At 43.3% G+C, this 72089-nt stretch overlaps 3 protein-coding genes across 5 annotated transcripts; 2 read left to right on the plus strand and 1 right to left on the minus strand.

Moving 5' to 3' along the window:
• Positions 1-3457: 3457 nt before the first annotated feature.
• Positions 3458-51915, plus strand: LOC106574073 (uncharacterized protein KIAA1614). Its single transcript, XM_045697316.1, has 10 exons — positions 3458-3862; positions 10841-11737; positions 14783-14852; positions 16095-16235; positions 21072-22393; positions 28920-29070; positions 33958-34210; positions 34525-34646; positions 41368-41543; positions 49029-51915. The coding sequence occupies exons 2-10, from the start codon at positions 10873-10875 to the stop codon at positions 49235-49237; spliced, it is 3309 nt and encodes a 1102-aa protein (XP_045553272.1). The 5' UTR covers positions 3458-3862; positions 10841-10872; the 3' UTR covers positions 49238-51915.
• Positions 51916-54035: 2120 nt separating this feature from the next.
• LOC106574072 (syntaxin-6) lies at positions 54036-63250 on the minus strand. 3 transcript variants are annotated; one of them, XM_014149613.2, is made up of 8 exons: positions 62880-63250; positions 62149-62318; positions 61871-61965; positions 61545-61607; positions 61119-61247; positions 58111-58217; positions 57507-57601; positions 54036-57280 (listed from the first exon to the last, which is right to left on the minus strand). In XM_014149613.2, the coding sequence occupies exons 1-8, from the start codon at positions 62912-62914 to the stop codon at positions 57240-57242; spliced, it is 735 nt and encodes a 244-aa protein (XP_014005088.1). In that variant the 5' UTR covers positions 62915-63250; the 3' UTR covers positions 54036-57239. The 3 variants fall into 3 exon arrangements, with proteins under 3 accessions (XP_014005088.1, XP_014005087.1, XP_014005089.1); XM_014149612.2 differs by having other exon boundaries at positions 54036-56700; positions 62880-63249; XM_014149614.2 differs by having other exon boundaries at positions 54036-57329; positions 62880-63248.
• Positions 63251-66238: 2988 nt separating this feature from the next.
• LOC106574071 (immediate early response gene 5 protein) lies at positions 66239-67994 on the plus strand. Its single transcript, XM_014149611.2, has one exon. The coding sequence runs from the start codon at positions 66533-66535 to the stop codon at positions 67442-67444; it is 912 nt and encodes a 303-aa protein (XP_014005086.1). The 5' UTR covers positions 66239-66532; the 3' UTR covers positions 67445-67994.
• Positions 67995-72089: the final 4095 nt, after the last annotated feature.

The raw sequence follows: 72089 nt of genomic DNA on the forward strand, positions 1-72089 counted from the left end.
ATGATTACAACAGCCTATAGCTCACCATCATGGATTTATTTTTCCCAAATCCATTTAATATCAGAGGACATTACCAAACCAGTTGTTCATATGCAGAGAGAGACTGTGTGACAGAGAGAGTGGGTCAGGAAGGAGTTTGTGAGAAATGCTACATATTTTTTATAATCTTTATTTAACTAGGCAAGTCAGTTAAGAACAAATTCTTATTTACATTGACAGCCTAGGAATAGAGGGTTAACTGCCTTGTTCAGAACAATAGATTTTTACCTTGTCAGCTCAGGGATTCAATCTAGCAACCTTTTGGTTACTGGCCCAACACTCTAACCACTAGGCTACCTGCCGCCACAAGATGATTGACGTGCCCTATTCTGTTTGGTGGGACCCGATTCATTTAGACAGTTATGGACCCTGCAGATTTGAACCTGGATCTTATCTGGGAAATCAGTCCACTGAAGAAATGCATAGAGGTGACTGTGTTCACTTTCTCACATGATTAACTGGTTTACTGTACATTGACACATACTTTTTTTTTATAACATTCATTTGATGTTGCACTTCAATATGCATTTGATAACTACACTACATGACCAAAAGTATGTAGACACCTGCTCGTCAAACATCTCATGAAAAAATCATGGGCATTAATATGAAGTTGGCCCCCCCTTTGCCGCTATAACAGCCTCCAATCTTTTGGGAAGGCTTCCACTAGATATTGGAACATTGCTGCGGGGACTTGCTTCCATTCAGCCACGAGAGCATTAATGAGGTTGCGCACTGATGTTGGGTGATTAGGCCTGGCTAGCAGTCCGCGTTTGAATTCATCCCAAAGGTGTTCAATGGGGTTGAGGTCAGGGCTTTGTGCAGGCCAGTCAAATTCTTCCACACCGATCTCGACAAACCAATCAATCAAATTTATTTATAAAGACCTTTTTACATCAGCCGATGTCACAAGGTGATATAGAGAAACCTAGCCTAAAACCTTGCTTTGTGCACAGGGACATTGTCATGCTGAAACAGGAAAGGGACATTCCCCAAACTGTTGCAACAAAGTTGGAAGCATAGAATCGTCTAGAATGCCATTGTATGCTGTAGCGTTAAGATTTCCCTTCACTGGAACTAAGGGGCCTAGCCCGAACCATGAAATACCGCCCCAGACCATTATTCCTCCTCCACCAAACTTTACAGTTGGCACAATGCATTTGGACAGGCAGTGTTTTCCTGGCATCTGCCAAACCCAGATACGTCTGTCGGACTGACAGATGGTGAAGCGTGATTCATCAATCCAGAAAACGCGTTTCCACACTCCAGAGTCCAATGGCGGCAAGCTTTACACCGCTCCAGCCAACACTTGGCATTACGCTAGGTGATCTTAGGCTTGTGTGCGTGCGGCTGCTCGGCCATGGAAACCCATTTCATGAAGTTCCCAACGAACAGCTGACGTTGCTTCCAGAGGCAGTTTGGAACTTGGTAGTGAGTGTTGCAACCAAGGACAGAGGGAGGACAGACACACTCTGCCGACCCGTTCTGTGAGATTGTGTGGCCTACCACTTCACAGCTGAGCCTTCGTTACTCCTAGACTTTCAATTTCACAATAACAGCACTTACAATGAGAGGAGCAGCTCTAGCAGGGCAGACACTTGACAAACTGACTTGTTGGAAAGGTGGCATCCTATGATGGTACCACGTTGAAAGTCACTGAGCTCTTCAGTGAGGCCATTCTACTGCCAATGTCTGTTTGTGGGGATTGCATGGCTGTGTGCTCGATTTTATACACCTGTCAGCAACGAGTGTGGCTGAAATAGCCGAATCCGCTAATTTGAAGGGGTGTCCACATACACTATCAACACAAAAGTATATGATGGTATGTACAGTGTTTCCCCTATATTAATTTAGCAGAGGTGTCTCACCGCTGCTAAATTATTGCCACCGCAGCAAGAAATATGATGTAATTTCTGCCAAAACTTTATTTTCAATTGGCTCAATGACTGAAAGTCTATTGGAATAGATAGCATGTCATTACACTAACGCTAGTAGCAATGTACCCCACCAAGCTACCTTTGCCACCTCTACTGCAAAAAATCCCAGGGGAAACACTGGATGTATATGCCCAGCGTTTGGTCTAGGTTGCTCAATGAGTCTTGTATATGATGATTGGGATCCAGAACATCAGACTGTATGATGGAAGAGTCACTGACTTGAGGTCAGATTTGCATTTATCCCTCAATAGCAGTGGTTAGGATTGCGACAATGTAAACTGTTCCTAAATCTGTGTTCAAGGGAAAGCACAACTTCAAGCTTGGTGAACAGTGGAGATTTCACCGCATTCTCAACTGTCTTCTCCCATAGTCCTTCTAAGGCTGTCAGATACATACAGCAAGGCTTTTTAATCTTCTCATGAAGGCACTGGAATTCAGATTTTTTTGAAAACCCCACAATCTGAAAAGTACTGTTTCAACGTTAAAGCTTAATATGCTGTCGACTACTTTCTCTCCTGCTACACATACTATTGGACTATTGCTTCAGCAGCCCACTGGCAGAAATTAGGTCATAGTCCTGCGTTACTCAGAGAACCCTGTCTACTGAGGAAACACTGGCATAAACTGTTGCTTTTCAAAAATAATTAGAGTCACCATTACACTACCAGTCTGGTACTCAGACTGACAGAATGTGAACAAACACCAGACACAGATGTTGGCTTTATCCCAAGGTGGAGATGGGCATTGATCTGATGCTAATGTGACATAGTCCTGGTCTAGAATCCTGGTGGCCATATGTTACAAATAGGAGTTAGAGTACAATAGAGGTCTTGTTCGAAGGAGGAAAGGATGAATTGAGCAACTCACATTTCAGCTCGGAAAATAGGGGCAGAATTGATTTGGGGTAAGGAGAGAAATGTTTTCATAAGGCTGTGAGTTTGTGATAGATTCCTCAGTTTCCCAAGCTTGACTTTTAACTCAGGTCTGTGTACTTGGGTCTGGCAGTGCATAAAGTTCAATATTTTACCCAATATTCCCTATTACTTTGACCCTGTCTCAAAACAGGCCTTGGAGACTTTGGGGATCCAAAATTTCTCCCTGAAAAAAGAAATAAACACGAGAACGCAGTTTGTAACTAGTGCAACTTTTTGCACATTTAAAGATTAATTCAAATGTAAAGGGTTATTATTGTTATCTGACAATCATTAATATATGAAGTGATAAATGAGCCAAGTCTAAATTGAGAATCAACAAAGGAAATTCGGAGGCAGCAGGAACCGGAATATGAGCCTGGAGACTTGTGCACTTCCTCTGCTCTCTGCATTTAAGATTCCTTTGCTACTTTTTTTTCTCCACCTCTCTCTCTCTCAAATTCAATGGTGAAGTTACGAGACTCCACCCACAGTGGGCAGTGTTTCAGCCCCTTCACCAATAGAGCTGTCCTTGGCGTTCCAGTAAGAACTTCTGTGGCCAATCCTCTACCAGCTGCTCAAGACTGTCTTCCCAAGCAACCCTGAGGTTTCCACACATGTTGATCACCTTTAACAGTTTGTTGCTGCCCACTGCCTGCTGTAGATGGTTTCACAGAGGAAGGAGGGGAGAGGAGCTAGATAGTTGGCAGCGGGGGCTGTTGAGGGGAGGAGAAGGTTGGTGAAAATTCCAGAGTGCTCAGTGGAGGTGAGCACCACACTTGAACTGCCCCAACACAGCTGGAGGGAGAGAGAGCGAGGGAGGGAAAGGGGAAGGTTGTTTCAAAATAGAAGGCGCCGCTTAAATAACAGTGAAAATGCATTGGCTGAGATTTCACAGAATTTACGATGGGATTTGAGAGAGGAGACCAGAGGAAGAGCTACCTCAGTCTCCAAACCCCAATGGAAGTGGGAGAGGTAAGACCTCATAACTTTTCCCTCTTTATTCTGTCACTGAGACTATAAGCTCAAACTATTACTTAAATAAGGCAGACATCAACTATATGTCATTATTTGTAATACAATTGGAACTAGCATTCAATGTAGCTGTGATCACAGCATCTGTGGTGTCATTTCTGGTCTGAGTTCAAATACAGACAGGAGAGGCCAAAATATCTCACAGCCTTTGTGGACACCGTATTTGCATGTGTACTAGAAACCTGGCAATTCAGTAGAGATGGGACCATGAGAGGAAAATATGATAAATGATGGTAAAATAAGACAGTTTCCTATAGTAGAAACCCAGTCTTGCAGAAGCAATTGTTTTCCTTCTCTCGCTTGGTCTCATAAGTAGACCTTGACGTCCCGTGTGGCTCAGCTGGTAGTGCATGGCACTTGCAACGCCAGGGTTGTGGGTTTGATTCCCATGGAGCAGGGGACTAGTATGAGAAAATCTACTGTAAATTGTTCTGGATAAGAGTGTCTGCTAAATGACAAGTGCAGTGGAAGTGTAGCCTATAACCTCTAACATGCTCTCTGTGTCACATAGTTGCTCCCTGGAATTTGGAGATAGCATCTGCATTCCTGACTAAATCTATGATGATTAAAAAACCCTATGGTGCCACTACATAAAGTGTCTCTGAGTAGGAATGCTGATCTAGCAGTAGGTTCCACCCTGTAATATTATGATCTAAAGGGGAAAACTGATCCTAGAACAGCACTCTGAGACACTTTATGAATATGGGCCCTGGTCTGACTTGAGGCAGACATATTAACACATTCCCATCAAAGCTGTGTCTGTGACTTTTGATGGTAGGTAATGTTCAAGTGACACAGCTAATACAATGTTTCATCTTTGCCTGGTGGCATTGTACTGTACGCTACAGTATAGCTTTGTGTGGTGAAGTAGAGGGTACGAGTGTACTTGACAGCTCACAGTTGAGGCCTGTGGGTTGTGTTAACTTGTCAGGGAGCCCCTCATATTAAGCACACACAGTAATTACATCAAATTAGAACCCAGGTGAAAGCAATGATCCCTTATTGATGCCACTTGTTAAATGCATAGGGTGAATGGGCCTTTGAATGGGGTATGGAAGTGCCTTTGAACAGTGGTGTAAAGTACTTAAGCAAAAATACTACTTTATTTTTTTTTTATATCTGTACTTTATATTTTGGACTACTGTTACTTTACTACATTCTGAAAGAAAATGTACTTTTTACTCTTTACATTTTCCCTGACACCCAAAAGTACTCATTACATTTTCAATGCTTATCAGGACAGGAAAACGGTCCAATTCACTCACTTATCAAGAGAACATCCCTGGTCATACTGCCTCTGATCTGGAGGACTCACTAAACACAAATGCTTCGTTTGTAAATGATGGCTGCGTGTTGTAGTGTGCCCCTGGCTATCCGAAAAAAAATTGTGCTGTCCGATTTGCTTATTATAAGCAATATAAAATTATTTATACTTTTACATTTGATACGCAAGTATATTTTTGCAATTACATTTACTTTGATACTTACAGTTGAAGTCGGAAGTTGACATAAACCTTAGCCAAATACATTTAAACTCAGTTTTTCAAAACTTCTGACATTTAATCCCAATTCCATTTAAATTCCCTGTCTTAGGTCAGTTAGGATCACCACTTTATTTTAAGAATGTGAAATGTCAGAATAATAGTAGAGAGAATTATTTATTTCAGCTTTTATTTCATTACATTCCCAGTGGGTCAGAAGTTAACATACACTTCATTCGTATTTGGTAGCATTGCCTTTAAATTGTTTAACTTGGGTCAAACGTTTGGGTAGCCTTCCACAAGCTTCCCAAAATAAGTTGGATGAATTTTGGGCCATTCCTCCTGACAGAGCTGGTGTAACTGAGTCAGGTTTGTAGGCCTCCTTGCTCGCACACTCTTTTTCAGTTCTGCCCACAAATGTTCTATGGGATTGAGGTCAGGGCTTTGTGATGGTCACTCCAATACCTTGACTTTGTTGTCCTTAAGCCATTTTTCCACAACTTTGGAAGTATGCTTGGGGTCATTGTTCATTTGGAAAACCCATTTGCGACCAAGCTTTAACTTCCTGACTGATGTCTTGAGATGTTGCTTCACTATATCCACATCAATTTTCTCCCTCATGATGCCATCTATTTTGTGAAGTGCACCAGTCCCTCCTGCAGCAAAGCATGCCGACAACATGATGCTGACGCCCCCGTGCTTCACGGTTGGGATTGTGTTCTTCGGCTTGCAAGCCTCCCCCTTTTCCTCCAAACATAATGATGGTCATTATAGCCAAACAGTTCTATTTTTGTTTCATCAGACCGAAGGACATTTCTCCATGTGCAGTTTCAAACTGTAGTCTGGCTTTTTTATGGTGGTTTTGGAGCAGTAGCTTCTTCCTTGCTGAGCGGCCTTTCAGGTTATGTCGATATAGGACTCGTTTTACTGTGGATATAGATACTTTTGTACCTGTTTCGTCCAGCATCTTCACAAGGTCCTTTGCTGTTGTTCTGGGATGATTTGCACTTTTTGCACCAAAGTACATTCATCTCTAGGAGACAGAACGTGTCTCCTTCCTGAGCGGTATGACGGCTGCGTGGTCCCATGGTGTTTATACTTGCGTACTATTGTTTGTACAGATGAACGTGGTACCTTCAGGCATTTGGAAATTGCTCCCAAGGATGAACCAGACTTGTGGAGGTCTACAATGTTTTTCTGAGGTCTTGGCTGATTTCTTTTGATTTTCTCATGATGTCAAGCAGTTTGAAGGTAGGCCTTGAAATACATCCACAGGTACACATCCAATTGACTCAAATTATGTCAATTAGCCTATCAGAAGCTTCTAAAGCCATGACATAATTTTCTGGAATTTTCAAAGCTGTTTAAAGGCCCAGTCAACTTAGTGTATGTAAACTTCTGACCTACTGGAATTGTGATACAGTGAATTATAAGTGAAATAGTCTGCCTGTAAACAATTGTTGGAAAAATTATTTGTGTCATGCACAAAGTAGATGTCTTAACTGACTTGCCAAAACTATAGTTTGTTAACAAGAAATTTGTGGAGTGGTTGAAAAATGAGTTTTAATGACTTCAACGTAAGTGTTCACTTGAGTCATTTTCTGTAAAGGTATCTTTACTTTTACTCAAGTATGACAATTGGGTACTTTTTCCACCACTGCCTTTGAATGGGGTATAGCAGTAGGTGCCAGGCACACCGGTTTGACTGTGTCAAGAATTGCAACACTGAAGGGTTTTTCATGCTCAACAGTTTCCTGTGTGTGGTCCAGAACTCAATGGACACCCAGCCAATTTAACACATCTGTGGTAAGCATTGGAGTTAACATGGGCCAGCATCCCTGTGGAACGCTTTCAACACCTTGTAGAGTCCATACCCTGACGAATTTAGGCTTTTTCTGAGGTGCAACTCAATATTAGGAAGGTGTTCCTTATGTTTTGTACACTCGTTTATCTTGTCAGGGAACAAGACTGTGTTTTTCTCTCATGTGAACATGCACTCTACTGAGCTGTAAATGTTTGCAGGGTATGTGTCTTCAGAAGTATAGAACTGTGTTGGGGTTTGTTTGGTGACGATGGAATGTATTTCACACAGGCGGCTGGTGGCACCTTAATTTGGGAGGACAGGCTCCTAGTAATGGCAGGAATGGAATCAATGGAATGGTATCAAGCACATTAAACACATGGTTCCATGTATTTGATACCATTCCATTCACTCCATTCCAGACATTATTATCAGCCGTCCTCCCCTCACCAGCCCCCTGTGGTATTTCATGAATTCCGCTCGCTAACATTAAGAAACAGTCATGTGCACAGTAGGCCTATGTTCATAGAGATGGGTAGTTGAATATGGGTGTGATGAGTAGCAAGTCAATTACGGTCAGAGTAAAAATCTGAGTTGTTATTGAAAGGTAACATAGCAACAAACACTATATTAATCAGAACACATGAGGATGACTCTGGCAACCATTCTGCTCTTTTCTTCATACTGTTTGCGAAAGCCTGCCTAGTGTTTAATAAAATATTCTCAAAATTTACTGCAGAAAATTATTCAAATGTAGTGGTTGCAACCCTGTTAACCTCTAACCAGTGATAATAGGATTTATATTTTAGGTTTGTTGATGTATATCTAATGCCATTTGGACTATTTAGCCAGCAGAGTTAGAGGTCTCCTGTGGATTTGTGGCTGCATAGTGATTGAGAAAAGCAAGCTGCGAATGCCAATAGATCTGAATACTCCTCGAGATAAGAGGAATATGTAGAAATATGTTTTGGAAAGGGGTGACGTACAAATGTTTTTCCATAGTTTTCTATAGCTTTGAGTGCTACACAATTAATTTCAATGCGATATAATAGGATACAGTGGTCTATTAGATTCCTCTTAACCTTAAACCTGTTTCCACAGTATCTGGAATGGTCACAATTCATACTGTTAATGTATCAAATCAAATCAAATCTAATTTATTTATATAGCCCTTTGTACATCAGCTGATATCTCAAAGTGCTGTACAGAAACCCAGCCTAAAACCCCAAACAGCAAGCAATGCATGTGAAAGAAGCACGGTGGCTAGGAAAAACTCCCTAGGAAAAACTCACTAGAAAGGCCAAAAACCTAGGAAGAAACCTAGAGAGGAACCAGGCTATGACGGGTGGCCAGTCCTCTTCTGGGTGTGCAGGGTGGATATTATAACAGAACATGGTCAAGATGTTAAAATGTTCATAAATGACCAGCATGGTCAAATAATAATAATCATAGTAGTTGTCGAGGGTGCAACAAGCACATCCGGTGAACAGGTCAGGGTTCCATAGCCGCAGGCAGAACAGTTGAAACTGGAGCAGCAGCACGGCCAGGTGGACTGGGGACAGCAAGGAGTCATCATGCCAGGTAGTCCTGAGGCATGGTCCTAGGGCTCAGGTCCCCCGAGAGAAAGACAGAAAGAGAGAAAGAGAGAATTAGAGAGAGCATATTTAAATTCACACAGGACACCGGATAAGACAAGAGAAATACTCCAGATGTAACAGACTGACCCTAGCCCCCCGACACATAAACTACTGCAGCATAAATACTGGAGGCTGAGACAGGAGGGATCAGAAGACACTGTGGCCCCATCCGATGATACCCCCGGACAGGGCCAAACAGGCAGGATATAACCCCACCCACTTTGCCAAAGCACAGCCCCCACACCACTAGAGGGATGTCTCCAACCACCAACTTACCGTCCTAAGACAAGGCCGAGTATAGCCCACAACGATCTCCGCCATGGCACAACCCAAGGGGGGGCGCCAACCCAGACAGGAAGACCACGTCAGTGACTCAACCCACTCAAGTGACGCACCCCTCCCATGGACGGCATGGAAGAACACCAGTAAGCCAGTGACTCAGCCCCTGTAATGGGGTTAGAGGCAGAGAATCCCAGTGGAAAGAGGGGAACCGGCAAGGCAGAGACAGCAAGGGCGGTTCGTTGCTCCAGCCTTTCCGTTCACCTTCACACTCCTGGGCCAGACTATACTTAATCATAGGACCTACTGAAGAGATAAGTCTTCAGTAAAGACTTAAAGGTTGAGACTGAGTCTGCATCTCTCACATTGGTAGGCAGACCATTCCATAAAAATGGAGCTCTATAGGAGAAAGCCCTACCTCCAGCCGTTTGCTTAGAAATTCTAGGGACAATTAGGAGGCCTGCGTCTTGTGACCGTAGCGTACGTGTAGGTATGTACGGCAGGACCAAATCGGAAAGATAGGTAGGAGCAAGCCCATGTAATGCTTTGTAGGTTAGCAGTAAAACCTTGAAATCAGCCCTTGCCTTAACAGGAAGCCAGTGTAGGGAGGCTAGCACTGGAGTAATATGATCAAATTTTAGTAGTGTTCTTAAGACTGTTCTGCTAGTTATCTTTCGAGCTGGTCTGTTTGTGACATCATTTATCGCCACCGTCATGTTACCCTTGGCGACGAGTGGTGTCCTCAAAGTGGAGTGAATATCAGAGAGGGTTGCCATAGTAATTAGCTGCCAGGCAATGTTGTACTTCTGCCCACCATGTTCCTTAACAGAAAGGCTAGGTCTCTCTTAAAGGTCCAATGCAGCAGTTTTAATCTCAAGATAAAATCATTTCTAGTACCTTAATGAGATTACTTTCAATTAAAATGGTCAAAAGAAACCGAAATGGCTTCTTAGGGAAGAGTTATTTCTCAAGCAAGAATTTTGCTAGGACTGTCTGGGAGTGGTCTGAGTGGGGAGCAGAGAGCAGAAAACTGAAAACTATCTGGCAGAGAAGTTTGAAACTCTTTCTTATTGGTCTATTAACTAATTGACCACCTGGTGATGTTACTAGGCAGGCCAAAACCACTAAAACAGACTTTTCAAACAGCTCTTACATTAAAAAGGCATTATCAAAATTTGTCTGGAAATGTATATAAAACACAGCAAAATCACGTTTTTGACTGCACTTGGCCTTTTACAAACTTCATACAAAGACAGGGGAAAGAGACTTCCTTTGTGTTTATCTCTCTTCTATTGAAGGACAAATAGGTTTCTCAGGTTGAAGCCCTTTGTGGATTGTAGTTTGATTTAACAGTTATTTGTCATATCAAAGTACAGATTTGAAAGGCTGTAGTTCCAAAAACGGTGACCTTAAAATTAAAAACATTGTTCCCTCTTTTGAATCAACCAACATCTCACATAAAAAAAGTTTAATTGTCACATACACCGGATAGGTAAAGTGAAATGTGTTGTTTTGCACGGTCAGGCATAGTACTATGGCACCCCTGGAGCTAATTAGGATTAAGTGCCTTGCTCAAGGGCACATCGACAGATTTTTCATCTTGTCGGCTCGGGTATTAGAACGTGCAATCTTTCGGTTACTGGCCCAACGCTCCAACCGCTAGGCTACCTGCCATCCCCCCCTAAAAAAATATTGTCTTTCTCTTCTCTTTCCTCCATAGCACTAATGCTCCCCTGACTGTGTGATGTGGACATGGAGAAAGTGGCCTCGGCAGACTCCTTTCTCCCCATGCCTCGTGTGCCACAGAGGGCCGAGCCCCAGACCCTCCACCCTGGTACAGAAGACGACCAACCCTCCTACAGCCCCAGACCCACCTCGTCCTCCCCATGCCCCCTCAGCCAGCTCCTGCTCCAGCAGCAACCCGGGCCCCCGGGATCAGCCGTGTCGCCTGTGAAATTCAAGGTCAAGGCCCTGTCTGAGCGCAACAAGACAGCCTTCAAAGCTGACATGGATAAGAAGGCCTCCCCTGTGCCCTCCTCCCTATTCAGTCCCTCGCTTGTGAGCTGGGGCTCCAGCAGTAGCGATGACGATGCAGAGTCCCAGGGTTACACGTTCTCGCCAGTTGTGCCTGACAGCCTGATAGAGGGGGCAGGGATGGCTGGGTTGGACTTCAGCCTGCTAGCACTCCCACGCGGCCTGGGCAAGGGCAGGGAGCTCAAGGGCTCCAGCCGAGAGAACCTCTCTGTCATTAGTGCCAACGCTAGTCCCCTGGAGGATAACGTTAGTGCCGCTAACGTGACTAAACCCTGGGGCCAGCTGAGGAAGGCCAAGGGGCACAGCAGGGTGGGCAGGGAGCTGCTACGCAGGGACAGCCTGGAGGGTCTGAGGCGGTGTATGGGCGAGCTGGGGTCCCAGGGGGAAACGTTTGGCCTGTGGAGGGCCAACAGCCTGGAGAGTGTGTGCAGCAACCGGAGCTTCACATCTCTGGCAGAGAGGGTGGAGATGAACCGGGGCCTCCTCAAGCAGATACTGAACAAGAGCCAGGGACCGGAGCCAGGGTCCACAAAAAACCTGGAGAGAGAGCAGAAGGCAGAGGTGACCCCATGCAACGGAAGAGGTACAGTAAAGAGCTAAAGATGCTGAGCCTGTATTCTCCACCATATTCCACCCACTAATAAACAAAAAAAGATATATATATTGTTGAATGAGTTTCTCCCCAAAAAAACAGTAGCACACTCTACTGCTATTTTCAAGTTCAGCACACTACCTTTTCAGACTAACATTATCTTAACCTTGGATTATATTATCGAATGATAGCAAATGTGTTGTGTCGTGTGGCTCAGTTGGCAGAGCATGGTGTTTGCAACACCAGGGTTGTGGGTTCGATTCCCACGGGGGACCAGTACGGAGAAAAAATGTATGAAATGTATGCATTCACTACTGTAAGTCGCTCTGGATAAGAGCGTCTGCTAAATGACTAAAAAAAATGTTTTACATTAAAATGTGTTAGCCTTGTTTAGCGTACCTTCAGATAACAGTAGTGAGATTACAGTGAGTAGAGACAGAGTCTAGACAATAAGGATTTTTTTTACCCACGTGCTGAGAGAGAGAGAGCATTGGGGGGAGCGAGAGAGGAAGGTTGTGGGGAGATATAGGAATCAGGGTAGATTCCTCTACTTCCAATATCAGGGTAGATTCCCCCCCAACAGTTAAGCACCTTTTAATTATTTAAGTGGATGTTTGGTCACCTGAGAGATGTGGTGATGTCATCATATTACAAGAGTTGATCTATTTGCAGTCAGGTGGAGTGTATATTTCCACCACGGTGATATTCTTGCAACAGACACCGCCATTTTGATGAGGCTGGAATAAAACATGATTTCCCACACTATGAGGTTGGAATAATACTGTGAAGTTGTGAAAATGATGATAATAGCCCTGTAATGTAAGAGCTGTTTGAAAAGACCGCCTGAAAATTCAGCCTTTTTGGTGGGATGGAGTTTTGGCCTGCCTAGTAACGTCACTAGGCAGTAAATTAATTAATAGACCAAATATCTCTGCTAATAACTGCTAGTTTTCAGTTTTCCCTCCCCACTCAGACCACTCCCAGACAGTCCAAGCTAAATTCTTGCTTGAGAAATTGCTCTTTGCTAAGAAGCTATTTTTGTTTATTTTTGACAATTTTAATAAAGAAGAATCACAGTAAGGTACTTAATTGTTAACCAGAAATGTTTTGATATTGAGATGAAATAGCTGCCTTGGACCTTTATAAACAATCAATGTAATGTGATAAAGGTAATAAATTACAACAGAATGTAGAGATTAAAAAAATAGCAAGGAGAAGGTGGGAGGGAGGCCGATAGTCTATTTCTGACTGTTGACCAGATGTTTAATGATCGTAATGCCCCTCTAATTGTGACCGTCTCACAAACAGAAGTTTTCTTCCGCCTGTGAGTTGCTCTTTTATGGCCTCAAATATTGTCATGCAAAATTAATCATGCTTTTTATAGACAAAGTGATAAGTAAACAAATGGGAAAAACTTAATACGTTTCTTCCATACAGTGCATTCGGAAAGTATTCATCCTGTTTCATTGATCATACTTGAGATGTTAGATGTTTCTACAACTTGACTTTACCTGTGGTAAATTCAATTGATTGGACATGATTTGGAAAGGCACACACCTGTCTATATAAGGTCCCACAGTTGACAGTGCATGTCAGAGCAGAAACCAAGCCATGAGTTGAAGGAATTGTCCGTAGAGCTCCGAGACAGGATTGTGTCGAGGCACAGATCTGGGGAAGGGTATCAAAACATTTCTGCCAAGACTGTGCAAAGCTGTCAAAGCAAAGGGTGGCTGCTTTGAATAATCTAAAATATATTTGGACTTCTTTAACATTATTTTGGTTACTACATGATTCCATATGTGTTATTTTATATTTTTGAAAATACTAAAAATGTAGAAAATAGTAAAAAATAAAGGAAAACCCTTGAATGAGTATGTGTCCAAACTTTCGACTGGTACTGTGTGTGTGTGTATGTGTGTATGTGTATATACATACATACATACATACATACATACATACATACATACATACATACATACATACATACATACATACATACATACATACATACATACATACAAGTTTGGGGTCACTTAGCAATGTCCTTGTTTTTGAAAGAAAAGCAAATTTTTGGTCCATTAAAATAACAAATTGATCAGAAATACAGTGTAGACATGGTTAATGTTGTAAATGACTATTGTAGCTGCTAACGACTCTTTTTCTAAAAATGGAATATCTACATAGGCGTAGAGGCCCATTATCAGCAACCATCACTCCTGTGTTCCAATGGCACGTTGTGTTAGCTAATTCAAGTTTATCATTTTAAAATGCTAATTGATCATTAGAAAACTCTTTTGCAATTATGTTAGCACAGCTGAAAATTGTTGTTCTGATTAAGGAAGAAATAAAACTGGCCTTCTTTAGACTAGTTGAGTATCTGGAGCATCAGCATTTGTGGGTTCGATTACAGGCTCAAAATGGCCAGAAACAAAGAACTTTCTTCTGAAACTCGTCAAATTCGTCTATTCTTGTTCTGAGAAATTAAGGCTATTCCATGAGAAAAACTGCCATGAAACTGAAGATCTCGTACAACACTGTGTACTACTCCCTTCACAGAACAGCACAAACTGGCTCTAACCAGAATAGAAAGAGGAGTGGGAGGTCCCGGTGCACAACTGAGCAAGAGGACAAGTACATTAGAGTGTCTTGTTTGAGAAACAGACGCCTCACAAGTCCTCAACTGGCAGCAAATAGTACCCGCAAAACACCAGTCTCAACGTCAACAGTGAAGAGGTGACTCCGGGATGCTGGGCTCCTAGGCGGAGTTCCTCTGTCCAGTGTCTGTTCTTTTGCCCATCTTAATCTTTTATTTTCATTGGCCAGTCTGAGATATGGCTTTTTCTTTGCAACTCTGCACAAGTATTTCGCTACACCCGTAATAACATCGGCTAAACATGTGTATGCGACCGAAAAAATCGGATTTGATTTGTGCTTTTTGTGTTGTAATTTCTAGAGAAACAGCGACAGACGCATTTCAATATTGGAGAAAAATTCTACTTCAACCTGCTTAGCTACAGTTTTCATCTCTCTCCACAGATTTCATTACCCTGCATGACAGTGACTGGGACTCAGGCATCTCCCTCCAAGACAGCGAGCACAGCCGAAGGTACAATAGAACCTCCTATATTGCTTCCAGGAATGCAGGCTTTTGCTCTAGCCCTGCTCTAAAACACATGATTTGTGTTCGAGTAGGACTGGAGCAAAACCTGAGCACCCAGGAGCTCTCCAGGGTCCAGGGCAGGGTTGACCACAGACGGATGTATCATAAATGTATTTCCAGTTTGAGTCAACTGGGTCTTCTGTTGCTCTAAGAGATGAACTGTCAGTACTGGCCATCAACACAGTCAGTGCTCCATCTTCCTCTTTCCCTACATTCTTTTATTCATGTTTAATGATGTAAAGTGTGTACTTGTGATCCATGTGAAATTACTTCACTTAAAATAGTATTAACATTTCCTGACTGTAAAACATACATAATCTGATCTTTACCAACTAAAGGATGTTTGTTGAGTCGTCTTTTTGCTTATTTTTTGGTTAAGATGTTACGCAAAATCCCAACCTAAGTATTTACCTCCTGATACATCTACATAGCTTTAATGACACTACCAACACCTATAAGTCTACTGCTTTGCTCTTGTACCTCTCCCTGTTAGAGCCCCAAGCTGCAAAGAGTGACAGGGACACAGTATTTACAACAGCTGTTACTAAAAGCCCCGCTGTCATCAACAGAGAGGATTACGGTTATATCGCTCACTTCTCTGTCTAGGTCATTCACTCGTCTGAGTCACAGTCTCAACATAAGAGGAGGGAATCTCAGTACAACAGCTTGTTGTAGAAAGTAGAAACACACTCATTGATTTGTTCCCCCATTGAGTGCCTGTTAAGCAGGTCTCATTGTGGAACTGAATGGGCAGCTATGTGTGGTTAGTCGTTAAAGCCCTGAGCACTGTGGGTAACTGTGTTTTTTGGTGTTTGTAAAATGTTCACGTCTGTAATGCCCATTCACAGAGACGTATACAAGCAAAGGGACTTCTACAGTCACATACTGTATACTCATTCACAAATACACACACACAAACACAAAGCACAGGCAAACAGGATAAAAGCTTATGAAAACACGCGCGCGCACACACACTCACACACACACAGTAAAAGCTAATTGAAACACACACACTCCAAATCTCATTCGCACACACAGACCTTGTCAGCCTAATTAGTAGTGGGCCTGCTCGGCCTAATCCCCTACTCTGAGTGCCTCTCCCGCACAGGCACTGACGTGTGCCTCTACCATCTCTCCCCCTCCCCCCTCCCGCCTGTGTGTGTGTGAGACGGTCTGTGCGGCAAACAGGGCCTTTGTGTCCAGCGAGGACCTGCCGCTGAGTCAGCGCCATGAGCAGGCCAAGCAGCTCCTGGAGAGAGCCCGCATGAAGGACCGGTCCTTCCCACTCAAGGCCGACCACACTATCCTACCCATACAGAGGGACAACCCGTAAGTACTGCTCCGCAACAGTGCATGTTTGTTTGTGTGTGTGTGTGGGGGGGGGTGTTGGAGAGTCGTCAGTGTGTGTGTGTTTACCTACCGACCTTAGCTGTAGCAGACACCTGTAGCACCATAACCAACCAAACAAGACCAAACAAGAAACTATTTTTCTCTCCTCTTATCTCTCCCTTTTCTGTCCTTTTTCCTGATTCTAGAGGCGTTTGTGCTAGACAGACCGGAAGGGCTGTATTGCGTTAGGCTGGTTAAAGTGTGCTGCAGCTCTCTCTTTTCTGTTTACTGACAGTGTCCAGCGTAGATAGCTGCAACAGGCAGTGCTCTCTTGTCGTGCTTGTTTCACTGTAATGCTAAGATATGTATGTATGTATGTATGTATGTATGTATGTAGTATGTATGTATGTATGTATGTATGTATGTATGTATGTATGTATGTGTATATATATATATATATATATATATATATATATATATATATATATATATATATATATATATATATATATATACACACATACATACATACACACACACACACACACACACACACACACAGTTGAAGTCGGAAGTTTACATACACCTTAGCCAAATACATTTAAACTCAGATTTTCACAATTCCTGACATTTAATCCTTGTAAAAATTCCCTGTCTTAGGTCAGTTAGGATCACCACTGTATTTTAATGTGAAATGTCAGAATAATAGTAGAGAGAATGTTTTCTTTCTTTCATCACATTCCCAGTGGGTCAGAAGTTTACATACACTCAATTATGATTTGGTAGCATTGCCTTTAAATTGTTTAACTTGGGTCAAACGTTTTGGGTAGACTTCCACAAGCTTCCCACAATAAGTTGGGTGAATTTTGGCCCATTCCTCCTGACAGAGCTGGTGTAACTGAGTCAGGTTTGTAGGCCTCCTTGCTCGCACACGCTTTTCAGTTCTGCCCACAAATGTTCTATAGGATTGAGGTCAGGGCTTTGTGATGGCCACTCCAATACCTTGACTTTGTTGTCCTTAAGCCATTTTGCCACAACTTTGGAAGTATGCTTGGAGTCATTGTCCATTTGGAAGACCCATTTGCAACCAAGCTTTAACTTCCTGACTGATGTCTTGAGATGTTGCTTCACTATATCCACATCATTTTCCTCCCTCATGAAGCCATCTATTTTGTGAAGTGCACCAGTCCCTCCTGCAGCAAAGCACCACCACAACATGATGCTGCCACCCCCGTGCTTCACGGTTGGGATGGTGTTCTTCGGCTTACAAGCCTCCCCCTTTTTCCTCCAAACATAATGATGGTCATTATGGCCAAACAGTTCTATTTTTGTTTCATCAGACCAGAGGACATTTCTCCAAAAAGTACAATCTTTGTCCCAATGTGCAGTTGCAAACCGTAGTCTGGCTTTTTTATGATGGTTTTGGAGCAGTGGTTTCTTCCTTGCTGAGCGGCCTTTCAGGTTATGTTGATATAGGACTCGTTTTACTGTGGATATAGATACTATTGTACCTGTTTCCTCCAGCATCTTCACAGGGTCCTTTGCTGTTGTTCTTGGATGATTTGATCTTTTCGCACCAAAGTACATTCATCTTTAGGAGACAGAACATGTCTCCTTCCTGAGCGGTATGACGGCTGCGTGGTCCCATGGTGTTTATACTTGCTTACTATTGTTTGTACAGATGAACGTGGTACCTTCAGGCGTTTGGAAATTGCTCCCAAGTATGAACCAGACTTGTGGAGGTCTACAATTATTTTTCTAAGGTCTTGGCTGATTTCTTTTGATTTTCCCATGATGTCAAGCAGTTTGAAGGTAGGCCTTGAAATACATCCACAGGTACACCTCCAATTGACTCAAATTATGTCAATTAGTCTACCAAAAGCTTCTAAAGCCATGACATCATTTTCTGGAATTTTCCAAGTTGTTTAAAGGCCCAGTCAACTTAGTGTATGTAAACTTCTGACCTACTGGAATTGTGATACAGTGAATTATAAGTGAAATAATCTGTCTGTAAACAATTGTTGAAAAAATTACGTGTCATTCAAAAAGTAGATGTCCTAACCGACTTGCCAAAACTATAGTTTGTTAACAAGAAATTTGTGGAGTTGTTGAAAAATGAGTTTTAATGACTCCAACCTAAGTGTATGTAAACTTCTGACTTCAACAGCGTTAGGAATTGACTCAGTGCAAAAAGACAACTAAAGCTTACTGCTAATTTTTTATTTTTTGTTACAAGCCGTGTTTCGTTAAAGCCTATTTATTTTTGTTACAAACCGTGTTTCGTTAAAGCCTGTGTAAAGTTAATTTGTTTCAATGTACTGGTAGGCACCTGTGGCTTATAGACATGTGCGGCTTTTTTATGTTCAAAATAAAAAAACAAAAGAAATTCTGTGGGTGCGGCTTATATTCAGGTGCGCTCAATAGTCCGGAAATTACGGTAATAATGTGACATGCTGATATTTACATTTAACTAACTAGTAACTACACTAACTAGACAATATGTCGCTAATGTATCTTATCTGCAGTGACCATGTACAGCTGAGTACATAGTTGTAAACTCAGCAACAACAAAAAAAACGTCCCTTTTTCAGGACCCTGTCTTTCAAAGATAATTAATAAAAATCAAAATAACTTCACAGATCTTCATTGTAAAGGGTTTAAACACTGTTTCCCATGCTTGTTAAATGAACCATAAACAATTAATGAACATGCACCTGTGGAACGTTCGTTAAGACATTAACAGCTTACAGACGGTAGGCAATAAAGGTCACAGTTATGAAAACTTAGGACACTAAAGAGGCCTTTCTACTGACTCTGAAAAACACCAAAAGAAAGATGCCCAGGGTGCCTGCTCATCTGTGTGAATGTGCCTTAAGCATGCTGCAAGGAGACATGAGGACTGCAGATGTGGACAGGGCAATAAATTGCAATGTCCGTACTGTGAGACGCCTAAGACAGTGCTACAGGGAGACAGAACGGACAGCTGATCGTCCTCACAGTGGCAGACCATGTGTAACAACACCTGCACAGGATCGGTATATCCGAACATCACACCTGTGGGACAGGTACAGGATGGCAACAACAACTGCCCAAGTTACACCAGGAATGCACAATCCCTCCATCAGTGCTCAGACTGTCCGCAATAGGCTGAGAGAAGCTGGACTGAGGGCTTGTAGGCCTGTTGTAAGGCAGGTCTTCACCAGACATCACCGGCAACAACATCACCTATGGGCCACACCCACCGTCGCTGGAACAGACAGGACTGGCAAAAAGGGCTCTTCACTGATGAGTCACGGTTTTGTCTCACCAGGGGTGATGGTCGGATTCGCGTTTATCGTCGAAGGAATGAGCGTTACACCGAGGCCTGTACTCTGGAGCGGGATCGATTTGGAGGTGGAGGGTCCGTCATGGTCTGGGGCGGTGTGTCACAGCATCATCGGACTGAGCTTGTTGTCATTGCAGGCAATCTCAACGCTGTGCGTTACAGGGAAGACATCCTCCTCCCTCATGTGGCACCCTTCCTGCAGGCTCATCCTGACATGACCCTCCAGCATGACAATGCCACCAGCCATACTGCTCATTCTGCGCGTGATTTCCTGCGGGTCAGGAATGTCAGTGTTCTGCCATGGCCAGCTAAGAGCCCGGATCTCAATCTCATTGAGCACGTCTGGAACCTGTTGGATTGGAGGGTGAGGGCTAGGGCCATTCCCCCCCAGAAATGTCCGGGAACTTGCAGGTGTCTTGGTGGAAGAGTGGGGTAACATCTCACAGCAAGAACTGGCAAATCTGGTGCAGTCCATGAGGAGGAGATGCACTGCAGTACTTAATGCAGCTGGTGACCACACCAGATACTGACTGTTACTTTTGATTTTGCCCCCCCCCTTTGTTCAGGGACACATTGTTCCATGTCTGTTAGTCACATGTCTTTGGAACTTGTTCAGTTTATGTCTCAGTTGTTGAATCTTATTATGTTCATACAAATATTTACACATGTTAAGTTAGCTGAAAATAAACACAGTTGACAGTGAGAGGACGTTTATTTCTTTGCTGAGTTTAGTATTAGGTAACTTAATGTAAAGCATTGGCCTATACATGATGCCCCATTGGGCTACCTTGGTTGCCATGTCAGGCTCTCTCTCTCGCTCTCTCTCTCTCCTATTTCCAACATTACACAATCCAGCTGTAATTATACAACACCTCCCCGATCTTAATCCTAATATCATCTGTGGTCCTGGAGCAGATTACTGATTACCTCAGCATATTCATTCTGATCAAGGTGGGATGTTCCCACACATACAGCTGTCAATTACCAGACAGTGTCAACATCCACACCAGATTAGACTGATTGGATGGGAAGTTTTGGATACCGACCAACCACTAGGTGATGTGATATAAAATTGTAATAATGTCCCCTGCAATGACAGCCAACTATTATCAAAATCCTTCTAAATGAAATCCATTTGGATTGATGTGATTGTTTTTATGCATTGGATTGTCTGATGTAACAAGAATTTACTGTATTTACTGTGTTGGGTCTGATTTATTTTGGAAATATATCTGGGTTTGGAGGGAGCTTCCTGGTTGTGATTTGACGCTTGATAAGACTGATTCTTCGTACTGCTTCACTGCACCTGTCAGACAGAGAGGACGGCTGTACTGGGGATGACCTTCCCCTTAGCAAGAGCTGAGCATGTTAGGAATGTAGAGGCTGGGATACACACGTGCCAGAACATGGAGAAGAATCCCACAGCCATGTAACCAATCTGTGTTAGGAGGGAAAATGCTGGATGTTTCTTTATGGGGTTTCTGTCTTTCTGTGTGTGTGTCCATCTACAGGGAGCAGCTGTCCACGGCTGGAGCTCCCGTTCACCGGGCTCCTCTGGTGGGGAAGGGAGGTGTGTCATCGGCGATAGTTGCCGCGGTTACCTCGTTGTCAGGAAATCTCAGTGACTCCTCCAGTGGCGACTCGGCCTGCGGCCCCCGCCGGCGCCCCGGCCAATCGCCGACACGGGTCCACTTCGAGGACGAATCAGAGAAAGATGCGGAGGTGCGCTACTTGGAGAGGCTCCATCAGCAGAGGAGGGCCCAAGGTCTGCTCATATCCAAGCCCAACCTCTCTTCCTATGTCAACGGGCGGATGGACACTGATCCAGGAACTGGAATAGTGATCGAGCGAGGACGCTACCTTGAGGGCAGCTTCTTATGGCACAAGAAGGCTCGCAGGACACAGGAGGGCTACGTAAACAGGGGCAGCAGGGGCCATTTTAAAGCTGCGGTAGCACAGGAGGCGCTCAACAGGCAGTGCAACTCGTGCGGGACGTTCCTGGAAGGCGGGGACCCGAATCTGAAACTCCATCTGAACCCATCACCCCCGAAAGGGCAGAACGGCCCGGTGAACGGAGAGGGGAAGGGGAAGGTGCTCATGTCTTGCTGGGTGGCTCCCAGTGAGCCCAGCCAGGCAGTTCTTACCGAGCTGATCAAGGAGACGTACATTGGGAAGGTTACCGTCCGCGATGTGGCGGATAGCACCGGGACAGGGCGTGGCTGGGCGAGAGAGACGGACAGCAGCAGTGGGAGTGTTCGGGTGTCGACGATGAAGGTGAAGAGGAGGAGTAGGAGAGGGGAGATTCTGGGCACCAATGGGCATGGAGCACCCATCACGGTGCCACCAACACCACCAAGGTCCAATCACAGTTTGGCGGTGGTGCCGCCCAATCCTTACACCATTGAGAAACCCGTATCAATGGTGGTGGGTTTGCACACTCACTCCCCCGCTCCCCCAGAAGAACCCACAAACTGTCCCCCGTGCCTCAAGAGCAACCCCTTTCCCCCTTCCTCAGTGCCCATCAAATCAGCTCTGAAAACAGTACCTAAGACTCTGCCCAATGGCCAGCTATCAGTCAAACTCATGCCTTCACCACAGTACCGCCTTTTGCCCCAGGACTCCCTGGAAGACCAGGAGAGAGGGGCTGCACCCAACCCCCAGAACGAGCACTCTGTTGGGGGGAACTTCAAGGAGGTTGGTCTGTCTTTGGGGCTGACTTCCAGCACTGGCACAATAATGCCCTGTATCAGGCCTGCCTCCCTGCTGAAGACCTCCCCATCACCAGCAAAGACAGCAGGAGAGAAGTTGGTGCACCCTGTGCCACAGGCACCAGGTCAGCTTCAAATACACACACACACACACACACACACACACACACACACACACACACACACACACACACACACACACACACACACACACACACACACACACACACACACACACTAATTTGTGTGCTGTGGGACAGTGGATTGGTAAGAAAAAGACATGTTGCTGCTCTTCACAGCTCATCTGCAACTTTTTAGGGAAGTTAGGAACCAATATACACAGGCAGTTAGGAAAGCTAAGGCTAGCTTTTTCAAGCAGAATTTTAATCCTGTAGCACAAACTCAAAAAAGTTCTGGGACACTGTAAAGAGCACATCCTCCCAGCTGCCCACTGCACTGAGGCTAGGAAACACTGTCACCACCAATAAATCCACTATAATTGAGAATTTCAATAAGCATTTTTCTACGGCTGGCCATGCTTTCCACCTGGCTACCCCTACCCCGATCAACAGCCCTGCACCCCCCTCAGATTACCGACCATTTCGAATCTCACTGTACCTTCTCCGCTATGCAATCTGGTTTCGGGTGCACCTCAGGCACGCTCAAGGTCCTAAACCGCCATCGATAAAAGACATTACTATGCAGCCGTATTTATCAACCTGGCCAAGGCTTTCGACTCTGTCAATCACCACAGTCTTTTTTCTTTTTTTTTCTCTCCAATTGGTAGTAATTACAGTCTTGTCTCATCGCTGCAACTCCCGTACGGACTCGGGAGAGGTGAAGGTCGAGAGCCATGCATCCTCCGAAACACAACCCAACCTAGCCGCACTGCGTCTTGACCCAATGCACATCCAACCCGGAAGCCAACCGCACCAATGTGCCAGAGGAAACACTGTACACCTGGCGACCTGGTCAGCATGCATTGCGCCCGGCCTGACACAGGAGTCGCTAGTGCGCGATGAGACAAGGATATCCCTGCCAGCCAGTGCATTCGGAAGGAATTCAGACCCATTGCCTTTTCCCACATTTTTTTAGGTTACAGACTTATTGTAAAATTGATGTTTTTTTTCTTTTTCTCATCAATCTACACACAATACCCCATAATGACAAAGCAAAAACAGGTTTTTATAAATTTTGGCACATTTATTAGAAATAACAAACGTAGGACATTTACATAAGTATTCAGACCCTTTACTCAGTACTTTGTTGAAGCACCATTGGCAGCGATTACAGCCTCGAGTCTTCTTGGGTATGATGCTACAAGCTTGGCACACCTGTATTTGGGGAGTTTCTCCCATTATTCTCTGCAGATCCTCTCAAGCTCTGTAAGGTTGGATGGGGAGCGGCGTTGCACAGCTATTTTCAGGTCTCTCCAGAGATGTTAGATCGGGTTCAAGTCCGGGCTCTGGCATTTTGTTCACCTGACTTAGAATTCCTCACTATCAAATGCCGACTGCATTATCTACCAAGAGAATTCTCTTCGATTATAATCACAGTCGTGTATATCCCCCCCAAGCAGACACAAGGACGGCCCTGAAAGAACTTCATTGGACTCTATGTAAACTGGAAACCACATATCCTGAGGCTGCATTTATTGTAGACGGGGATTTTAACAAGACTAATCTGAAAACAAGGCTCCCCAAATTCTATCAACATATCGGTTGTGCTACCAGGGTGGGCAAAACCCTAGACCACTGTTATTCTAACTTCCGCAACGCATATAAGGCCCTCCACCACCCTCCCTTTGGAAAAGCTGACCACGACTCCATTTTGTTGCTCCCAGCCTATAGACAGAAGCTAAAACGGGAAGCTCCCGCCCTCAGGTCTGTTCAACACTGGTCCGACCAATCGGATTCCACGCTTAAAGATTGCTTCGATCACGTGGACTGGGATATGTTCCGCATTGCTGCGAACAACAACATTGACGAATACGTTGACTCGGTGTGCGAGTTCATTAACAAGTGCATCAGTGATGTCGTACCAACAGCGTCTATTAAAACATTCCCAACCAGAAACCGTGGATTGATGGCAGCATTCGCGCAAAACTGAACGTGCGAACCACTGCTTTTAATCAGGGCAAAGTGACCGGAAACATGACCGAATACAAACAGTGTAGCTATTCCCTCCACAAGGCAATCAAACAAGCTAAGCGTCAGTACAGAGACAAAGTGGAGTCGCACTTCAACGGCTCAGACATGAGAGGTATGTGGCAGGGTCTACAGTCAATCACGGACTACAAAAGAAAAATCAGCCCCATCGCGGATCACGATGCCTTGCTCCCAGACAGACTAAACAACTTTTTTGCTCGCTTTGGACAATACAGTGCCACTAACACGGCCCGCTACCAAAACCTGCGGGCTCTCCTTCACTGCAGCCAAGGTGAGTAAAACATTTAAACGTGTTAACCCTCGCAAGGCTGCAGGCCCAGACGGCATCCCCGGCCGCATCCTCAGAGCATGCGCAGACCAGCTGGCTGGTGTTTACAGACATATTCAATCAATCCTTATCCCAGTCTTCTGTCCCCACATGCTTCAAGAGGGCCACCATTGTTCCTGTTCCCAAGAAAGCTAAGGTAACTGAGCTAAATGACTACCACCCTGTAGCACTCACTTCTGTCATCATGAAGTGCTTTGAGAGACTAGTCAAGGACCATATCACCTCCACCCTACCTGACACCCTAGACCCACTCCAATTTGCTTACCGACCCAATAGGTCCACAGACGACGCAATCGCCATCACACTGCACACTGCCCTAACCCATCTGGACAAGAGGAATACCTATGTAAGAATGCTGTTCATCGATTACAGCTCAGCATTTAACACCATAGTACCCTCCAAACTCGTCATTAAGCTCGAGACCCTGGGTCTCGACTCCGCCCTGTGCCACTGGGTCCTGGACTTCCTGACGGACCGCTCCCAGGTGGTGAGGGTAGGTAACATCTCCACCCCGCTGATCCTCAACACTGGGTCCCCAAAAGGGTGCGTTCTCAGCCCTCTTCTGTACTCCCTGTTCACCCACGACTGCGTGGCCATGCACGCATCCAACTCAATCATGAAGTTTGCAGACGACACTACAGTGGTAGGCTTGATTACCAGGGAGGAGGTGAGGGCCCTCGGAGTGTGGTGTCAGGAAAATATCCTCACACTCAACGTCAACAAAACAAAAGCGATGACGGTGGACTTCAGGAAACAGCAGAGGGAGCAGCCCCCTATCTACATTGACGGGACAGTAGTGGAGAGGGTGGAGAGTTTTAAGTTCCTCGGCGTACACATCACGGACAAACTGAAATGGTCCACCCACACAGACAGCGTGGTGAAGAAGGCGCAGCAGCGCCTCTTCAACCCCAGGAGGCTGAAGAAATTTGGCTTGTCACCAAAAACACTCAAACTTTTACAGATGCACAATCGAGAGCATCCTGTCAGGCTGTATCACCGCCTGGTATGGCAGCTGCTCCGCCCATAACCGGAAGGCTCTCCAGAGGGTAGTGAGGTCTGCACAACGCATCACCGGGTGCAAACTACCTGCCTTCCAGGACACCTACACCACCCAATGTCACAGGAAGGCCAAAAAGATCATCAAGGACAGCAACCACCCGAGCCACTGCCTGTTCACCCCGCTATCATCCAGAAGGCGAGGTCAGTACAGGTGCATCAAAGCTGGGACCAAGAGACTGAAAAACAGCTTCTATCTCAAGGCCATCAGACTGTTAAACAGCCATCACTAACATCGAGTGGCTGCTGCCAACATATTGACTCAACTCAAGCCACTTTAATAATGGGAAAATTAATGTAATCAATTTATCACTTGCCACTTTATATTATTTACATTAGATAATGTTTACATAACCTACATTATTCATCTCATATGTATATACTGTACGCCATACCATCTACTGCATCTTGCCATCTTGATGTAATTAGATGTATCACTAGCCACTTTATATAATGTTTTCATAACCTACATTACTCATCTCATATGTATATACTGTACTCTATACCATCTACTGCATCTTGCCATCCTGATGTAATGTATCACTAGCCACCTCAAACAATGCTGCTTTATGTTTTCATACCCTACAATACTCATCTAATATACTGTATACTGTATACTGTACTCCATACCATCTATTACATCTTGCCTATGCCATTTTGCCACCACTCATTGATATATTTTTATGTACATATTCGTATTAATTGCTTTACACTTGTGTGTACGAGGTAGTTGTTGTGGAATTGGTAGATTACTTGTTAGATATTACTGCATGGTCGGAACTAGAAGCACAAGCATTTCGCTACACTTGCATTAACACCTGCTAACCATGTGTATGTGACAAATAAATTTGATTTGATTTTGATTTGATTTGGCTGGGCCACTCAAGGACATTCAGAGACTTGTCCCAAAGCCACTCCTGCGTTGTCTTGGCTGTGTGCTTAGGGTCGTTGTCCTGTTGGAAGGTGAACCTTTGCCCCAGTCTGAGGTCCTGAGTGCTCTGAAGCAGGTTTTCATCAAAGATCTCTCTGTACTTTGCTCCGTTCATCTTTGCCTCGATCCTGAATAGTCTCCTAGTCCCTGCCGCTGAAAAACATCCCCACAGCATGATGCTTCCACCATGCTTCACCGTAGGGATGGTGCCAGGTTTCCTCCGGACGTGACACTTGGCATCCAGGCCAAAGACTTCTTTCTTGGATTCATCAGACCAGAGAATCGTGTTTCTCATGGCCTGAGAGTCCTTTAGGTGCCTTTTGCAAACTCCAAGCGGGCTGTCATGTGCCTTTTATTGAGGAGTGGCTTCCGTCTGGCCACTCTACCATAAAGGCCTGATTGGTGGAGTGCTGCAGAGATGGTTGTCCTTCTGAAAGGTTCTCCCATCTCCACAGAGGATCTCTGGAGGTCCGTCAGAGTGACCATCAAGTTCTTGGTCACCTCCCTGACCAAGGCCCTTTTTAAAAATGTTTTTTTATTTATTTTATCTTTATTTAACTAGGCAAGTCAGTTAAGAACAAATTCTTATTTTCAATGACAGCCTAAGAACAGTGGGTTAACTGCCTTGTTCAGGGGCAGAACGACAGATTTTTACCTTTTTACCTTACCTTGCAACCTTCTGGTTACTAGTCCAACGCTCTAACCACTAGGCTACCTGCCGCCCCTTCTCCCCTGACTGCTCAGTTTGGCCGGGCGGCCAGCTCTAGGAAGAGTCTTGGTGGTATCAAACTTCTTCCATTTAAGAATGGAGGCCACTGTGTTCTTGGGGACCTTCAATGCGGCAGACATTTTTTGGTGCCTTTCCCCAGATCTGTGTCTCGACAAAATCCTGTCTCGGAGCTCTGCGGACAATTCCTTTGACTTCATGGCTTGGTTTTTGCTCTGACATGCACTGCCAACTGTGTGTGTGCCTTTCCAAATCATGTCCAATCAACTGAATTTACCACAGGTGGACTCCTGCTCCACTACAGCCCTGTCGAAGAGCTCGGCCCTCCTTTTCATGTAGTCCAAGATCCCTACTACCATCAGACAACCTTTAAGTATAATTGTTAAAGGTGATGTGTTAAAGATAACGATTAGAGGTTATGTTACAAACAGGGTGAGGTGGATTACTTCAAAGTGCAATCTGAACTGTAACTGAATTCTAACAATGGAGTCTCATTAGTCAAAATATATACTTTAAAGGACACAATTAAATGTGTTTTCAGTCCCCTAGTAGCCATTGGTAAATGCACTGCCTCATGGGTGGTCAAGTCCATGCTGCTGATGTCAGTGAGGTGTCAGCTCAGTGACTGTGAAGGAGTGTGTGTGTGCATCTGTGTGTGTGTGTGTGTGCGTGTGCATGCATCTGTGCGTGTGTGCGTGTGTTTGCTCGTGCATATGTGCGTGTGACTGCATGCATGCGCATGTGTGGGGTGTGTTTGTGTGTGCTACACCCAGGTCCCAGCAGGGATTTTGTAGTCAGCACATCCACCACCCCCAGCCTTGTAGTCCTACCAAGGCCTGTTCCACCCGATTCCACAGCCTGGTTGATTAGATATGTGAAGCATCTGATTGTTCCCACTGTGTGCTCTCGCTCTCTCTCTCTCTATTTGGTGCAGTATTTCTCAATTAAAAAATGTACATGAAAACGAGTCGTCTCTCGTTGAATGAAGAATCCCCATTGTTGACGAAGGGGCGTAGACTTCAGCTTTCCTCTAGAAAAATGCTTATTTACCCGAACAGCCGGAAAACCCCTTAGTGAAGACCAAAACTAACGAAATGTCATCATAATATATGCACAAACTCTTCCGAACTAGTTCTGCTGGGAAGCATGCGGACGCCTTCTCTCTCTCTCGCCATCTATTTATCTCTGTCTCTCTCCCCTCTGACTCTCTTTATGTCTCTCGCTGTGTCTATGCATGATAAATAGTCAACAATCCCCGCCAAAAAATATGTAGCAAATATGTAGCAAGAAATTCACATCTCATAAACAATATTCTACAAAAATGTATCATACCACATGCAAATGTCAGTCTAACAAGGCTCTTACTCATTCCTGCTTTTCATTAAAAAAATCTGAAAGTTACAGATTGTTCACATAGTAAACATCCCTCCCTCCCCTCTAGAAGTGGAGATGCAACATCCATGGATGGGAGAGCTCTCTCTGGGAGGAGTCAACATCATAACCCCTCCCCCATACCACTCTGGGTGTGATGGACTGGTCATGGGGCCAATGAGAGCAGAGCATCAGAGGGAGGAAAGCACTAGTCCAGCTCAGTGAGTACTGGTAACTCCCTCCCTACACCACACTCTTATGCTTAATTCTAAACTGACCTGAAGCTTTATGTTGATTGTAAAGGATTTTCTTCCTTGCCCTCTGATAGGCTTGTTGGGATTTAGCTATCTTTTTACGTATTTAGTTATTTCAGGTCAAGGTTAAATTGAGGGTTAGGAGCGGAGCTAGAGCAAGTCTCATCTCTGAGTCTCTAATATCACTGTTTGTATATGGCAGAATTTGGCATGAAAGAGCTCCAGGCCTGCTCATCACAGTACCTTGATTAGGTGAATTACGGTAGGTGTGGCTGGAACAAAGCACAATTTGCAGAGTTGCCCACACAGGGCTCTAAATGAAAAAAAAAAATGGTAGCACTGGTGAACCCAATTTAAAAAGTTAGGAGCTCCACATGAAATTTAGGAGCACCAGAAAATACGATAAAAAAAAAGAATTATGAAGTCTAGCTGCTTTAGAAGCATGTTGTGCACTAGAAACGAATATGTAACACTGTAAATACATTAGTTTATTATAAAAGCTAACATGTTGATACTAATACCTGTCATTGAAATTACAATGTCATTTGTGGATTATTAGGTTTCTACATTGTGTATAAAGCACTTTTTTCCTATTGGAGATACATTATGTTGACATTTGTACACTGTCTCTTTAAAAACATCAGGTTTGTGATGACATGCAAGAGATTTGTCATTCATTCATTCATTCATTGCTATGATCATAGATCTCCTGAAGAAGCTATCCCTTTTCCTTTCTTTCTGTGCCCCCAAATATTTGGATAAAATGGCAAAGTTACCAGTTAGCTAACTAGCCAATGAGGTAACATGACTGAACAAAGTGGAAACAAATGGTTAACTACGCGTACAGTGCCTTCAGAAAGTATTCAAACTCCTTGACTTTTTCCACATTTTGTTATGTTACAGTTATTCTAAAATTGATTAAATTAGTAAAAATCTCAACAATCTACACACAATACCCCATAATGACAAAGCCAAAACAGGTTTAGATTTTTTTGCTAGTTTATTGCAAATAAAAAACAGAAATACCTTATTTACATAAGTATTCAGAACCTTTGCTATGAGACTCGAAATTGAGCTCAGGTGCATCCTGTTTCCATTGATGATCCTTGAGATGTTTCCCCAACTTGATTGGAGTCCACCTGTAGTAAACGACATTGATTGGACATGATTTGGAAAGGCACACACCTGTCTATATAAGGTCCCACAGTTGACAGTGCCTGTCAGAGCAAAAACCAAGCCATGAGGTCAAAGGAATTGTCCGTAGAGCTCCGAGACAGGATTTTGTCGAGGCACATGTTCTGATGAATCCAAGATTAAACTCTTTGGCCTGAATGCCAAGTGTCACGTCTGGAGGAAACCAGGCACCGCTCATCACCTGGCTAATACCATCCCTACTTTGAAGCATGGTGGTGGCAGCATCATGTTGTGGGGATGTTTTTCAGCAGCATTGACTAGGAGACTAGTCAGGGTCGAGGCAAAGATGAACGAAGCAAAGTACAGAGAGATCCTTGATGAAAACCTACCCCAGAACGCTCAGGACCTCAGACTGGGGCAAAGGTTCACCTTCTAACAGGACAACAACCCTAAGCACACAGCCAAGACAAAGCAGGAGTTACTTCGGGAAAAGTCTGAATGTCCTTGAATGGCCCAGCCAGTGCCCGTGTTTTTCTTGCAAGCGGAGCGTTCACACAGTATAGAACAGAATGGTAATGTTGGACAAACTAAATAACTGACTTAAGATAAACTGAGGTCCAATAAATCATCAGACAAGTAATTTTCAATGAGGAAACACCTTCCAAGTAATCATTCCAATTCGTAGATCAAAGAATGTAATTTCTCCATTTGAAAATCATTGGACTCCACTAAACATGTAAAGTACGTGTACATGTAAGACCCTATGTGGCGTTACTGTACAGAGCAACAATTGTTATATTAACACACACATACATGTATACATGCAACAACAAAAAAGTACAAAACATTACTTGAGGCTGTAATTGCTGCCAAAGTTGCTTCAACAAAGTACTGAGTAAAGGGTCTGAATATTTATGTAAATGTGATATTTCATTTTTTATATAAATTAGCAAACATTTATAAAAACCTGTTTTGCTTTGTCATTATGAGGTATTGTGTGCAGATTAATGAGGATAAAAAAATGATTCAATCAATTTTAGAATAAGTCTGTAACCTAACAAAATGTCGAAAAAGTGAAGGGGTCTGAATATTTTTCGAAGGCACTGTAAGTTGTATTCGAACGTCCCACGACATCTATTATGAATGTAAAATGCGTTCCCGGCAACCTGGTTGGGCGCCTACAAGCAAGCCATTTCCGGTCTGATAATTGTGCAACCATGACTCTATCGAATCGGCACTGGCTTTTTTCTCTAGGGCACTCAGAAACAACGGTACAGCGAAGACTTATCATTACACGTATTACATTTATTATGTAATTATCAACATGTTTCAAGCAGATCCCCATAGAACGCCAAGGTAGCCTGTCTAAATGACTTTCGCCCCGTAGCACTCACATCTGTAGCCATGTAATGCTTTGAAAGGCTGGTCATAGCTCACATTAACACCATCATCCCAGACAGCCTGGACCCACTCCAATTCGCATACCACCCCAACAGATCCACAGAAGATGCAATCTATATTGCACTCAACACTACTCTTTCACACTTGGACAAAAGAAACACCTACGTGAGAATGCTGTTAATTTCCTACAGCTCAGTATTCAATACCATACTGCCCTCGAAGCTAATCACTAAACTAAGGTCCCTGGGACTGAACACCTTCCTTTGCAACCGGATTCTGGACTTCCTAATGGGCCGCCCCCAGGTGGTGAGGCTAGGTAATAACACATCTGATACACAGACCCTCAACACAGGGGCCCCTCGGGTGAGTCCTTAGTCCCTTCCTGTAATCCCTGTTCACCCACAACTGCATGGCTGCACACGACTCCAACACCATTGTTAAGTTTGCCGTCGACACGACGGTGGTAGGCCTGATCAACGATGAGACAGCCTATGGTGAGGTGGTCAGAGAACTGGCAGTGTGGTGCCAGGACAACAACCTCTCAATGTCAGTAAATCAAAGGAGCTGATTGTGGATTACAGGAAACGGAGGGCCGAGCATTCCCCCATTCACATCAACGGGGCTGTAGTGGAACGGGTCGAGAGCTTCAAGTTCCTCGATGTCCACATCACTAAGGATCTATCATTGTTCAAACACACCAAGACAGTTGTGAAGAGGGCACAAAAACACCCCTTCCACCTCAAGAGGCTGAAAAGATTTGGCATGGGCCCTCAGATTCTCCCAAAGTTCTATAGCTGCACCATCGAGAGCATCTTGACTGGCTGCATCACCGCTTGGTATGGCAACTGCTTGGCATCCGACTGGAAGGCGCTACAGAGAGTAATGTGTACGGCCCAGTACATCACTGGTGCCGAGCTCCCTGCCATCCAGGACCTCTATACCAGGCGGTGACAGAGGAAGGCCCAAAAAGACTCCAGCCACCCAAGCCACAGGCTGTTCTCTCTGCTACCGCGTGGCAAGCGGTACCAATGCACCAAGTCTGGAACCAACAGGAGCCTGAACAGCTTCTACCCCCAAGCCATAAGACTTTAAAAAAAAAAGACTGCTAAATAGCTAATCAAATGGCTACCCGGACTACCTGCATTTACCCTTTTTTGCACTAACTCTCTTGCTCTGACTCTATGCACACACACTGGACTCTACCCACAAATACTTACATTGGCAACACAACACCCACACACACATACATGAATACTGACGCCACACACACACACACACACACACACACACACACACACACACACACACACACACACACACACACACACACACACACACACACACTTTTACACTCATTACATATACTGCTGCTACTGTCTTATCTATGCTGTTTCCTAGTCACTTTACCTCAATTACCTCGTACTCCTGGACATCAACTCGGTACTGGTCCTCCCTGTATATAGATAGCCATGATATTTTCTACTCATTATTTTTATTTATTATTAACTGTGCATTTCAGTGTCACTAGTTCTATTTTTTATTAAATGTTCCAACTTATCTTTAACTCTGCATTGTTGGGAAAGGACCCGTAAGTAATAATTTTGCTGTTAGTTTACACCTATAGTCTACAAAACATTTGACAAGTAAAATTAGATTTGATTTTTGATCCCAACAATTATTATCTGGAAGATTATTTCCCAAATCGGAGTGTGCTCCCAAAATAAAACTCCTGGTCGCACAGCAAAATATTTTTTTGCATATATTACCAAATATTTTAGAGGTTTGACCCAAAATTAACATCTGTCCTCCTCCCTTTCAGAGAGAGATGTTGAAGGAAGCTATTTTTAGATTCCCACAAAGTTCTATTTTACTAAACTATCATCTAATTTGGAGCTCTGCCTGACAGCCAGCCTTAGCCTATAGCCATTAGTGGTATTCCACAGACTGTTAACATTTTTATACAAACTAGGTCAAACCAGGTGGTTTTAGAGTTGTGGTGCAGACAAACAGAGCACTGCCTCAGTCTAATACTTTTTAAATCAACACTGACCTCTTCTAACCAAATAGTAATAAGTGAATTAATGCAAGCATCTGAGGTGAAATTATTATTTCAATTTCCTGGATGAATTCTATCTATTTCAAAAGGTTTTCCCGATCAAATTAAGAACTAGAATTTATAATGGAGTTGAGTCCAACTGAGATGTTACTCATCATGTCTGTACTTGTTTATATGTTGTTATCCATCTCTCAATGTCTTTCTGTTGATCTGTCTCTCCCTCTTTCCTTCCTTCACACCTCTCCCCCCTCTTTCCCTCACAGTATGGTAGGGACAGAGACAGAGCAGCAGGAGGCCAGGTCCAAGCTTTCTCTGCGTCGTTTATTCTCCGCCATCGGCCTGAATGGAGTGGGGAAGCTGGGTAAAGGGCGCTCCAGTAGCATGGAGCAGCTTAGCTTCCAGCCCCGGGGTGTCCCCCCGGCCTTTCCTGGCCCCAGCTCCAGCTCTAACCCCAGTCCTGCACGCCCAGAACCCAGCCAACTGAGGAAAGCCCCGTCGCTCCAGTCCCTACGCATGGTGAGAGGGGATTTATCTTTTGAATTATAGGGAAATATATCGATTCTAACCTTGATTGTAGTCTGAGAGGTTCTGCTTTATGTTTGTCAAACTGTTTAATCCATAAGGATACTGAGATCTCAGTTAGTTTGAACATTGTTGTGACCGTGTACTAGAAATTTTAATATTTTTCCTCATAACTATACTGTAAAGTGCATATTTGGTCAAGGTATTTGCTGACACCTTGAAAAAAGTAACACCATCTTAAAATGAATCCAAATGCATATTGTGGAAGGTCGCATAGGGCTGCTGTCATGTTCATTTCTCATCTCCAGGGGTCACCCTTTAAGCAGCTGAGGAAATCGTCATCAGTCCAGAATGTACAGTCCTGCAAAAAGAAGGGAGATGGCTCCAGTGCATACACACCTGGAGACAAGCCCAGCAGCCCTGCTCTCAGGTATAACCAGTACGCTGCATCAGTAACATCACTGAGGAAGCCAAGCCAGTAAAAAAGCCATATTATAAACTGGGTGGTTCGAGCCCTGAAATCTGATTGGCTGACAGCCGTGGTATACCACGGGTATGACAAAGCATTTATTTTTACTGTTACAATTACATTGGTAACCAGTTTATAATAGCAATAAGGCACCTCAGGGGTTTGTGGTATATGGCCCGTATACCACACCTCCTCGGGCCTTATTGCTTAATTACAACCTATGTTGTGATAATTGCGTTGTTTACTCTATAACCCATTTGTTCAAACTCCACCGTGATGTACAATAAGGCTGTGACAACAAAAAGACAACAGTCACACAGTGGTGGAATAAATTCAACTGCACATACGTTTGTTTCATCACAAAACCGCAAAGAAACATCTGTCCAGTGAAGTCCACAAAGCAAATATTGCAGACAAACATATCACATGCAGCATGGTCAAGCAAGTTAATGCTTTTGACAGTTTACTAAACAACTACTGATTTAGAACCACAGAGTTATCGCAAGTCAGCACGAAGACAACAGGAGCACTGCCTCCACTATTCCAGCACCATTTACACTTAGACATTTAAACATCAAATCAACAAGGCTATATATGCTTAGTTTAAAACACTGAAAGCAAACTTAAAGGTATTGTACCAAAAACAATTCAGTCCAATCAGTGTTGCTAAATATCATGTGGCTATCAATGGTGTGTGTGTGTGTGTGTGTGTGTGTGTGTGTGTGTGTGTGTGTGTGTGTGTGTGTGTGTGTGTGTGTGTGTGTGTGTGTGTGTGTGTGTGTGTGTGTGTGTGTGTGTGTGTGTGTGTGTGTGTGTGTGTGTGTGTGTGTAAAACAAAAAATGTTGACTCAACCTACTTGTAGACTAGTTGAACGCCAATGCCATCCTCCTCTCTTTCATGTTGGCAAAACAGTCTATGGCCCTGTCATACAGTACACTTTAAGTTTTGTTCTCATAGGCTACGTAGCTAAAATGCATGCTAGCCTGCCTTCCTTGCATGGGCAACAATGAACCAGCTATGTTAGCTAGACTACACATTGAAATTCAGTCGTATCTGGCCAGTGGCACAAACTATTAATTTATGGTTAGATCAGAATCGGCGTCATAATCATTGGCTTGTACAGAGAATTCTACTGAACAAAATATAAATGCAAAATTGTAAAGTGTTGGTCCCATGTTTCATGAGCAGAAATAAAAGATCCCAGAAATGTTCCATATGCACAAAAAGCTTATTTAGCTCAAATTTTGTGCACAAATTTTAGTGAGCATTTCTCCTTTGCCAAAATTGAGGAGTATTTCTTTCTGTAATGAAGCCCTTTTGTGGGGAAAAACTCATTCTGATTGGCTGGGCCTTGCTTCCCAGTGGGTGGGCCTATGCCCTCCCAGGCCCACCCATGGCTGCACCCCATCCCAGTCATGTGAAATCCATAGATTAGGGCCTAATTTATTTATTTCAATTGACTTATATGAACTGTAACTCAGTAAAATTGTTGAAATTGTTGCATGTTGCGTTTTAGATTTTTGTTCAGTATAAGTCAAAACCGCAAGTCCAAATCCACATCTCCATCCATGGCTTCGGAAAGGGCCAATTTAGCATGCTAGCTACTGCAGGATATCAACACAAGCAGACAAACGGACACGTTTTTCTGAATATTACATTTTGCAAAGGAAGTGATTTGATTTGTCTGAAGCCAAATCCAAACTGGCCTCCCTTGGTGAGTGTTTTGCTACACCTGGACAACCCACAGTTGAGCTCAGCTAATTATTTTACCCAAAAATGATCAAGGGAGGCCAAATGCTTGCTGGCATCAATCAATCAAATGCTACGGCAGCAACATGTTATGCTCTTTTGGTCCAGACAGCATCAGATACATGGGCTACAAGTACTGAGACAGAGGGGCGCTGGTTCCTCGCTCGGATGATTTCTCCGGAGAGAATCAGCCACTTGCGAATTGATGGAAAATTATGAAAACACAGAGAGACGAAAGATAAATTATTTTATAATGTTTATTGGTCAAATTTTGGGGGAAGCCTGGCTTCCCTTGAGGTCCATGAATACATGTCACTGGGTATAACATAAACACACACACACACTAGAACTATGACATCAGCAACATACAAATAGGCAACTGTTGCAGAAATAACAGTTAATCTAAAATCCAATCTGTCACAATGCAAAGCTTGCACATTGATCTTCTCTAAAGTGGCACCTCATGTCAAAACATTATGAATGAAGTCAACATGGATCCTTCCTGACAGGATGTTACACGGATGGCATGTGCTCAAGGCTCCCTGGAATCTCTGGTATGCATGGATGGCTGCCGTGTGTGTCGTCCATTCGAATAGTTTCCATTCACTGGGTCTGACGGGGTGTTCGGAGTGGACAGATAAAAATAGATTGAGTGCAGTGGTGCTGCCAAAGAAAGACATGGAATTCAGAAGACTATTGCAACATCTTATGATGGATTTGGGAAGGTGGCTTGGAACAGTGATGAAATTGAACATCAACTGTTTGGGTGATGTTGTTGACACTGCCTGTGTTAGTGACAGTGTGTTTGTTTATTAGTGTGTGTGTGTTTAAAATTTGAAAGTCACATGCACAACTACAGTGAAATGCCTTTCTTGCAAATTCAAAACCCAAAAATGCAATGTGTGTGTGTGTGTGTACATGTACGTGAATGGGTGTGTGTGTGTCTCTACGTGTACGTGAATGTGTGTGTGTGTGTGTGTGTGTGTGTGTGTGTGTGTGTGTGTGTGTGTGTGTGTGTGTGTGTGTGTGTGTGTGTCCCAGCAGCTGACACACTAGAGACCAGAGAGGAGGACATTTCAGAGTTGCACTTAACTCACCTTCATGGAGAGGCAGAAACCTGATAGGCTAGGAGTATGACACAGCCGTGCTATATATGGGCCGCGCTACATGGCTTTCTATGGGGAGTTCTGCCATAGAGACCTTAATATAGGAAGCAGACCATCTCCATTCAATGACTTCATTATTTACATTATAAAACTGGAAATGGCACAAGGCAGCAGACCATCATTTGTCTCTCCATTCACCTACATGGCTTATTACTGAAATCAAATGGCATGTTTGCTATGGTATGAAAGGGAGACACCTAATCAGTTATACAACTGAATGCATTCAACTGAAATGTGTCTAATGGCAACCCAGCCCCTCTGAATCAGAGAGGTGGGAGGGGCTGCCTTAATCGACATCAGCGTCATGTAGACATGGGTCAAAATATCCCCACTGGGCAACGATGTCAATTCAACGTCTACTCCACGTTGGTTCAACGTAATTTCATTGAAATGACATGGAAACAACGTTGATTCCACAAGGGTGTGCCCAGTATATATTGATTGAAACCCTATTGGCCATACTGAATATGATACTCTATACAACAGGATTACCTACGCTCATCCACAAGTATCGTACAGGTGATCTTAGGTCAAAGGTCAAAGAGTTCCAGTAAAAAGAACCAGCAAAAAGTAATGGGACTTGATGAAGACCTGGGAGTCAAAACGTGTTCAGGAAATCAAATCAAAATCAAATCAAATTTATTTATATAGCCCTTCGTACATCAGCTGATATCTCAAAGTGCTGTACAGAAACCCAGCCTAAAACCCCAAACAGCAAGCAAAGCATGTGAAAGAAGCACGGTGGCTAGGAAAAACTCCCTAGGATAAACTCCCTAGAAAGGCCAAAAACCTAGGAAGAAACCTAGAGAGGAACCAGGCTATGAGGGGTGGCCAGTCCTCTTCTGGCTGTGCCGGGTGGATATTATAACAGAACATGGTCAAGATGTTAAAATGTTCATAAATGACCAGCATGGTCAAATAATAATAATCATAGTAGTTGTCGAGGGTGCAACAAGCACGTCCGGTGAACAGGTCAGGGTTCAATAGCTGCAGGCAGAACAGTTGAAGCTGGAGCAGCAGCACGGCCAGGTGGACTGGGGACAGCAAGGAGTCATCATGCCAGGTAGTCCTGAGGCATGGTCCTAGGGCTCAGGTCCTCCGAGAGAAAGAAAGAAAGAGAGAAAGAGAGAATTAGAGAGAGCATATTTAAATTCACACAGGACACCGGATAAGACAAGAGAAATACTCCAGATGTAACAGACTGACCCTAGCCCCCCGACACATAAACTACTGCAGCATAAATACTGGAGGCTGAGACAGGAGGGATCAGAAGACACTGTGGCCCCATCCGATGATACCCCCGGACAGGGCCAAACAGGCAGGATATAACCCCACCCACTTTGCCAAAGCACAGCCCCCACACCACTAGAGGGATGTCTCCAACCACCAACTTACCGTCCTAAGACAAGGCCGAGTATAGCCCACAACGATCTCCGCCATGGACAACCCAAGGGGGGGGCGCCAACCCAGACAGGAAGACCACGTCAGTGACTCAACCCACTCAAGTGACGCACCCCTCCCATGGACGGCATGGAAGAAGACCAGTAAGCCAGTGACTCAGCCCCTGTAAAAGGGTTAGAGTCAGAGAATCCCAGTGGAAAGAGGGGAACCGGCAAGGCAGAGACAGCAAGGGCGGTTCGTTGCTCCAGCCTTTCCGTTCACCTTCACACTCCTGGGCCAGACTATACTTAATCATAGGACCTACTGAAGAGATAAGTCTTCAGTAAAGACTTAAAGGTTGAGACTGAGTCTGCGTCTCTCACATTGGTAGGCAGACCATTCCATAAAAATGGAGCTCTATAGGAGAAAGCCCTACCTCCAGCCGTTTGCTTAGAAATTCTAGGGACAATTAGGAGGCCTGCGTCTTGTGACCATAGCGTACGTGTAGGTATGTACGGCAGGACAAAATCGGAAAGATAGGTAGGAGCAAGCCCATGTAATGCTTTGTAGGTTAGCAGTAAAACCTTGAAATCAGCCCTTGCTGATCACCTGGGAGTATAGATTGCAGTGTGTATACTGTAAACTCTATATGGATGTATCTGAGCCTGTGTCAATGATTGCAATGTTTGCCTTATGTGGCACGGAATTCATATATATATATATATATATATATATACTGCTCAAAAAAATTAAGGGAACACTTAAACAACACATCCTAGATCTGAATGAAAGAAATAATCTTATTAAATACTTTTTTCTTTACATAGTTGAATGTGCTGACAACAAAATCACACAAAAATAATCAATGGAAATCCAATTTATCAACCCATGGAGGTCTGGATTTGGAGTCACACTCAAAATTAAAGTGGAAAACGACACTACAGGCTGATCCAACTTTGATGTAATGTCCTTAAAACAAGTCAAAATGAGGCTCAGTAGTGTGTGTGGCCTCCACGTGCCTGTATGACCTCCCTACAACGCCTGGGCATGCTCCTGATGAGGTGGCAGATGGTCTCCTGAGGGATCTCCTCCCAGACCTGGACTAAAGCATCCGCCAACTCCTAGACAGTCTGTGGTGCAACGTGGCGTTGGTGGATGGAGCGAGACATGATGTCCTAGATGTGCTCAATTGGATTCAGGTCTGGGGAACGGGCGGCCCAGTCCATAGCATCAATGCCTTCCTCTTGCAGGAACTGCTGACACTCCAGCCACATGAGGTCTAGCATTGTCTTGCATTAGGAGGAACCCAGGGCCAACCGCACCAGCATATGGTCTCACAAGAGGTCTGAGGATCTCATCTCGGTACCTAATGGCAGTCAGGCTAACTCTGGCGAGCACATGGAGGGCTGTGCGGCCCCCCAAAGAAATGTCACCCCACACCATAACTGCCCCACCGCCAAACCGGTCATGCTGGAGGATGTTGCAGGCAGCAGAACGTTCTCCACGGCCTCTCCAGACTCTGTCACGTCTGTCATGTGCTCAGTGTGAACCTGCTTTCATCTGTGAAGAGCACAGGGCGCCAGTGGCGAATTTGCCAATCTTGGTGTTCTCTGGCAAATGCCACACGTCCTGCACGGTGTTGGGCTGTAATCACAACCCCCACCTGTGGACGTCGGGCCCTCATACCACCCTCATGGAGTCTGTTTCTGACCGTTTGAGCAGACACATGCACATTTGTGGCCTGCTGGAGGTCATTTTGCAGGGCTCTGGCAGTGCTTCTCCTGCTCCTCCTTGCACAAAGGCGGCGGTAGCGGTCCTGCTGCTGGGTTGTTGCCCTCCTACGGCCTCCTTCCCGTCTCCTGATGTACTGGCCTGTCTCCTGGTAGCGTCTCCATGCTCTGGACACTACGCTGACAGACACAGCAAACCTTCTTGCCTCAGCTCGCATTGATATGCCATCCTGGATGAGCTGCACTACCTGAGCCACTTGTGTGGGTTGTAGACTCCGTCTCATGCTACCACTAGAGTGAAAGCACCGCCAGCATTCAAAAGTGACCAAAACATCAGCCAGGAAGCATAGGAACTGAGAAGTGGTCTGTGGTCCCCACCTGCAGAACCACTCCTTTATTGGGGGTGTCTTGCTAAATGCCTTTAATTTCCACCTGTTGTCTATTCCATTTGCACAACAGCATGTGAAATTTATTGTCAATCAGTGTTGCTTCCTAAGTGGACAGTTTGATTTCACAGAAGTGTGATTGACTTGGAGTTACATTGTGTTGTTTAAGTGTTCCCTTTATTTTTTTGAGCAGTGTATATATTTTTTAATATAGCATGCTACAGGGCCCCATATATGTCACCTCAAAGCTGCTGTTCTGTCTCTCTCCAGTAAGGGCCTCCAGAGGGTTCTGAGTGTGGAGGATGTGGGCAGCCCCAGTGGGGTGAGCTCGGTGGGCAGGGTGGCCCAGGCCTTCCCTGACGGGACCCTCCTGCTGGAGCTCAGCAGACCTCCCATAGGACCCTTCGGCTTCCTCCTCTCCCGGGGCAAAGGACGACTCGACTCAGGTACACAAAATGAGCCTTTACACTGCAGCCATTTACACCGGTACTTGGCCTAAAGTCTAGTGTTTCCATGACTTAGACTGGGGCCAAAAGCCTAGGGTTGGCCCTAGATGACCTACCCTGCTCTAACCCAGGGCCGTCTGGGGCCAGATTGGGGACTTGTTGTTTTGGTTGTCTTTCTATTCTAGTGTTGTATAATGATGTCCTGTTCATTAGAATGTTCCCCTTCTGTGTGCTCAAGGTGTATTTTATCGTTAACTTACTTCACTCGTGTCCTGCAGTTGGATGTGTGTTTAGTGTTGTATTTTGCGTGTGTTTAGTAATACGTGTGTGTGTGTGTGTGTGTGTGTGTGTGTGTGTGTGTGTGTGTGTGTGTGTGTGTGTGTGTGTGTGTGTGTGTGTGTGTGTGTGTGTGTGTGTGTGTGTGTGTGTGTGTGTGTGTGTTAGGTAATAATACTCCCCTACAGTCTGTCCTGTAGGTGTTAGTGTGTAATTATCAGGTGTAATAATACTCCCTTACAGTCTGTCCTGTAGGTGTTAGTGTGTAATTATCAGATGTAATAATACTCCCCTCCCCTATAGTCTGTCCTGTAGGTGTTAGTGTGTAATTATCAGGTGTAATAATACTCCCTTACAGTCTGTCCTGTAGGTGTTGGTGTGTAATTATCAGGTGTAATAATACTCCCCTCCCTTACAGTCTGTCCTGTAGGTGTTAGTGTGTAATTATCAGGTGTAATAATACTCCCCTCCCCTACAGTCTGTCCTGTAGGTGTTAGTGTGTAATTATCAGGTGTAATAATACTCCCCTACAGTCTGTCCTGTAGGTGTTGGTGTGTAATTATCAGGTGTAATAATACTCCCCTCCCTTACAGTCTGTCCTGTAGGTGTTAGTGTGTAATTATCAGGTGTAATAATACTCCCCTCCCCTACAGTCTGTCCTGTAGGTGTTAGTGTGTAATTATCAGGTGTAATAATACTCCCCTACAGTCTGTCCTGTAGGTGTTAGTGTGTAATTATCAGGTGTAATAATACTCCCTTACAGTCTGTCCTGTAGGTGTTAGTGTGTAATTATCAGGTGTAATAATACTCCCCTACAGTCTGTCCTGTAGGTGTTGGTGTGTAATTATCAGATGTAATAATACTCCCTTACAGTCTGTCCTGTAGGTGTTGGTGTGTAACTATCAGGTGTAATAATACTCCCCTCCCTTACAGTCTGTCCTGTAGGTGTTAGTGTGTCATTATCAGGTGTAATAATACTCCCCTCCCTTACAGTCTGTCCTGTAGGTGTTAGTGTGTAGTTATCAGATGTAATAATACTCCCTTACAGTCTGTCCTGTAGGTGTTGGTGTGTAATTATCAGGTGTAATAATACTCCCCTCCCTTACAGTTTGTCCTGTAGGTGTTAGTGTGTCATTATCAGGTGTAATAATACTCCCCTCCCTTACAGTCTGTCCTGTAGGTGTTAGTGTGTAATTATCAGGTGTAATAATACTCCCCTCCCTTACAGTCTGTCCTGTAGGTGTTGGTGTGTAATTATCAAGTGTAATAATACTCCCCTACAGTCTGTCCTGTAGGTGTTAGTGTGTCATTATCAGGTGTAATAATACTCCCCTCCCTTACAGTCTGTCCTGTAGGTGTTAGTGTGTCATTATCAGGTGTAATAATACTCCCCTCCCTTACAGTCTGTCCTGTAGGTGTTGGTGTGTAATTATCAGGTGTAATAATACTCCCCTCCCTTACAGTCTGTCCTGTAGGTGTTGGTGTGTAATTATCAGGTGTAATAATACTCCCCTCCCCTACAGTCTGTCCTGTAGGTGTTAGTGTGTAATTATCAGGTGTAATAATACTCCCCTCCCTTACAGTCTGTCCTGTAGGTGTTAGTGTGTAGTTATCAGATGTAATAATACTCCCTTACAGTCTGTCCTGTAGGTGTTGGTGTGTAATTATCAGGTGTAATAATACTCCCCTCCCTTACAGTTTGTCCTGTAGGTGTTAGTGTGTAATTATCAGGTGTAATAATACTCCCCTACAGTCTGTCCTGTAGGTGTTAGTGTGTAATTATCAGGTGTAATAATACTCCCTTACAGTCTGTCCTGTAGGTGTTAGTGTGTAATTATCAGGTGTAATAATACTCCCCTCCCCTACAGTCTGTCCTGTAGGTGTTAGTGTGTAATTATCAGGTGTAATAATACTCCCCTACAGTCTGTCCTGTAGGTGTTGGTGTGTAATTATCAGGTGTAATAATACTCCCCTCCCTTACAGTCTGTCCTGTAGGTGTTAGTGTGTAATTATCAGGTGTAATAATACTCCCCTCCCCTACAGTCTGTCCTGTAGGTGTTAGTGTGTAATTATCAGGTGTAATAATACTCCCCTACAGTCTGTCCTGTAGGTGTTAGTGTGTAATTATCAGGTGTAATAATACTCCCCTCCCTTACAGTCTGTCCTGTAGGTGTTGGTGTGTAATTATCAGGTGTAATAATACTCCCCTCCCTTACAGTCTGTCCTGTAGGTGTTAGTGTGTCATTATCAGGTGGAATAATACTCCCCTCCCCTACAGTCTGTCCTGTAGGTGTTAGTGTGTAATTATCAGGTGTAATAATACTCCCCTACAGTCTGTCCTGTAGGTGTTAGTGTGTAATTATCAGGTGTAATAATACTCCCTTACAGTCTGTCCTGTAGGTGTTAGTGTGTAATTATCAGATGTAATAATACTCCCTTACAGTCTGTCCTGTAGGTGTTGGTGTGTAATTATCAGGTGTAATAATACTCCCCTCCCTTACAGTCTGTCCTGTAGGTGTTAGTGTGTCATTATCAGGTGTAATAATACTCCCCTCCCTTAAAGTCTGTCCTGTAGGTGTTGGTGTGTAATTATCAGGTGTAATAATACTCCCCTCCCTTACAGTTTGTCCTGTAGGTGTTAGTGTGTCATTATCAGGTGTAATAATACTCCCCTCCCTTACAGTCTGTCCTGTAGGTGTTAGTGTGTAATTATCAGGTGTAATAATACTCCCTTACAGTCTGTCCTGTAGGTGTTAGTGTGTAATTATCAGGTGTAATAATACTCCCCTCCCTTACAGTCTGTCCTGTAGGTGTTGGTGTGTAATTATCAGGTGTAATAATACTCCCCTACAGTCTGTCCTGTAGGTGTTAGTGTGTCATTATCAGGTGTAATAATACTCCCCTCCCTTACAGTCTGTCCTGTAGGTGTTAGTGTGTAATTAGCAGGTGTAATAATACTCCCCTACAGTCTGTCCTGTAGGTGTTGGTGTGTAATTATCAGGTGTAATAATACTCCCCTCCCTTACAGTCTGTCCTGTAGGTGTTGGTGTGTAATTATCAGGTGTAATAATACTCCCCTCCCCTACAGTCTGTCCTGTAGGTGTTAGTGTGTAATTATCAGGTGTAATAATACTCCCCTCCCTTACAGTCTGTCCTGTAGGTGTTAGTGTGTAGTTATCAGATGTAATAATACTCCCTTACAGTCTGTCCTGTAGGTGTTGGTGTGTAATTATCAGGTGTAATAATACTCCCCTCCCTTACAGTTTGTCCTGTAGGTGTTAGTGTGTAATTATCAGGTGTAATAATACTCCCGTACAGTCTGTCCTGTAGGTGTTAGTGTATAATTATCAGGTGTAATAATACTCCCTTACAGTCTGTCCTGTAGGTGTTAGTGTGTAATTATCAGATGTAATAATACTCCCCTCCCCTATAGTCTGTCCTGTAGGTGTTAGTGTGTAATTATCAGGTGTAATAATACTCCCTTACAGTCTGTCCTGTAGGTGTTGGTGTGTAATTATCAGGTGTAATAATACTCCCCTCCCTTACAGTCTGTCCTGTAGGTGTTAGTGTGTAATTATCAGGTGTAATAATACTCCCCTCCCCTACAGTCTGTCCTGTAGGTGTTAGTGTGTAATTATCAGGTGTAATAATACTCCCCTACAGTCTGTCCTGTAGGTGTTGGTGTGTAATTATCAGGTGTAATAATACTCCCCTCCCTTACAGTCTGTCCTGTAGGTGTTAGTGTGTAATTATCAGGTGTAATAATACTCCCCTCCCCTACAGTCTGTCCTGTAGGTGTTAGTGTGTAATTATCAGGTGTAATAATACTCCCCTACAGTCTGTCCTGTAGGTGTTAGTGTGTAATTATCAGGTGTAATAATACTCCCCTCCCTTACAGTCTGTCCTGTAGGTGTTGGTGTGTAATTATCAGGTGTAATAATACTCCCCTCCCTTACAGTCTGTCCTGTAGGTGTTAGTGTGTCATTATCAGGTGTAATAATACTCCCCTCCCTTACAGTCTGTCCTGTAGGTGTTAGTGTGTAGTTATCAGATGTAATAATACTCCCTTACAGTCTGTCCTGTAGGTGTTGGTGTGTAATTATCAGGTGTAATAATACTCCCCTCCCTTACAGTTTGTCCTGTAGGTGTTAGTGTGTCATTATCAGGTGTAATAATACTCCCCTCCCTTACAGTCTGTCCTGTAGGTGTTAGTGTGTAATTATCAGGTGTAATAATACTCCCCTCCCTTACAGTCTGTCCTGTAGGTGTTGGTGTGTAATTATCAGGTGTAATAATACTCCCCTACAGTCTGTCCTGTAGGTGTTAGTGTGTCATTATCAGGTGTAATAATACTCCCCTCCCTTACAGTCTGTCCTGTAGGTGTTAGTGTGTAATTATCAGGTGTAATAATACTCCCCTACAGTCTGTCCTGTAGGTGTTGGTGTGTAATTATCAGGTGTAATAATACTCCCCTCCCTTACAGTCTGTCCTGTAGGTGTTGGTGTGTAATTATCAGGTGTAATAATACTCCCCTCCCCTACAGTCTGTCCTGTAGGTGTTAGTGTGTAATTATCAGGTGTAATAATACTCCCCTCCCTTACAGTCTGTCCTGTAGGTGTTAGTGTGTAATTATCAGGTGTAATAATACTCCCCTCCCCTACAGTCTGTCCAGTAGGTGTTGGTGTGTAATTATCAGGTGTAATAATACTCCCATACAGTCTGTCCTGTAGGTGTTAGTGTGCAATTATCAGGTGTAATAATACTCCCCTACAGTCTGTCCTGTAGGTGTTGGTGTGTAATTATCAGGTGTAATAATACTCCCCTCCCCTACAGTCTGTCCTGTAGGTGTTGGTGTGTAATTATCAGGTGTAATAATACTCCCCTCCCTTACAGTCTGTCCTGTAGGTGTTAGTGTGTAATTATCAGGTGTAATAATACTCCCCTCCCTTACAGTCTGTCCTGTAGGTGTTAGTGTGTAATTATCAGGTGTAATAATACTCCCCTACAGTCTGCCCTGTAGGTGTTGGTGTGTAATTATCAGATGTAATAATACTCCCCTCCCCTACAGTCTGTCCTGTAGGTGTTAGTGTGTAATTATCAGGTGTAATAATACTCCCCTACAGTCTGTCCTGTAGGTGTTAGTGTGTAATTATCAGGTGTAATAATACTCCCCTCCCCTACAGTCTGTCCTGTAGGTGTTGGTGTGTAATTCAGGTGTAATAATACTCCCCTCCCTTACAGTCTGTCCTGTAGGTGTTAGTGTGTAATAATACTCCCCTCCCCTACAGTCTGTCCTGTAGGTGTTGGTGTGTAATTATCAGGTGTAATAATACTCCCCTCCCCTACAGTCTGTCCTGTAGGTGTTAGTGTGTAATTATCAGGTGTAATAATACTCCCTTACAGTCTGTCCTGTTGGTGTGTAATTATCAGGTGTAATAATACTCCCCTACAGTCTGTCCTGTAGGTGTTAGTGTGTAATTATCAGGTGTAATAATACTCCCCTACAGTCTGTCCTGTAGGTGTTAGTGTGTAATTATCAGGTGTAATAATACTCCCCTCCAGTCTGTCCTGTAGGTGTTGGTGTGTAATTATCAGATGTAATAATTCCCTCCTCCCCTACAGTCTGTCCTGTAGGTGAAGGGGGTAATTATCAGGTGTAATAATACTCCCCTACAGTCTGTCCTGTAGGTGTTGGTGTGTAATTATCAGGTGTAATAATACTCCCCTCCCCTACAGTCTGTCCTGTAGGTGTTGGTGTGTAATTATCAGGTGTAATAATACTCCTCGTATGTACCTGGTGCTATCAGTAGCATGCTCCTATACTTTTGCCTGTAGATGTGTGTTATAAAATAAGTTTATGTGTGACCCTACCTGTAACATGCTCCTGTACGTTATCCTGTCTGTTTTGTAGGTGTGTATGTTGAGGTGTAATAATACTCCCCTCCCTTACAGTCTGTCCTGTTGGTGTTAGTGTGTAATTATCAGGTGTAATAATATTCCCCTACAGTATGTCCTGTAGGTGTTAGTGTGTAATTATCAGATGTAATAATACTCCACTCCCTTACAGTCTGTCCTGTAGGTGTTGGTGTGTAATTATCAGGTGTAATAATACTCCCCTACAGTCTGTCCTGTAGGTGTTAGTGTGTAATTATCAGGTGTAATAATACTCCCCTACAGTCTGTCCTGTAGGTGTTAGTGTGTAATTATCAGGTGTAATAATACTCCCCTCCCTTACAGTCTGTCCTGTAGGTGTTAGTGTGTAATTATCAGGTGTAATAATACTCCCCTCCCTTACAGTCTGTCCTGTAGGTGTTGGTGTGTAATTATCAGGTGTAATAATACTCCCCTCCCTTACAGTCTGTCCTGTAGGTGTTAGTGTGTAATTATCAGGTGTAATAATACTCCCCTCCCTTACAGTCTGTCCTGTAGGTGTTGGTGTATAATTATCAGGTGTAATAATACTCCCCTCCCTTACAGTCTGTCCTGTAGGTGTTAGTGTGTAATTATCAAGTGTAATAATACTCCCCTCCCTTACAGTCTGTCCTGTTGGTGTGTAATTATCAGGTGTAATAATACTCCCCTACAGTCTGTCCTGTAGGTGTTGGTGTGTAATTATCAGGTGTAATAATACTCCCCTACAGTCTGTCCTGTAGGTGTTAGTGTGTAATTATCAAGTGTAATAATACTCCCCTCCCTTACAGTCTGTCCTGTTGGTGTGTAATTATCAGGTGTAATAATACTCCCCTACAGTCTGTCCTGTAGGTGTTGGTGTGTAATTATCAGATGTAATAATACTCCCCTACAGTCTGTCCTGTAGGTGTTGGTGTGTAATTATCAGGTGTAATAATACTCCCCTCCAGTCTGTCCTGTAGGTGTTGGTGTGTAATTATCAGATGTAATAATTCCCTCCTCCCCTACAGTCTGTCCTGTAGGTGAAGGGGGTAATTATCAGGTGTAATAATACTCCCCTACAGTCTATCCTGTAGGTGTTGGTGTGTAATTATCAGGTGTAATAATACTCCCCTCCCCTACAGTCTGTCCTGTAGGTGTTGGTGTGTAATTATCAGGTGTAATAATACTCCTCGTATGTACCTGGTGCTATCAGTAGCATGCTCCTATACTTTTGCCTGTAGATGTGTGTTATAAAATAAGTTTATGTGTGACCCTACCTGTAACATGCTCCTGTACGTTATCCTGTCTGTTTTGTAGGTGTGTATGTTGAAGAGATGGGCGACAGCAGCACAGTGAAGATGTACGGGGGGCTGCTAGGGGTGGGAGACGAGCTGCTGGAGGTGAACGGTGAGAAGGTGGCCGGCCTCAGTCTGGACCTGGTGACCCGCCTCATGACCCAGGAGAACATAGCTTCTGTCCGCGTGCTCCGACACAGGATGCTCCCCCCTCCTCGCTACACAACCTGAGGACCGCCGGTCACCGTGGTGACACCATGGGCAATGCCTTGGAAACCCGCAATGTAATGGCAACCAGACACCACAGCAACCACAAACACAATGGAAACTTGGGGTGTTTGGGGTATGACAGATGGACAGTGTGTGTGACCGGCTCATTGACTGTGAATATGTCTATGGCCGCTCGCTTGCGTAGCGTCTTCTCTCAGAAATGTTGCGTTATTCTTCTGAAGACACATCAAGATGTTTTACACGATTGGGTCATTTTTCTAGATGGTTCAGATGGAGATGCTATTAGAGCAGAAGCTGTCTCACATTTCCTCATGTCCTGTTGTATATTTTTCCTTGAGTTCTTCGGCCTTAGGTGCTCCTTACTTTCGCTGTTGAAAACATAACCAGCAGTGCCAAAATACACCTTATCATTACAGGTAATGCACAAAGCTTTCAGCTGCTCACACAGCAACAATCCAGTCTGGTAGGAGATTCTCTGTTAAATACCTCACACGAATCTCCTCCATTCTATGCATCTTGACTGAGGTCATCTTTATGCAATTAAATCCTATTTTTATTGTGGTAATTGGTTTAGTCAGAAACCAGACCTGGAATTGAGATAATAAATGTATGGGTTTGAAACAGAGAAGACATGAAGCATCTCAAAAGTGATACGATTGAAGCAAACTTAACAGTTGTTAGAGAAGACACTGGGCAGTCTCTTCGAGTCCAAGATGCTAATTTTGCTCAGCCAGCCTCATGGAGTGAATGAAACTATAGGAGAGCATCATAACCGAAAAATAAGAGTTTGACTTGGACTAGTCATAAAAATAGTATTGGATATGAACTGAAGCACTTAGGGGATAAAGAAGTACACCATATACTGTATACAAGAGTATGTGGATACCCCTTAAAATGAGTGGATTTGGCTATTTCAGCCACATCCATCCCTGATAGGTGTATAAAAATCGACCACACAGCTGATCAATCTCCATAGACAAACATTGGCAGTAGAATGGCCTTATTGAAGAGCTCAGTGACTTTCAACGTGGCACCGTCATAGGATGCCACTTTTCCAAGTCAGTTCATCAAATTTCTGCCCAGCTAGAGCTGCCCCGTTCGACTGTAAATGCTGTGTGAAGTGGAAACATCTAGGATCAACAACGGCTCAGCCGCAAAGTGGTAGTCCACACAAGCTCAGAACGGGAGCAATGTCAGCACAAGAAGTGTTCGTCGGGACCTTCATGTAATGGGTTTCCATGGCCGAGCAGCCGCACGCATGCCTAAGATCACCATGCACAATGCCAAGCGTCAGCTGGAGTGGTGTAAAGTTCGCCGCCATTGGACTCTGGAGCAGTGGAAACACGTTCTCTGGAGTGATGAATCACGCTTCACCATCTGGCAGTCAGACGGACGATTCTGGGTTTGGCGGATAGCAGGAGAACGCTACCTGCCCGAATGCATAGTGTCAACTGTAAAGTTTGGTGGAGGAGGAATAATGGTCTGGGGCTGTTTTTCATGGTTTGGGCTAGGCCCCTTAGTTCCAGTGAAGGGAAATGTTAACGCTATAGCATACAATTACATTCTAGACAATTCTGTGCTTCCAACTTTGCAGCCGTTTGGGGAAGGCCCTTTCCTGTTTCAGCATGACAATACCCCTGTGCACAAAGCAAGGTCCATACAGAAATGGTCTGTCGGATCTAAGGCACGAGGCGTCACTACAGACCCAGGTTCGACTACATTTTGTCAATTGCAATAGTAATATAAAACTTGTAAATGACAATATTTCATTGTGTTACTAATTCTTTGAACTCGTGTGTGTTCTATCCTAGACTGTTCTTATCTAAGATCACTATAAAACCCACACCCATAGCCTTGAACTCTTCCATTTTGTTTGACGTTCTTCCTCGGTACACGTGGATCAACAACACTCTATATCCATGCCAACTTGATTGTACTGAAGGATCCTCCACTTTCTTCTTTGCTCGTCTATTTGCCAAACAAAGAAGAATCATTATTTGTTGACATTTTGCCATATAAATGTGCTGTACCCAAATAGGATTAAGTTCCTCTATTGATCAGAAAGGTACTCAGTGACTGAACCCCTCTTATTTTAGCCTGGTCCCAGATCTGTTTATGCTGTCTTGCCAACTCCTATGGTCATTGTCACATCTGATGTGAGACCAGGCTATCTAATCATCTCTCATTTATTAGGTTATTCCTGGTTGGTAGATGTTGTCAGTCTTGGTTCTGAATTCTGAGTTAATCTGTCAATGTACAAAGTCCTTTCCAATGCTGCTGATTTGTTAATGTCATTACAATAATGCACTGTACACAAAGCAATAACTGCCTAAGTGTCTGGTTGATTGCCTGAAGAAAGGCATTTGAAAACCATAATGTCAAACCATTGGGTTGTAGAGACAATGATGAGAAATGAGATCAGAGAAGTTGATGTCAGACAGACCCATTGGGAAAATGCATAGTCAATTATTTAGACATTTCAACAGTAAATACACGGTACTAGAGGTCATTACATGGGTGACTGACGATAGGAAAGCACTGAAAGTATCGACATGTGAGGAGTCATGACATATTCACCAGTATTAAAGCGTACAAAGAACAGACTTTTCACTGTCACGCAATATGTATTTTGTATCTATGGTCCAAATAAAACATTGTGTACTACTCGTTCTTTCATACCTTGCATTGGAATTGCTTCTCATTCAATATTGTCCTCTCCATTATTCAAATTATACACACTGATTGTGTCCTCCTCAATGCAAATTATGTCAGCTTCACTTCAATAACAAGAAGCATCTACACAGTATCTACCGATGTCAACCAGCTGTATGGGGTCATCTTTCACCACTTGAGTCAATGGCTTCTTTGACTTTCAGCAATAGAGGTAAAAGAGGGATGAATTTGGGAAGAGGAAACCGTTGTGTAGAGTTGACTAGCCAGGGCCTCAGGTGGTCTGGAGGAGGGGAGACCGACAGGGGAGTGTGATCAATATCCTTCCCCCCCATATCCCCCTGGTAACATGGTTTGTATATCACCACCAACACACCCCTCTTTAACTATAGAGGTGTCTCAGGCAGATGATTTGGTGGAGAACAATCCAAGTAGATCAAATAGATGAATGGATACACTTTTGTGACTCGTTGTCCATTTAGAATTCAGCAAAGGAATCACTTCCACTGTTCTTCTCTTGTCTACTAATACTCACAATGTCTGAGCCCTAAACACTTCACCCCCACCATGCATTGCAAAGCTACTGACACCAGCTGTCTAGAGGGGCTGGGTGAACCCCCTCCTTCCTCTCCTCTCTATGGGGGCGTGTGCTTAGCTGGCCCCTCTATTCATCTTTTGTGGAACAAGAGGGGAGCTGGGAACCTGGCACATGCACCTGCGCCCCACCAAGTACACCACCAACCCCCTAGCTGGGTGCTCCTGCACACACACAAACACATGTACACACAGCCAGGCACCACAAGAGGCTACAGAAGACTCAAAATAATGGCTAGAACGGAGCAAATGGCATCAAACACCTGGAACCATGTGTTTGATACCATTTCACTTACTCGGCTCCAGCCATTACCACCAGTCCATCCTCCCCAATTAAGGTTCCACAACCTGGACCAGGCACATATGAACGCACACAGCAATTTCTCTCTTCTTTTATATGGACATTTGCACATTATATCAGTGCCTTCCCCTCATAGCAGTCTCCATCTCTTCCTGGATCCTAGGAAGCTCTTTGCCCTTAGTGGTACAAGCTGCAATCTAGTGGTAAAAATAACACTCATTGCTATCAGACAATGTCAGGAGGACAAACTCACAGTGTCAGCGTTATGTTATACTTCTCTGGCTTCCTGTAAACCATTGTCTTTCCACAGATACTGAGTGCTGTATTCAGGGGTGAGCGCTGTGTGTGTGTGGGGTACCCAGGTGTGGATGACTAATAATTTCCTCTCCGGACAAAGGAAAAACGTGGGGGAGGAGGGGGCCACCTGTCAAGTGGCAGGGTTCAACCACTGCTCAGTGATGTTCAATAAGAAGCGCTCTGCTCCCTTCTGGATCGATAGATGACGTCTGAAACGGCCACCATCGGCCCAGCTGACATTAACCCGGTCTCCCCTTTTCCTCTTGGAACCTTCCCAACATCCAATGAGTGTACAAAACATTAGGAATACCTTCCTAAAAATGAGTCACACCCCCTGTTAAGCGTGAAAAACCCAGCAACGTTGCAGGTCGACACACTCAAACCGGTGCACCTGGCACCTACTACAACATCCTGTTCAAAATGCACTCGTTTGTAATGTCCATTCACCCTCTGAATGGCACAAATACACAATCCATGTTTCAGGGCTTAAAAATATATTTCTCCTCCCCTTCATCTACAATGATATGGATATAACAGGTGACACCAATAATGGATCACTGCTTTCACCTGGTCAGTCTATGTCATGGAAAGAGCAGGTGCAATGTTTTGTACACTCATTGTACATCCTAGGACAATTCCATGGAGCCAAATGGACAAGGCTCGAGATCAGTACAACGTAGAACATCTAGAAATGAGGACTTGACTAATCAGGAAGAATAACAACCCTGAGTAGGAAAATGGTCCCCATAACCAATAATACAGGGTCAGATAACTGATCATCCCTCTACATGGTTAGGAACAGAGAAGGGTATTCTGATCGTAGATTTGTGGCTAGTATCGGTTTCCATCAAGAGCTGTAGACCCTTCTAAAAACACAAGAGAATCAGGCAAATTGAGCACATCATTCATATGTAATTGAAATGAGCTGAAACATAGTGAATCTTCGCAGCATCCTGCTTGCTGTTTTATTTTCAGGACAGACGCACAGCCATGATACGATGACATGTCAAAGTTCAAGGGTAAAAAGCATTTTCATACACTCCAGACGCATGACTACACTAACAAGTAAGAGGAACACCAGAGATCTGTATATGATGACGAGATCATGCTTATGTCTCTGCCCTAAAAATGGCAGTCGTTGTCCCAAAGGCGGGCGACAAGCTTAAATCAGATTTTGGCGAGTGAAACCTCTCGCTTCGCCTCCTCCTCTCTGGGAACTCAGTTGTTTGACCCAATCAAACACTCATCATGACTTCCAATGTCATGGACTGTACCCATTCTCCACAAACAGTACTATTTATTATCACATATACCAAATAGGTCTCATCCAGCTATCACCAGTGACTTTGTTGTGCATTAAGTACAGTATTTAATATTAAGGGTACTTTGTATCGTAATACAGCATCACAATCACTTGCAACTTCAACAAATGTGACTGACAAGTGATTTTGAGATGGTACATCATTGCCTGGATCATTGTCATGCTTTCAAAATATCCATAATCTGAAATAAATGCCAATATTTTCAACCAAGTCACACCCTTTCGACCAGATATAACTCTGCTGAAAATGTGTGGACGCTTAAAAAAAGAGACCATTTGAAAAAGAAAACATGTTAGTAAATGTTTTCTACGTAATGATGTCATATACACTATAAATGCAATACTGTATTCCTATTACAGTAAACTTGTGTTAACTAACCATCATGAAATAATAAATAAACAACAAATAAAAACAATTGACATACAATATTTCTTTCTAACTTCATAAAACCTTTGAAAGAAGATAGTGGAGTGTTTTCAGAAGTCAGATTTGATCACTAGTGTCCATTATATTTCATATAGTAGTACCATCACATGACCCTTATCATTCTGGTGTATTGCATTACTTGACTGTCTTGATTTACTGTCACTTGCGGATTGAGGTGGTACAACCTAAAATAGTCAATTAATGTATTACGTTCATATCAAGTCCTCAAATGAGTTGAGGCCTATTCAAATCAAACTGTTACCAGGTTTCTGCGAGCACTGAGAGCAGATTCATTCAACCCTCAATTTACGACTTATCCTGGAACCCCAGGTAGGGGCGAGGTACAGGGAAGCAAGACCAAAATGACGTTTCCAGCCCTAGCATAACATACAGCATCAGCCTACTACAGTATCAGCAGACAGCACTGGTTATGCAGATCTCTGTTCTCAGTCTGTCTTATCGCAACTACCAGGGCTGTATTCATTAAGCACCAAACAGAAGAAAGCTGACTGCTGACTGAAATAAAACATTACTTTTCTGTTGCAAATTGTTTTGACCCTGGCAGGACAGTCAGCCGATTTCCCCCATGAATCATTATTACAACAGGGTTCCTGTAACACTGATAAACCACAACACAGGTCAGGCTTCTCAATTAGCGCTTTTTTTAACACAAGCCTTTGGTATAAGGGCCTTCTAAAAACCACATAACCACATTCCAAAACAAATGCATGACCCTTAGTCGCTGAGATTAACAACCTTAGGTCTGTTGACATGCTAGCTTCAAGTACACCTGGGGGTGTCACACACAGTTCATAAGCAAGTATTGAAGTCTTTAGAATGGCCCTCATGGTGAAATGTTGTCGGACTGAAAGATACCAAACATATAGACATGTGGGCGAAGGACTTCTAGATCATGCCACTTTACGTACAAGACTGCTCACGTTAGACACATAAATTCAGGATTGAGCCCTGTTCCAGATGTCTATGGATTTGCTCCAATACATTCAGTATTGCAGGCAGCGACTTGATCTTCCAGGCGAGTGTTAAACACCTGTTGATCGTGTATAAGCCAACACCCCAAAATACATATAGTACAAAAGGAAAGAACATAGACTAAGAAAATATATATAATAACACATTAAGTTGAACCATTTTAGTGTGGTTAGTGATATGTATACCCGCTTAGCAATATATATTATTTTCCTTGTTAGGGAACTCCAGTGTTTTGTTTCAATTACGATTATATATACACAGTTTAATATATCCATATAAACGTTTTATGCCGTCAGTGCATCAGGTAGACGTAGGGGTTTTTCCCAGCGAGAAACGATAGACAAGCCCCTTTCAATAAAAACACTAACGATTAGATAAGCGGAGTGGAGTCTTCTTCATACATTATTCTCTGAATATTAACACTAAAATGTCACAAGGAGTATGCACCGACCCTGGTTACACCCTGGTTTACCTCAAATGGGTTTCCGGAAAATATTTTGAGGCCTAGTATTCACATAGGGCCAAATCCTACATAGAGATGCCAAGGAAGGTTTAAGTTTAGTGCTAAAATGACGACTGAGAATGTTGCTTGAGAGGAAACTTGCACCAGCTACAGAAGAATCGCTGTATATTCAGCAGTATGTAGTAAAAAGAGGGTTGGGGTAGATAGCCATTTCCCTATGTCAATGGAAACCTTGATGTTTTCCCAAGCCCCATGTAAAGTCCATCCCTATGGTCAAACGGAGACTGGGGTGGGAGTGTTGTTGTGGTGGTGGACGGTCATCATAGGATGAAGAGCAGCATAACGACCACAAACAGAATGGCCAGTAGAATGCCGATAGCACACCACTGTCGGCGGTCTGCAAGAGAAGGGAAGAGAGAAAGAGGAGGAGGGTGAACTGTATCAAACAACGGGAGGAGCAATTGATCGGCAGTTTTTTTTAATGTAAATAAAAATGTAAAATACAACAAAATTATTTCAGACATATTAAGGCATGAAAGGTCCAAATACATACAATTGTGAGGATTTTATGTTCTATGAAGGCTATCATGTCTTCCAACCTGAAACAATCATATTTTAAAGTTGCAACTGGAGTGGCATGTTGCAAAGGAAGAAAAAAAAATAGCGGGGAAATAATACAATATAAAACCCTAAGAACATTGTCTAGGGGCCGGGGGGAAAGTACCGGCAGGCACATTGTCTAGGGGCTGGGGGGAAAGTACCGGCAGGATATCCTGACCAAAAAAAGGGCCAGATTTCATTTGACTCCCTGTCTCCCAAGTTCTTCCTGTTGAAAGCTTCCTGAGGGTGTTTCCTTATAAGGAGGTGCCACCATTTGTTGGGGTGTGGGGAGGTACTTTTCCTTCCTCTCCAGCCGTGACACTTTATGACTCCAGGTCATCTGGCACAGACGTTCCCTTCAGCAGGAAGCCTCCACTCTCAAGTAAAGCATATATCATCTTTAATGACCATCCATACATCAGTGACCTGGACATATTAAAGATCATCAAAAGACATCGACAATAATACCATACTGCCACCTCGGTAACCTCTGTAAGTTGCAGACTTTGATAATTTGCAGTAGCGGAGATGGCTCCTGAACTTTGAAGTGTATTCTTCCTCAAGGTAGAAAGTGGTGACTAAAGAAACTGTTGTATTACTCACCGGTGTTCATGTTGGAGACCTTGGCCAGCTTCTTCATGACATTGTCTAGTCTGGAGTGGGTACCTTCCATCTCATTGGAGAAGTCATCCAGCATCCTGCAAGAGAGAAGAGATGCTGCATTGTAGATACCAGGAAAGATATATACCTGTATTGACAAAATGTCTCAGAGTAGGAGTGCTGATCTAGGATCATGTCCCCCCCGTCTGCATATAACATTATTCATGATAATCTAAAAGTCAAAACTGATCTTAAAGATGGACTCCTTAATAGTGAAACTACCACGTCCATTTGCGATATTACAACAAATAAAGTTATTGCAAACAATAAAACAGTGCATTCCCTCAGACATCACTGCACCACGATAGAACAGCAGAAAATGGACTGACATTTTTTACCATGTGGCGCAATGCTCCTCACCCATGCTTCGTCAATAAAACAAAATCAAAACAACGGCGGTGGGGCACAGTGACGCCATTTCCCTACTGTGAACTCCATCTTTAAATCAGCACTCCATGTCAGAAACGCTTGATACATACAGCACCTGATTATCTTTGCAGATCTGAAACCCTGTTATTGATTATTGTTGCTGTGGCTGTGTACGTACACGGTCTGTTCATCCAGCTCCATACCAATCCTCTCAGACATGTTCTTCAGCACCCCGATGGTCCCAGACACCAGCTCCAGCTGGTCATCCTGCTGCTCTGCCATGAGCTGACACACACACACACACACACACACACACACACACACACACACACACACACACACACACACACACACACGTCAATGCCGATGTCTTAAGTCACCATCATTAAGTTTGCTGGCGACAACAGTGGTAGGCTTGATCACCGACAAAGATGAGTCTATAGGGAGGAGGTCAGAGATGCCAGGACAACAACCTCTCCCTCAATGTGAGCAAGACAAAGGAGCTGATCGTGGACAACAGGTGAAGGAGGGCCGAAACAGGCCCCCATTAACATTGAGGGGGCTGTAGTGGAGCGGGTTGAGAGTTTCAAGTTCCTTGGTGTCAACATCACCAACAAACTATTATGGTCCAAACACACCAAGACAGTCGTGAAGAGAGCACGACAACACCTTTTCCCCCTCGGGAGACTGAAAAGATTTGGCATGAGTCCCCAGATCCTCAAAGTTCTACAGTTGCACCTTAGAGAGCATCCTGACCGGTTGCATCACTGCCTGGTATGGCAACTACTCGGCGTCTGACCCTAAGGCGCTACAAAGGGTAGTGCAGCTTCCTGCCATCCAGGACCTATATAAATAGGCGGTGGCAGAGGAAGGCCCAAAAAATTGTTTCTAAGACTCCAGTCTAGAGGTCGACCGATTATGATTTTTCAACGCCAATGCCGATTATTGGAGGACCAAAAAAGCCGATACCGATTAATCGGCCGATTTTTAAAAACTTTTTATTTGTAATAATGACAATTACAACAACACTGAATGAACACTTATTTTAACTTAATATAATACATAAATACTATCAATTTAGCCTCAAATAAATAATGAAACATGTTCAATTTGGTTTAAATAATGCAAAAACAAAGTGTTGGAGAAGAAAGTAAAAGTACAATATGTGCCATGTAAAAAAGCTAACGTTTAAGTTCCTTGCTCAGAACATGAGAACATATGAAAGCTGGTGGTTCCTTTTAACATGAGTCTTCAATATTCCCAGGTAAGAAGATTTAGGTTGTAGTTATTATAGGAATTATAGGACTATTTCTCTCTATACGATTTGTATTTCATATACCTTTGACTATTGGATGTTCTTATAGGCACTTTATTATTGCCAGTGTAACAGAATAGCTTCCGTCCCTCTCCTCGCTCCTACCTAGGCTCGAACCAGGAACACATCGACAACAGCCACCCTCGAAGCAGCGTTACCCATGGAGAGCAAGGGGAACAACCACTCCCAAGTCTCAGAGCAAGTGACATTTGAAACGCTATTAGCGCGCACCCAGCTAACTAGCTAACCATTTCACATCGGTTACACCAGCATAATCTTGGGAGTTGATAGGCTTGAAGTCATAAACAGCGCAATGAAGGTGCTGTTTGAATGAATGCTTACGAGCCTGCTGCTGCCTACCATCGCTCAGTCAGACTGCTCTATGAAATATCAAATCATAGACTTAATTATAATAACACACAGAAATATGAGCCTTTGGTCATTAATATGCTCGAATCTGGAAACTATCATTATTTGAAACCAAAATAACATTTGTTGTTGAAGTAGTAGTCCTGGGAGTGCATTCTGACGAAGAACAGCAAAGGTAATACAATTTTTCTAATAGTAATTCTGAGTTTAGTGACCCCAAACCAGGTGGGTGTCAAATTAGCTAGCCTGTGATGGCCGAGCTATGTACTCAGAATATTGCAAAATGTGCTTTCGCCGAAAAGCTATTTTAAAATCTGACATAGCGTTTGCATAAAGGAGTTCTGTATCTATAATTCTTAAAATAATTGTTATGTATTTTGTCAACGTTTATCATGAGTAATTTAGTAAATTCACCGGAAGTTTTCGGTGGGTATGCTAGTTCTGAACATCACATGCTAATGTAAAAATCTGGTTTTTGATATAAATATGAACTTGATTGAACAAAACATGCATGTATTGTATAACATAATGTCCTAGGAGTGTCATCTGATGAAGATCATCAAAGGTTAGTGCTGCATTTAGCTGTGGTTTTGGTTTTTGTGACATATATGCTTGCTTTGAAAATGGCTGTGTTATTATTTTTGGCAGGGTACTCTCCTGACATAATCTAATGTTTTGCTTTCGCTGTAAAGCTTTTTTGAAATCGGACAATGTGGTTAGATTAACGAGAGTCTTGTCTTTAAAATGGTGTAAAATAGTCATATGTTTGAGAAATTGAAGTTATAGCATTTTTTAGGTATTTGTATTTCGCGCCACGTGATTCCACTGGCTGTTGACTAGGGTGGGACCTAGCCCATAGAAGTTAAATTGGCCATTCCGATTAATCGGTCGACCTCTACTCCAGTCACCCAAGTCATAGACTGTTCTCTCTGCTACCGCACGGCAAGCGGTACCGGAGCGCTAAGTCTAGGTCCAAAAGGCTCCCTAACAGCTTCTACCCCCCAGCCATAAGACTGCTGAACAATTAATCAAATGGCCACCCTGACTATTAACATTGACCCCCCCCCTTTGTTTTTACACTGCTGCTACTCGCTGTTTATTAACTATGCAGTCACTTCACCCTTACCTAGATGTACAAATTACCTCGACTAACCTGTACCCCCGCACATTGACTCGGTACCAGTACCCCCTGTATATAGCCTCATTATTGTTATTTTATTGTGCAACTTTTTACTTTAGTTTATTTAGTAAATATTTTCTTAACTCGATTTTTTGAACTGCATTGTTGGTTAAAGGCTTGTAAGTAAGCATGTCACAGTAAGGTCTACATTTGAAGTATTCGGTGCCTGTGCCAATTTTTTTCATTTGATGTCACACAAAGGAGGAAAAATTATTAATTTGCCAAAACAATGTAAAATCCAGCACATAGTAATAAGTACAGCAATCAGCAATAGTCGATATCAAACTCATAAGAATGAGTGAAAGATTTCTATTAACTATACCTGCTGCTGGGTCTGCTGCTCATCAATGAACATGGAGTTGGCCGTACGTAGCTCTTGGTCCAGACGGGTGTATTTGTCAGGACCTGGTTGCCAGATTGGGCCTTGAGAGCCACTGTTCCCTAACAGAGCCTGGTGGAGAAGTAGAGTAGAAATTATTACATATGAGATCTGCTGAAGTATGGTCGCTCAACTACAATGGTGAGGAAGAGTCTTCTGTGCAAGGATCCAGCCAATACAAATGGCACTTATTCTCTGACCTATGTTAATGGAGAATGTTTGCAGTGTTAACAATCCGACAAAGCCGTACGCAACCTGCTGCTTTAAAATGTGCTACATGTTTGACAAGTGCATTCCATCATACTGCACCATTACACGCAAATAGTTCAGTAAGATCTTAGTCCAATAGTTATACAGAGCTACACACACCTGTCTATTTTTCTTGTCTGACATGGCTAAGGCCGTTGGACTGGACATGTGGTCTTTCATTTCCTGAAATAGAAAACAGCAAAGAAATGAATACAAATGTAATAACAAAGGCATACACCATGCATCAGCCATCATATCATTAATGGCTATTACAAAACACAACAGCTCTAATTAGGGGTCCTTTTTAAATTTGACCTTTAGGACAGAAGGTGCAGGAACCCTATTATTGTAAGTGTTACTGCTGCTTGCGGTCATATTTTTGTGTGATGGATACTTCAAGTTCAACCGGATTCCTTCCAAGCCCGTGTGCCTCAGGCCTGACTCACCTTAACAGTTTGTCTAGTGCTTGTGATGAAGCCTTTCCGTTTGGTCAGCTCCACTGCGTCCAGATTGAACTTCTTAGGGTTTGATTCAACAATACTTGCATTCACTGTTAAGGAATAGCCTATTCAACACTAACATGCACCAAAGACATGACAATCCATTATATGTTATTCTCTATGAAGACTGAACTCTACTACAATTGGAGGAAGTACTGTATTTGTTTTGATAAACCAATACATGTGCAAGTTAAACTAATTTACATTTTATGTTGGAAGGATATTGATGGTCTCATCGAGATCCTCCAGGTCCCATTCGATGGACCGCAGACTGTTTCTCAACTCATTGGTGGTCCAGTCCACCTCCTCCTTGGAAGTACCACTGGGATCCTGTAGCAACTCGCTCCATCTCTGGTACAACCCTTGGGCAGTGTTCACCGCCTTCTGGACCTCACTGGAGATTAGGAGAGTCAATAATAAAGTGCATGTATCTATATTATATATATCTAGTTAAATCACATAGAAATGCAATACTGTGTATATCAAAGGTAGCTGGCAAGACATAACATTACAGTGGCATATTAATTAACATAACCACACATACAACATCATTAATACAGCTACTGATATAGATAGTTACAAACTGTAAATAACAATTTGCCATAGCTTTCTGTCTTTAACAAATCATACATTGTACAGTAGCTAACAAGCTAAACGTTGTTTACTGCGACAGCGAGTTACCCGTTAGCTAAACATGCTAGCTATAACTATAATGCTAGCTGTATATCCAACCCGTTTAGACAAACGCCACAAAATGCTATCATATGCCTCTCATCATTGTGACAATGGCTGTCAAATACGAATGCAATTTCCTAGACGAATAGCTTCAACAAATCCCATTTGTTACAAGCTAGTTAGCTAGCGTTAGCCATCCTTGCTAAAGCCAGGCTTGATGGAATACAATATAACGTTAGCTAGCTAACGTTACACGGTTGAAGCTGGTTTAGCTACTTACCATTTGACGACGAAAAACGGATCTTCCATAGACATTTTTGCTCAATAATTTACTGCAATACTAATGTTTCAAATTCGTACCCCCTTGAGAGGCATGCATGACCTGTTGATTGTCTTACACCAACAAAACAAGAGGTTTTGTTTACATGCGGGCATCCGACAGAAAACGTCCAAAAGCTTCCATGACCCCACGAAATTTCTTCCGGTTCGAAGATCAGTGTATTATTTGGTGACTGGTTTCTGAACTATTTAGATATGTAATGTGAACAACCAGAAGTATTTATATTTAAAGCTATCTAATCATCACTCGTTACACGTAGGCTTAGATAATAAACAACCTTCAGCAGGTAGCGGGCCATCAACCGGAGGGTCACTGGTTCATATCACAGGTAATGGGATAATCTGGTGGGGCACTGGTAACTAAAGGGTGCTATACTAAACAAAAATATAAACGCAACATGTAAAGTGTTGGTCCCATGTTTCATGGGCTGAAATAAAATATCCCAGAAATGTTCCAAACACACAAAAAGCTTATTTCTCTCAAATTTTTCACAAATTTGTTTACATCCCTGTTAGTGAGCATTTCTCCTGGTTTACAATAAAAGGCCACTCCAAAATGTGCAGTTTTGTCACACAACACAATATCAAGATGTCTCAAGTTTTGAGGGATTGTGCAATTGGCATGCTGACTGCAGGAATGTCCAAAAGAGCTGTTGCCAGCCTAAGACCACGCCAGCCTAGGACCTCCACATCTGGCTTCTTCAATTGTGGGATTGTCTGAGGGAGTGCTGAGGAGTATTTCTGTCTGTGATAAAACCCTTTTGTGGGGAAAATTTCAATCTGATTGGCTGGGCCTGGCTCCCCAGTGGGTGGGCCTATGCCCTCCCAGGCCCACCCATGGCTGCACCCTTGCCCATTCATGTGAAATCTGTAGATTATGGCCTAATTTATTTATTTCAATTGACGGATTTCCTTATATGAACTGTAACTCAGTAAAATCTTTGAAATTGTTGCATGTTGCGTTTATTTGTGTTCAGTATATCTCCAGACGTGCACTTGAGCAAGGCACTGAACCCATATAACTTCTCCAGCTACAACTGCTTCACCTGCACATAAAGAGGCTGTACGGACATTTAGATGATTGTTTCAATCAAAAATGTTGGCTTGGGTTTTGCCTTGATGGTCACATTATGATATAACATCAATCTGTTTCTTAACTCATGAAACTATACAATCCATAGTTGCGGGAAGTAGTTTGGGCTGGGAGGGCTGCGTTTTATTCGCAGATGGGGGTGTGGTGGGGGACAATGGCGTCAGTTCAGCTAAACCTAGGGTATGGCAAAGTGGGTTTGGTAGAAATACACCCACTAGTTTACTGTACTTCTACACAACTAAAAAACTCTAAAATGTCAATTGGAGAACAGCAAAAACAAACAAAAGTCCTCTTGTCCGAGAGAGATTTACATGTTTATTAAAACACCATGGTAAGCCTACACGAAACACAGACATTATTTTAAGTGTTTCTAAAATCATCTATGGGAAAAATTAATGGTGAAAAAACTATTGGAACCATTTTGACTGCTAGGTTTTATGGGTATTATGACACCTCCACTGTGGGGCTCTATAAGAACCCAGGTTTTTAGTCATCATCTAGGGAATGGGAAAGCCAAAAAGATCATCAAGGAAAACAACCACCTGAGCCACTGCCTGTTCACCCCGCTATCATCCAAAAGGCGAGGTCAGTACAGGTGCATCAAAGCTAGGACAGAGAGACTGAAAAACAGCTTATATCTGAAGGCTATCAGACTGTTAAATATCCATCACTAGCACAGAGAGGCTGCTGCCTACATACAGACTTGAAATCATTGGCTACTTTTATAAATGAAACACTATTCACTTTAATAATGTCACTTTAATAATGTTTACATATTTTGCATTACTCCTCTCATATGTATATACATATGTATTTACTATTCTATACTATCTATTGCATCTTAGTCTATGCCGCTCTGAAATTGCTCATCCATATATTTATATGTTCTTATTCCATTCCTTTACTTAGATTTGCGTGTATTAGGTAGTTGTTGTGGAATTGTTAGATATTACTTGTTAGATATTGCTGCACTGTCGGAACTAGAAGCACAAGCATTTTGCAACACTCGCAATAACATCTGCTGAACACGTGTATGTGACCTAAATCACAAAATAGAGAGGTGAGGAGTGATATATGCCAATTGGGAATCAGTGGGATGATTAGGTGGCCATGCTTGAAAAGGGCCAGGTTGGGAATTTGGCTCATTATCATTTGAGGATCAGTCAGTTTACTGACTGCAGTAGTCGATCTCAAACTCGAGCACAGTCTGAAAGGGGCCTTTGTGTTCAATATTTGTGATTAAAAAGCATTAATACAAATAAACAATCCTTAATCAATTAGATAATTATTCAACATGCCAAAATGGGGAAATCCTTCTTTAAAGTAGCCCAGGGGCATGCTTTTTTTTAAAAACACAAACATCATGCAAATTATGACCCACACAATGACTTGACAAATCATCACATTCTTACTGAGCTATAGGCTCAAGAAGGGCTCCCGAGGGGAGAAGTGGTCAAAGGCACTGCATCTCAGTGCCTGAGGCGTTACTACGCCCCTCATCCCACATACCAAACAGTCTCCTGAAACAAAACACCACTACCCCTCCCCACCTTCTAATGGTTCCATTCTATAGCGTTAAGCCATTGCCAAGACGCAGCACAAAAGCATCATGTGACCTGGCTGAAAAAAAGTCCAAGCATTACATCAGCCCAGGAAGTCAGCCATCAAAATAAAATATACATACTCTGAAAGGGGACACGGGCATTAGACCAGAAAACAACTGTGTGGATTAGTGTTTTTGTTCTAGCTAAAAGACTCGACTAAAATTTTGGTTGGAGAGAATACAGAATACATTTCTCTAAACTTATTTCTGGTGTTAATGGTATGATAACTGGAAACATTTAGGACAAGGGTAAAATAGCCTATATTAATTGATAGAATTAAAAAAAAAATGTAATTATACAATACACGCATTCTTATTGTGAAATATACATGAGTAGCCTACACTATAATAAACTATAGTTTATCTGCACTTTTTTTTTAGATAGCAATTCCCACCAGTGTTTTAAACGTGTGCTTACGTCTTTAAATCACTCTCCCACGTGTGTATTCAAATTATATTTCTCCTTTTAGAGCACGCCCATTGGTCCATATGAATTTGGCGGGGCGGAATTCGTAGGAATGGTGAAGACGACATGTGTTTTCATTGGATGGCGTAGTTATTACGTTAGGGTATAAAGTAGTGTTAAAACTAGAAACAGTTCCATTCTTCTCAATGCTCAGCTGTTGATTAGGGCGACCCTTTAATTTCTTAGACCCATACACCCATTGAAACGATGAAGCACATCTTGCGTTTATCAAATGTCTGTTTCTAAAACAAACAAGCAGTTACGTCACTGTTGAGAATTCAGTACCAGTTGGAAGCAATTAGTCGCTACGTTATAGGACAAACAACTCCGTCGGGGATTTGAGGATTAGGCTACTTTTAACCATTTGTGTTTCCACAAGAACTGAAACACGGGAGACTTAGTGCTTTTGCTTTACAACCTCGGTGTTTAATCATGGAGTATAAAGTTGAGGCGCATCGGATTATGAGTATTTCACTGGGGAAGATTTACAACTCCAGAGTTCAACGTGGTGGGATCAAACTACACAAAAATCTACTGGTCTCCCTGGTTCTACGGAGTGCCCGGCAAGTATACCTTCGTGACTACTACGGCGGGATATGCCTGAGTGCTCAGCAAGCAAGAGCGTGGTGTGAGGGAGAGTATATGGACTCAGAACAAGACAAATTGGTCCCCGGTTCGACAGAGAGCCTGCCTGAATCAGACGGGGAAGGTGAAGTGGCCGTGGACAAGCAGGAGCCCAGCAATGTGGTCGAATCCCACGCGGCACAGGTTTTTGAATCTGAAGCGAGTGGTGATCAAGATCACGCCGAAAATGGAGTTTTGGATTCAGGATGCAGCGAACTGAAAACACCGGAAGAGAACCCAGAGGCTAGTCCTACATGTGAGGTCTCCAATGTTGTTACTACTATCTCATCCAACTGTGTTAGTGGTCCCCCTCCGAGTAATCCAAAACAGGCCACAGAGACGCCGAAGGACTGCCAGACGGACGACAGTGAATCAGTGGAGGAAAATTCGCACGAGCCCATAGTGCCCCATAGCTGCACTAACAGGAAACGGAGTGCCTACGAGTCTGAACTCACAGACTCCCTGCCGAAAAGAACGAAAGTCATGTCCCCGACTCACATTTCTAAAAACGACGAAAAGAAAGCGGAAACCGAAGAAATGGACACCACCAATGTCTCGAGTTTGATAACAATATTCGGTTCCAGTTTTTCTGGACTCTTGAGTAGTGAAGACGGATCGCAGCCCGATTCCGAGGCAGAGGACAGTGACTCAGGACAAATCTGTTGTGATCAAATGTTAAAAAATCTCAACCCTTGGAGTACCGCAATTGTCGCTTTTTAAACATTGAAACTGTGGTTTTGACCTCTTGGGGATATTAATAAAGCTGGAACATGAAGCAAAGTTCCATCGACGACCCCCACAAACACGTGGTGGACTGAGTACCTCGTAAAATTGGAGTTCCCCAAACATCATAGTGAAAGTAGGCCTACTGTACTATTTACATGGAACATCTCTTGAAAGAATGTTCGAGAGGTGCTTTAAGAAGTGATACAAATGTTAACGACGGGCTCTTGATAGTCAACACTTTGAAACGTGCTTCTACACAAGTCGTCTACATTGTACCAAAAGCGCCAAGTATCAATTGGTAAAATGTAACGTTATCCTTTTTAACGTGGATAATATTATGGGACTGAATGTGACTCAATGCTAACGCAATCTGTTGTGAATTTGCTGGTCACTACAGTGTCTTTGTTTTATAAAGACTTGTACATTTGTAATAGTGTGCCTGTAAATACTGTTTTCCCATGTCCTAATCAATCTATGTATTTTGGTATCTGCCATGGATTATGATAATTGCGTGATGCTCACGTATTAAAACATTGTCTAACAATTCACTTTTCTGTGCTCTTTTCATGGGTGTTGGTTTGTACATAATGCAGCAAGTGTTGCTACACGGACAGTGGCCAAATGTGAGCAGTAGGATACCATTTGTACTGTAGACAACTTCACAGTATTTATGATACATTATCATATGCAGGTGTATTGTGACCCTTCAAGTAATATAAAATTAATCAAACAATTCCAGTCATTTAACCATACATTGCCATTAAATAGATTTGATGTATTTCTCAAAGCCAGTCCAACATGGTTAAATAAGCCCAACTAGTGATCATCAGTCAATTTAGGTTTACAGCTTTTAGATGCTCTGGCTCCATTGTGCCCATTCTTACAGTGGTGTTGCTAGAGAAATTAATGTTTTGATCTTGATAGAGCAGCTGTTGCTAAGCATCATGTGGATGTGTACAGAAGACCCTATGTCGGTGACATAACCAGCACTGGTCTGATCATTTTGCAACATCTCAACATACATCACTTTTATAGCTCAGCAGGGAGGGCCAAACTATTTGTCAAGATACGGAAAAGTATTCCTGAATGTCGGTGTCAAACACGTTTTTACTCTACGCTGTAATCCATTTGCATTGTGTCTACAGGCATGTCTGCTATGCAGTGTCAAGTTTCTACTCTAGCCTCATGTTAAAGCTTATCCTGGCTTGTGCTGTTCAACGTGTAGGTAAACTAATAGCTGTGCTTTTAACCTAAATTATATGTGGCCAGGAATCAATTGTAGTGTTACCTAAACTATTCTCTTACCAACTTGAACCATCTAAACCACACCACTGCTTGTTCAACTTGAACACTTAATTTTACACTTCAATGTCAATGAGGTAATATTTGGTGGGACCGAGTGGCACAGTGCTCTAAGGCACTGCATTGCAGTGCTGGAGATGTCACTACAGATCCGTGGTTCGATCCCGGACTGTATCACAACCGGCCGTGTTCGAGAGCCCCATAGGGCGGTGCACAATTGGCCCAGCGTCGTTAGGGGAGGGTTTGGCCAGTGTAGGCTGTCATTGTAAATAAGAATTTGTTCTTAACTGACTTGCCCAGTTAAATAAAATTAAAGTGACTAGCTCAAATTCTTTCCACACAGAAGGCCAGATGTCAACTCAACAAACCTACAGGAGAACTGTTTTCATAAACTCACTACAGTACTGTACACTTGTGGGCATGACCATAGACTCAGTCTAAAATGAATGTGCAACATGGTGGGTATTAAAGGATAAAACCCTTATATCCCTGCAACATCTCAATGTATACAACATGGTACTATTAAGGAACAGGGTGCAGGTGTGTTATGGATACTACATGGATATCCAAACATATTTCAAATAAAAATCTATTCGTCACACACAATTTCCAGCAGGTATAAAAGGTGCAGCGAAGTGCCTATATGCTAGCTCCCTCAACAATCCAATACATTTATCAATAATAATATTATTGTTATATTTCCAACACCAAATTGATCCAATGCAGCGTGGGCTTAAGTGAGATTTAACCTCCTGTGTCCACATTCTTTCACACGGACACTGGGTATTAATAGCCGGCGCTCCCTGGAGATCCAGCAGAAGGATCTCGGCTAGGCAGGCTAACAGAGCGGTCCCAGGACAAGGGCTCTTACCAGTCAGCTGGCCATGCATGCAGCAGAACACAAACAGAGAGAGAAAGGGAGGCGGAGAGCAGTGTACTGGGATGTGCAGGGGTTTTGATCCAGCCCATTGCTACTGTACCACACCGGACTCAACAAATCATCAAGCCCTTGATCAGTTGAATCAGGTGTCTTATTAGTGCTGGGCTGGAACAAAAGCTTGCACACCCTGTGGATCCACAGGGCAAGACTTGAAGAACACCAGAATGAAGATTATTTCATAAATGTGTAGTTTATTTGCCACGGGCATAGATTGGCTTGATTACATTGGCTTAATAAGATGGTAGAAATTTGAAAAGGGTTAGGTACAGTATTATAATTTGCATCACCTTTTTCTCAGGAAAAGTAGTGCAAGTGTTTGCATGCGTGAAAGAGAGACGGAGCGATCGAGTAGGCATGAAGGATCTCTACAGGTGTGGGAATGATTTTCTTTTCTGTTTATGTTTCATGACTAATCTGCATGTGATGTGATTACTAAGCACTCATCCTCTCTCCATTCCCTGTATTGGGACAGAGAGAGGAATGGCTGCATACATGTGAGTACATGCCTGGCTCCTTCCAAGCTAAACGCATGCAGCTGTCCGACCCATCACACTCTTAAACTCATTGGCCCCACTTCCAGAATTCCAGATTCCTGGAAAAAGACAGAGGGAGTGAAAGGGAGAGAGGAGAGAAGTGAGTTGTGAAACACTTTTCTGCTGAGCAAGTGTGTGTGTGTGAGAGAGAGAGAGAGAGAGAGAGATTGTAATGTACAGGCTAAACTTGAGGAATTTAAGGGAAATGTTGGTTTGATTAAAAGCATTTATTGAGATACTGAGCTAATGCCACAGTAGGCCCAGTGCCAACGAGCAGGATCTGCAACCAAGCTTTTAGTGTGAGAGAGGGCTGGTGAAAAAGAACGCCACAAACTTTACCCTGGTCCTTCTACATTCTTACAATGAGAATAGCCTAAATATGATTTAGGAACATACCTCCAAAGGCTTTGTAACAGAAATACACACATATAAAATCAAAGCTTACTGGTCGTAAAGACAGATTTGTAGGCATTATAGCAGGTGCAGTGAAATGCTCATGTTACTAGCTATACAATACAAACACACAAATAATAAAACATTTTAACTTGACTGCAAAGTAACCAAATATCTGCAGGCTACAACATACAGTAGAGAAGGAATAGCATGTGAAGATCGATGGGCTTTGACCCCTGACATGTTGGGTTAGAGGTCACAGTCCCTCTGTCTTTTCTCTAGTTCATTTGAAACCTCTCCAGAGCAGCATCCACACAGCCAATCACCTGCCCTGAAACATGTCCAGGCAAGTTCTGCTACAATAAACCCTTTATCATCAGGAAATGAGGAAAGCCAACAAACTCTAGAGTCTAGATTCTCTCAGCAAGATGAATATCTCTTCTTAACAAAGCCAAAATACAAAGGCCAAGAATCCATTTATCAAACTGCCTGCATGTCTATTGCAACCTTAATGGTTATTTGCAAATAACTATATTTCCTTGTTTACTAAGTTCGATGCTTTCACTGTGTTTGACAAATTAAAAGCTCACCTGATACTCAAATCAAATCAAATTTTATTTGTCACATGCGCCGAATACAACAGGTATAGTAGACCTTACAGTGAAATGCTTTCTTACAAGCCCCTAACCAAAATGCTTTAAGAAGTTTTAAGAAAAATAAGTGTTAAGTAAAAAATAGAAAATAACAAATAAAGTAACAAATAATTAAACAGCAGCAGTAAAATATCAATAGCGAGGCAATATAAAGGGGATACCGGTACAGAGTCAATGTGCGGGGGCACCGGTTAGTTGAGGTAATTGAGGTAATATGTACATGTAGGTAGAGTTAAAGTGACTATGCATAGATAATAAACGGAGAGTAGCAGCAGCGTAAAAGAGGGGTCTGGGTAGCTCTTTGATTAGCTGTTCAGGAGTCTTATGGCTTGGGGGTAGAAGCTGTTAAGAAGCCTGTTGGCTTAGACTTGGCGCTCTGGTACCGCTTGTCATGCAGTAGCAGAGAGAACAGTCTATGACTAGTGTGGCTGGAGTCTTTGACAATTTTTAGGGCCTTTCTCTGACACCGCCTGGCAAAGAGGTCCTGTATGGCAGGAAACTTGGCCTCAGGGATGTACTGGGCCATACGCACTACCCTCTGTAGTGCCTTACGGTCGGAGGCCGAGCAGTTGCCATACCAGGCGGTGATGCAACTGGTCAGGATGCTCTCGATGGTGCAGCTGTAAAATCTTTTGAGAATCTGAGGACCCATGCTGAATCTTTTCAGTCTCCTGAGGGGGAATAGGTTTTGTCGTGCCCTCTTCACGACTGTCTTAGTGTGTTTGGACCATGATAGTTTGTTGGTGATGTAGACACCAAGGAACTTGAAGCTCTCAACCTGCTCCACTACAGCCCTGGCGATGAGAATGGGGGCGTGC

Source organism: Salmo salar, chromosome ssa16, assembly GCF_905237065.1.
Source record: "Salmo salar chromosome ssa16, Ssal_v3.1, whole genome shotgun sequence".
Lineage (NCBI taxonomy): Eukaryota > Metazoa > Chordata > Actinopteri > Salmoniformes > Salmonidae > Salmo > Salmo salar.

Coding starts and splice junctions, on each gene's coding strand:
- LOC106574073 (XM_045697316.1), top strand. CDS start 10,873: ATGGAGAAAGTGGCCTCGGCAGACTCCTTTCTCCCCATGCCTCGTGTG. Junction 11,738..14,782: donor GACCCCATGCAACGGAAGAG/GTACAGTAAAGA, acceptor CTCTCTCCACAG/ATTTCATTACCCTGCATGAC. Junction 29,071..33,957: donor GAAAGCACTAGTCCAGCTCA/GTGAGTACTGGT, acceptor TTTCCCTCACAG/TATGGTAGGGACAGAGACAG.
- LOC106574072 (XM_014149612.2), bottom strand. CDS start 62,914: ATGTCTATGGAAGATCCGTTTTTCGTCGTCAAATG. Junction 61,966..62,148: donor GGATCTCGATGAGACCATCA/ATATCCTTCCAA, acceptor CAGTGAATGCAA/GTATTGTTGAATCAAACCCT. Junction 58,218..61,118: donor AGCAGCAGACCCAGCAGCAG/GTATAGTTAATA, acceptor TGTGTGTGTCAG/CTCATGGCAGAGCAGCAGGA.
- LOC106574071 (XM_014149611.2), top strand. CDS start 66,533: ATGGAGTATAAAGTTGAGGCGCATCGGATTATGAGTATTTCACTGGGG.